At 40.6% G+C, this 72,089-nt stretch overlaps 1 protein-coding gene across 1 annotated transcript; it reads right to left on the bottom strand.

Moving 5' to 3' along the window:
- Positions 1–36,038: 36,038 nt before the first annotated feature.
- On the bottom strand, positions 36,039–65,915 carry RAD21 (RAD21 cohesin complex component). The gene is made up of 14 exons (XM_070392720.1): positions 65,713–65,915; positions 59,026–59,200; positions 54,046–54,175; positions 52,901–53,000; positions 50,574–50,680; positions 49,674–49,880; positions 48,910–49,035; positions 48,365–48,490; positions 45,864–46,087; positions 44,296–44,455; positions 43,796–43,944; positions 41,668–41,817; positions 40,180–40,263; positions 36,039–37,690 (listed from the first exon to the last, which is right to left on the bottom strand). Exons 2-14 carry the CDS (start codon positions 59,167–59,169, stop codon positions 37,499–37,501), a joined length of 1,899 nt encoding a protein of 632 aa, XP_070248821.1. The 5' UTR covers positions 59,170–59,200; positions 65,713–65,915; the 3' UTR covers positions 36,039–37,498.
- Positions 65,916–72,089: the final 6,174 nt, after the last annotated feature.

Genomic DNA, 72,089 nt, shown 5'->3' with positions numbered 1-72,089 from the left:
CAATGATTCTCTCTCATCATTGATGCTTCCATCCCTCTCTCCCTCTCCTTGCCTCTCTCTGAAATCAATAAAAACATATTAACACTTGGAGTGGGGGAAACGAGTTAAGTCGGCTCGCGTGAATTGCGCGTACTCCGCGGGAGCCGTCTTAACTCCGTTCATATAGATTTGCGGTGGAGTGCGGGAAACGTGTAAACTCGGGCCGATTGTAACTGCGTATTACCAAATATTTGTTTGTTTGCCGTTCACAAAGATACCTACCTGCGTATGCGAACCGTTTCATACCCATTGGGGTAATAGGTATCATAAAAATCCCTGATTTTGCGCGGGAAACCTAAATAATTGCCCGCGCCAGCTTATATTTTGGCGGGAAATTCACCCCACACCGGAGTGTTAAAAAATGTGTACACATGTTAGCAGGGGATGGAATTAGAAGGAAGATTCTTTGATGTAATCCCTCAATGCTGAAGTGACATGGCCAGTGTGGGCGCTAAAGGTACAGCCCTCCCCCTCAGGGTGGGCTTCCTGGGCATGCCGTCTGCAGTCTCACAGGGTTTCATGTTTGATTTCATGTTCTGCTGTCACCAGCTTGAGATTCTTATTACATTTTCAGCAAGAAACCCCACTTTTTTTCTCACTGGCCCCCAAATGTATGTAGCTGCTCCTGCCTCTCTTTAACCAAAGCCTGACAGAGCGCTGGCTCCCTCCCCGAGTGGAGGAGACCTGGGCTATGGGTCCAACTCGATTCGAAGTAATTCTTTTTCCTAACCCTTTCTACCATAATGCCATCTCTGCGACACCTCCTCGTTCCAAGGTGCTCCCCGGGGCCCTCCGAAATAATGCCTGCCCTTAACTGAAAGCTCCTTGGCTCTGCGAGTAGAGTGGGGTGGTCTGTAGAGGCTTTCCCCTCCAACTTAGTGGTTTTGGATACTTTTGCTTGATCATTTGGCAGAAAGATTTTCATAGCAAGATCAGGCTCTGCTTAGTGAATGTAAAAAAAAAATGTGGGTCTTGAAGAAACAGGAGGCTCGAGAAGAAAAACACATCAGATCTTTAAAGGATCACTTTAGTGGTAGTTCTAAATGGTCAAAACCGCTCTGAAATCTGTCTTGCTAGTGAGAGGCATCTTGGGGGTTTTACAGACACTGAGCTGGGAAGGAATGATCAGTGGGATGGCCCAGGCTGTAGCCGGTAAGATGATCCGGCAGAGCAGTATTGTCCTTGGAGCCGAAGGGTCCCAGTCCTGTTTGTCCAGGTGCAGCACGCGTGGAAATCTGTCCACTCGGCCACAGAGGTTGCTAATACGGCCAGGTGTGCCCTGGGCTGGTGGGCTGAGCCTCGGGGACATTGCCCTGGCGAGGAGGTGGGGGAGCCCGGGAGGGAGTCTGTGGCTCCTTGTGCTGCAATGATGTGCCTGGAATCACAAAGGAAAGAAATCAAAACTAAACAAACCCACAGCCCAGGAGTTCCAACCACGCTTAGACGTGATGAAAGTGAAAAGAAAATATAGCTGGAGTTCAAACTGTGGCTAGGGTTATGACAGTTCATAAATCAGCGAGTCTGGAAAATGTTAAGTCTCAACAATAAAATTAGGAAGCAATATTGTCGTTCAACTAGTATTATTTTAAAAAATGGTAATTATGAACACGTGTGTCTTCTCTCTGCAGATATATTTTATTTACCAGTAAAGCTTGCCTTCTCCAGGAGAGAGAGAGTGGTATATTCGTAAACTCACTGCTCGCTCTATGGCCTTGGGTGGATTATTTAAGATCTCTGAGCCTCAGTTTTTTCATCTGTAAATTGGATTCATAATAACTTCTCTTTGGGTAGCAGTTTTTAGATATTTGGTAGTAGCCTGGAATATCACAATGCAATATGCCACATATGTATAACAAAAACAAAGCTTTCATGAATATATTCCATTACTGCAGTTGATGCATATTTTTATTCTTCTATTTCCGTTATATTTTAAGAAATACTGGTTGTGATGCACTAGACTGATTTCATTACTTAATGTTTCAAAAATACCATGGTAGGTTTATCTGCCCATGCAAATATATAATATGCATAAAAAGCCTAGATAACAGAAGGTAGTCAGTAGACATGAGCTCCCTTCCTTCTTCCTCCTTAGGCAGCCAAACTTAACATTAGCTACAATTTGTACTTTGTTTCTATGGCATCTGTATATATAATGTTTATGTAGTTTTCATAATCCAGTAAACTAAATACTCATTACCGTGGGTTTCTCAGTATCAGTGCTGATTTAATGTGGGCCTATGACAATCACTGTTGAGTCTATACCAAGGAATTGACATGATCCCGAGTTGTATATTTAATCTGCAGTAAACTAACCAACAATCCAAGAAGTAAACATTTTTAGAGGTTCGCTACCCATTGATTGTTAATGTGGGAACATGGCCTTACATGTACACAAAACATGATGCTTTTTCATGTATTTGCATGTATACTGTTTCTCTAGTCTGTCATACAACTCAGATGCTGCTGAAATAAGAAGATAGGACTCTCATTTAGATGTGAGCAGAGGATTGCATGTGTGTTCTTGATCCTGGCCACAGATTGGAATAACCCAGGAACCTTTAAATATATAGCTCATGCTTGTGCTCCAGAGATTCTCTTTTTCTTTTCTTTTCCTTTATTTCTTTTATTTTTTTTTTTTTTTGAGAGAGTAAGGCTTGTTGTTCCACTTATATATGCATTGGTTGCTTCTTGTATGTGCCCTGACTGGAGATTGAACCCACAACCTTGGCATATCTGGACGACATTCTAACCAACTGAGCTACCTGGCCAGGGCCCAGAAATTCTGATTCAAATGGTTTGGACAGAGCCTGAGAGTCAGTATTTTCCAAAATGGCTTTAGATTAGTCCAATGTGCAGTCAGGGTTGCGAGGCGCTGGGTAACACAGGGCTGAGATTAAGCTGCTGATATGATAAATAAAACCAGGTATCATAATATAGTGGGTACTTCTTACCACTCCCCGCAGCCCTCTCCCCCACCCCCCACCCCCACCCGACTCCCATTGAATGTCCCTTAGAGAATCTGTGCTGGAAAGCAGGCCTGGCAATTTGTTAGAATTATTGCATGCATTCACCTGTTATGAAAACCGTTCCTAGACAATGCTGTCAGTGAAGAATTCTGCCTGGCTTGTTTTCTGAGTGAGAGTGAACCGTGACGACTAACTTCTCACTGTCCTGTTTTCGGGCTTGCCTCAGGAAGGCAGAGGCTGCCTTGCTATCTGAAGGCTGCTGACCCTGGAAACCTACCTAAGTCATTCGCTTCTCTTTGTCCCCACCACGTTGGATTCACTCCTCGCCATCGCACCCCACAGATAAATTACACTGTACTTGATTTCTGTCTGAGCTTGCGTCACTCAGAGGCTGTGAGTCCTTCAGCAACGCATGCTCTTTTTAGATAACTTTGTTTCCCAAACCTAGCCCGGGGCCTGAGCTGAGGCGGAGGCTTGGCACATGTCCAAAGACCTCTAGAGCTCAGAGCAGATCTGTAGCTCTGTTTTCCCAGCGCTTTTGCTGGGAAGGTGGGTTTTCTTTATCATGATGTCAAAGGAAAATAAGTTGAGAAACCATCCTATATAATAAAAGGCTAATATGCAAATTGCCCCTTTGACCAGGAGTTTGACCAGGGTGGGGGGCCAGTCAGACAACTGCCTACAGCCCCTCCCCTGGCCGGCCCCACCCCTGATCAGCTCCCCAACCCTGATTGGGGGCAGGACCTGCCAGCCAATTGCCCATAGCTCCTCCCCACAACTGGCCCCACCTCTGATAGGCCCGCCCCCAGGGGGCAGGTCAGCCAGACCCACCCGTGCACTGGGCCTCTAATACAGTATAAACCCACCCACCCACCCCCGCCATAATGTTGCTCCAACTCCACGATAGAGCCCTGGTGTCTTTGCACCAGAAGCGCCGCCAGCTGCCTCCTGTTTTAGAAGCTGACACTATTCTGCAGAACAACTGACCTCCTGAGAAACGAAAGCCTGTCCAATGCAGCTCCACTCCCAGGCTGGAGCTGGTGCCTCTACCAGGGAGTGGGGCTCTGGCCATTGGCAATGATGATGATATAATCCAACAGATTGGTGAAGTGACAATTCAAAAGTTGTGGCTTCATCCGGGAGGTTGTCCGGAAAGACATCTGGAAGGTTGTTCGGCTGTCTGGTCTAATTAGCATATTATGCTTTTATTATTATAGATAGTGGTGATCCTCACACCCACCTCACCGGGAGATGACGTAATGAATGGGAAAGTTCCCAGGAATACGCCTGAAAACGATTTCTCTTACATACCTCCTCTGAGTGGGACTTCTGCCCTTTGTAGACCACACATCAATCACAGCTCTTTCAAATTCCCTTTGATGAAGAAGTCTGGCTGAACAGGCACACAGCAGAGGACATTGTTCTTCTTAAATTAAAATTTGGATTCTACCTAGAAATATTCTTACTTACATTTATGACACACGCAACCGAGGCACCTTTGGTCTCTTGGAATCTGGTTTGTTTTATAACAGCATGAGAGCTCCCTCTAAACATTACTGGACATGCTACTCAACACACTAGACTTGCCCCTAAACATAACTTTAGGTTGTGCTGACAGGCAAGGAAATCCTGGAAGGCTGTGCAGTTTATTAATTTATTGGCCTGTGCATGAGTTCATTCAACAAACACTGACCACCCACTTTTTGCCAGGCATTGTGACAAGTGTTGGAATACAGAGGCGAACGAGATTGTCTTTGCCCCAGGGGCTCACATTCCTGTGGAGGAGGCAGACACATCAACAAATGACTATACTGCAATATGATAGCACTGTGATGATATGATAACTGTGTTGAGCTCCCACTGCATGCCAGAGACTGTTCTGGGGCTGAGAATACATTCTGTATGCACAGCACTTGCTTTCAAGAGCCTATATGCTAGCATTAGGGGGGCAGTTACAAGTTGGCTATTATAGGCACAGAAGTGAAGGCAGCTAACTTTGTGTGGGGGAATCATGGAAGACTTCCTAGAGGAGGTGATGTTTGAATTGAGCATTAATGATTGAGGAAGGCTTTCCAAATGAAGGCTATATGAAGTGGAGATTATGGGGGAGGTGATGTAGGGGAGAGAGGGCTTTCCAGACAGAGGAAACAACATCTACCAATGCATGTGTGGTTATATCTGAGGGAGTGGGGTGAAATGAAAAGGTCAGAGCATACGGGGGATTTGTGTACCTTATTAAGGTGTTTGTAGATGCTAGGCTTTATGCAGAGGTTCAACATTGTCAGACTTGAATCTTAGGATGATTTTTTCAATAGCAATGAGGAAAATGGACTTCGTGGGTATAAGAATAGGAAAGAATTTTATCAGTGAGAAAGGGTAGGAGTCTGATCCAATGATCCAAAAAGAAATTGATATGCACTTGAACTAAATCAGTGGTGTTGAGGGGGGTGCAGGTGTGGGGTGTAGGGGGTCAATGGGAAAAAAGGGGGCATCTATAATACTTTCAACAACAAAGATAAATTTTAAACAATAAAAACAGTGGTGTTGAGAGTAGAGAAGAAGGAACAGGGCTGGAAATCTCAGATATAGTGTGTATAGATCTATACAGACTGTGAGAGCGTCGGTTGGGGAGCATTAGAAGAGGTGGGATTCAAAGTGACTGTGATGTTTCTGGTCTCAGTGATTTAACTGGTTGGTATATGGTGACGCCCTGGGGACCGTATGGAATTACCCTGGATGTTTCTTCATTAGTTTTCAGGTTGCCCTTTGAAGACCCCATCACTGTCCATGGTGCAGACAGACAGCTGGGTGATTTGCGCAGGTCCTTTTAGGCTAGGATTATAGTTGTGACATATATCATTACATACATATATATTTTATATTTATGTGTAGTAAATATATCTATTATAGATTTATGGTGGCCTGTGTGTGTGTGTGTATGCACACACACTGACCTCTATGTATATTGAGTGTACATATATGACATGGCATATATAATGACCACACCTGTTTACTAGTGTGACCACCCATGTGTTCAAGGATATCACTTTCTTTTATTTTTTTAATGCCACGTTACTGCAGCAGTACAGCGTTAAGGTTATGAGCATGGGTTCTGGAGCCAGATTACCTGGGCACAAGCCCTGCCTCCGTCTCTCACTTGTAGACTGAACTGGGGTAGTAATATCCCTGCTTCCTCCTGAGTCTCCCCTCTATAAAACGGTCATAACAACTCCACACACCTCCTAGGGGCATGGTGAGGAGTAACTGAGCTCACCCACGCTAACTCGCTTAGAACATGGCCTGCCTGGGACATACTAAGTGCCCTATGCTTGTTATCTCTTAATGTCATGCCAAGAACATCTCCATGAACAGACTGACATACCTCGAAGTGGGTTGGGGGGATGAGGAGAGTTAAACCAAAGAACTTAAATACTTATATGCACAGCTCATGGACATGGGCAATAGGGTAGTGAAGAGCAGGGGGGTGAGTAGGGGCTGGGAGGAGAGGGGTAAAAGGAGGGAAAATGGGAGGTATCTAATACTTATCAACAATTAAAAAGTACATATACACATATATGTACATATATATGTACATATATACACACACGTATATACATATATATGTACATACATATATATGTACATGTACATATATATGTATATACATCGTGTATATCCATGGAACAGAGCCCCAAAAGGTCCCGATGCTGCTTGAATGACACCTTTACCTGTTGCTGACATCCAGAGCCCTTCTCTGTGCCAGGCTCTGGGCCATGGGCTGTGCATGTATCACTTCTGTGGGATGCCCAACAGAGTTATGAGGTATTACGTGTTAGGGCTGTTTTTAGTTCAAGTGCTTATCAATTTCCTCTTGGATACCCTTCCTCATTAATAACGTTCTTACCCACTCCTACCCCCAAGAAACCCATTGTTCTCATTGCTGTCATGATCCCAGTGGTACAGATAAAGAAACAGAGACTCAAGATGTTAAGCAACCTCCCCAAATCACACAGATAGTGAGCGGAGGAACCAGGACCCAAACTCTCAGGCCTGCCTGGCTCTAATGTGAGGGCAGCCGGTGACAAGAGCCATTTCCAGTAGGACACTGGCTGGAAATGCTTCCTCATTCCCACAGCCAGGGCTTCCTCGGTTCTCCAGGAGGGTAGTCCAGTGCCATGGGATGCTGAGGTGTCGTCTTGTGTTTAAGAGAACGACTATGCCTCTTCCTTCATCTCTTCTCTCAGCCACCCGGCCCATCACAATCAAGCCCCACCCTCATCTTTTCTTCTCAAGATTTAGCCCTATTTATAGTAGAAGCCTTGAAACAAAAGATCCAATTTAGCAGGCTGCAAACAATATAAGAATACAATCTGGAAAAGATTATTTTAAACGGCAATTGCCTCGCTGTTTAACTAGCCCATAAAAGCTACTTAGGGGAGAATGTACTTTGAATACACATCGCCTGCATGCTCGCTTATCCATTTCCACATCATCACCTTCACGTCTTGCTGGAACCTGGTAAATGTCAGTCCCCATCGTGCATTTTGCCTTTCAGTTACGTTCCTGCAGGTGCTGCCAATGGCTCAGATCAGCGCTGGGCCATCTTTCCCGAGCTTTCTCTGATGCACAGGATCACAGGTTGTCTGATACAAGCGCAAACTATTACCATTACTATTACTGTCTTTTTCCATTGCAAGCTGAGACACTGAGGGAAATTTAGGCGTAAGCTACTGATTTAAGTCATTTCCAGGATGCTGAAATCTGAGAACTTCGCACCACCATGGGCCATTGTTTATGATCTCAGAGCAGATCTATTTCTAAGAACGTATGCCAGCCAAAAAGCCTTCAACAGACACTTTCCCAAGGTTGTGGAATTTCCTAAGCTTTGAATCTGCCATTGAATAATGAAACACATTTCCCTCGTGCGATACTAGTGCCCTCTGTGGTCACATGCTATTCTCTTGGAGAAAGAAACCTGGCTTTCACCCAAGTCAGGTGTGTCCCTTCAGTTCAGTCAGATATTGAAAATAATTTAATAAAAGATAAAATAGCCCTGACCGGTTTAGCTCAGTGGATAGAGCATTGGCCTGCGGACTGAAGGGTCCCAGGTTTGAATCCTGTCAAGGGCATGTAGCTTGGTTGCAGGCACATCCCCAGTAGGAGGTGTGCAGGAGGCAGCTGATGGATGTTTTTCTCTCTTTGATGTTTCTAACTCTCTATCCCTCTCCCTTCTTCTCTGTAAAAAAAAAAAAAAAAAAAAATCCATAAAATATATTTTAAAGATAAAATAGACAAACTAGGTCAATCTAGCAACAATCCATTGCTTTTCTGAAAGGATTCACTCCCGACATTCTTTATATTGAAAGTTTCCCTCGAACCTTTGAGAAGATTTACAAAACCCAATTTACACAAAACTCTTCAAGAGCTCATATGTTGAGCAAAGCACTGTTAGCGTGCGTTGTTTTGAAATCCTTGCTTAGCATAGCTTGAGTGCAGATCTGCAAAAGAAATCCCTACATCTATATAAGAAATAAGGTCTTTTGGTACTATCGGTGACAAGCAAATGAGAAGCTCATGACATTATTGGTTTGGGAAGGAATGCGTTCTCCTGGCCTCGGGTTTAGTTCCCGTATTTCATTCTGTACACATTGGCACGTGTGTGGTGTCGGCTTGTGAGACTGACGTTGACTTGGCGGCTTCATGAAAAGTACCCCCAGGTGCTAGTGGATGGGACCGAGAGAGTTGCTCTGTCTTGATTTCTGTTCAAGCTGCCATCTGACTGGGTGCTTATTATGGGCTGACTGATTTATAAAGTGCTTTCTGCATATCGTCTCACTGCATCCTGGCACCCAGAACTAATTGTCCTCCTCTCGCCCCTGGGACAACTGAGGCTCTGGGAGGTGAAGTCATGTGTCCAAGGTCACACAGTTATTAGTTCTCGATTCAAATACAGGCTTGTGTAGGCCCACAGGGCACATGCTGAGCCAGTGCACTTGTCACTTGACCTCAACGGCACCTGCAGGCTGAGCCACTAAGTTGCTGGGTGAAGATTTGGTTTATATCTGTGTCTGCTCTCCAGCAGGTATGATGGGGCAATAGTATTTCTCATGGTTGTGGTGATGGCTAAGGAGGTCCTGGGCGAGGAGATGTTTTCAGAGCACCCTGATGTTATGTAACAAGTGACAATGGGACAACGTCCCCTTGTGAAAGATGAGAGGGTTTACACCAGCTCGAGTTGTGGTTTTGTGCATGTACTCCTCCCTTACTCTTGAGAAATGCATCTCATGATTTTAATACTTCAAAGCATGAAGCAGGTTCATGGGTGGCTAGGTAAATAATGAATGATAAATAATAATGTTAAGAGCTAACATTTTTGAACTCTTTCTGTGAACTCAGGCACTGTTCTAAATACTTTATACATAGTAAATGCATTTAATCCTTACAACAGCCCCATGTGTGGTAGATTCCAACATCCTTCCCATTTCACAGAAGAGGAAACTAAGGCACCAGGCGATACATGACTTGACTAAGGACACACAGTTAGAAAGTGGGGGAGGTGGGATATGAACCGACATCTTTTGGCTCCAGAATCTTCTCCCCAGCCACTGGGACCTAATGCTTCCCTACAAAATCCTGCCTCACTATTTCTCCCCTCTCACTGCTCTGTGAAGCCCCCTCCCCTGCTTCTGTTTTCCATGTTGGTTTGTCTCGCCACACTAGCATGTAAACTACAAGAGGGCAGAGATTTCTGTCTTCTTTGTTTACCGCTGTATCCTAGCATTGTTTCTTCCTGGCACATCCATGAGCTACTGTTAAATATAAACAGTGCCTGCACATGGTAGGCAGTGAATAGATGGTCACTGAATGAGAGAAAGAATGAATCACGGGAAAATCTTTAAGCTCATCAGAACTGGCAGCTCTTGATTCCGCTTGTAGTGGTGACTTTGAATACAGTATGGTGGAATGTTAGGTATGGAATCAAATTTATCTGACCGAAGAGTGAATAAGAGTCAAGAAGTAATTCAGCTGAGAAGGCAAGATACAGATGATAGTTGGAAGGGGCATCAGTATGGGGAACATGACTGTGGGTGGAAAAATGTGCATGACTAAGGGGAAGGGACATGTGGAAAGGAAGAACGGAGAGGGGGTGACTGATGGCTTAGCAAAGGGAGACAGGACCTGGGTTGCAAGCACGGGTGGAGGGGCAACCTTGCAGAGGTGGAGGGCTGCCACTGCTTCTGTATGTAACAGGGCCCAAGGAGGCGATGACTGGTAATGATGCAGAGATTTGAAGTGCAGAGAAATTAAGGGCGATCTCTTGCCTGCCCTTGATCTTCTCAGGATAATAGCAGGGGGAAGATCTCTACGCATGATACTGAAGCAAATTCTGACTTTAAAAAAATGATCAGATAAAACCATGGTTTGCCACTACTGAAACAAGGGATGGGCCTGAATTTCACCTTGTGTGAGACATTCATTCATGTAGGCCAGTGGTCGGCAAACTCATTAGTCAACAGAGCCAAATATCAACAGTACGATTGAAATTTCTTTTGAGAGCCAAATTTTTTAAACTTAAACTATATAGGTAGGTACATTGTTATTAATTTAATTAGGGCACTCCTAAGGCTTAGGAAGAGCCATACTCAAGGGGCCAAAGAGCCGCATGTGGCTCGCAATCCGCAGTTTGCCGACCACTGATGTAGGCAATCATTAACAATGACAGGAAATCAAGACGGGGCTGTAATTAGTATGAAATTGCCCTCTGTGGAGCTGTGAGTAACAGGAGATTGTGTTTGATACAGGAGCCCTGACTCCAGCTGTTTGCATTGATGACTCTTACAGGAACAAAGCAATTGCTTCATGCCTTGATGTCCTGTGGGATAAACTGAAGATTCAAGCCAGTGGAAAATGAGACAATCCCCTGCCCCCAAAGTGATGGTGGTCACTGACTTGCCCAGCCCAAGAGGACACTTGTGATTCCTGGTTACTTGTGACAATAAGCTGCTGCTCTTACTAAGACCACTGACTATGTTGTTCTAGTCAACTTGCGCTTGACTATCAACTGATTCCCTAAAATGTGCCTTAGAAAGCCCTTTATCTTCCCAGTACTCTCTGAGATACTATCTTTTCTCTTTCTTCTCTTGTTGACTATTCTGTTCTTTAGGAATCTACCTTCTCAGGACTTCACTCTTTGTAGTAGTTATCTATTGCTGAGTAACGTAATTACCCTCAAACTTAGAGCCTTAAAACAACAAACATTGATTATTTCACAGTTTCTGTGTCAAGAGTTTAGGAGCAGCTGAGTTGATGTCTCTGTGTTAGGGTTTCTCACCAGGCTGCAGTCAGAGTTTTGGTGGGGGCTGCTCTTAGCAAGGTACAATTTACATACAATAAATTGAACTTAAACTGTGCATTTGATGATTCATGACAGATGCACACACCTGTAGAACTACTGCCAAGAGAAAGAAACAGGAAAATTTTCATCACAACGAAAATTTTCTTTATGGTTCTTTCCAATCCATTCTGTCTTTGGCCCACAGCCCCAGGCAACCACTTATCTGCTTTTTGTTGCTATAGTTTAATTTACATTTTTAGCTTTTTAGAATTTTATATAAATGGAATCATGCAGCATGAACTCTTTTGTGTGTATCTTCTTTCACTTAGCCTGAGTTGATTTTGAGATTTGTCTGTGCGTCATGTGTTAAGCCTTCGCTATTGCTTAATAGTGTTCGTAGCACCATTTGTTGATCTAGTCACCTGTTGATGGACAGTAGGGTATTTTTTTTTTAATCCAGTTTGGGACCATTGTTAATTTACTTTCCGGGGCATTTGTATGTAGTCAGCACATTGCCATATACTTTCATTCCTCTTGGGTAAATACTTTGGAGTGAAATTACTTAAACATACAGTAGGTATATGTACAGCTTTTTAACAAACTGCTAAACTGTTTTCCAAAGTATAGTTGTACCATTTTGCATTCCCACCCAGAGTGAATGAGACTTCCGGTCACTCTACATCCTCTGCCCACTTTTCTTTTTTAGTGACTTCATTGATATATTAGGCTGCCTGAATTTTCCCCAGAGCTCACTGATGCTTTGTTCATTTTTTTTCATTTTTTCTTTCTGTGTTTTATTTTGTTTAGTTTCCATTATTATGTCTTCATATTCACTAATCTTTTCTTTTACAGTGTCTAATAACCTGTTACTCCCATCAAGTGAATTTTTCATTATGGTAATTGTATTTTTCACTTCTAGAAGTTCCATTCTGATCTTTAAAAAATTTTACGTCTTTATTTAACATATTTAATCTACTTTTCCCCCCAACATATGAAATATAATAACTGTGTTTAATGACTTTGTCCACTAATTCTGTAATCTTTGTCATTTATGGCTTATTGTAAATTGCATTTTCTTCCTTCAGCCTAGAATTTTTGGATTGGTTTCTAGCCTCTACAAATTTTATGTTGTTGGATATTTTTGTATTCCAATATTCTTGAGCTTTTAAAAAATAGTACTGTTCCTTGGAAATGGTTTGCTCCTTTCGAGTCTTGCCTTTAAACTTTATTAGGCATGTAAAGAACAATCGGTACCTCAGGCTTACTTTTTCCCATTACTTAGGCAATAATTTTTCTGAGGACTCTTCTCAGTCCCCCCTTATACAAAGGTTTCCAGTATGGATGATGAAACACACATTTCCCATCTCTGCACGATCCCTAGGCATTGACACCCTCCTCTCTTTGTGTGGTTCTTTCCATAGTCTCAGGTAATTTGCTTACAGGCATTCACTGATTAGTATTGAACTGAAGATTCATGGGGACCCTCTCCAGAATGCTTGAGTTCTCTCACTGTGCAGTTCTCTTCTCACAAGCGGCTCTGTGAATTCTCGTCACCTTGACCTCATTAGATTACCAACTCCATTTTTTCAACCCAGGGAGACAGTCAAATTCCGCTTGGGTTTCCCCTCCTTTCACAACAGCATAAAAAGTCTGTCCAAGTAGTAAGCCTGGGCAGTCAGAGGGCTCATCTCATTTATTTCCCTTCTCTCAGGGACCACTCTCCTGGGCTCTGATATTCAATGTCTGAAAACTGTTGCATCATAAACTTTCTGTTATTTTAAATTTCATGGTTGGAGGATAAATCCAATACCTATGCTCCATATTGGCCAGAAGGAGACATCCGCTCGGTGAGGTTTTATTCTCCCACCCTTCTTATTATGTGTGGAAATGAGAATCTTATGTTATATTTAAGGGTTACTTACATTTCTTTTGTTTTCCTGTATGTTTCTATCTTTTGCTTCCCCCCTCCCCTCCCCCCCTCCCCCTGCCACCCCCGCCCTGAGTTGTTGGTACTTTTCCTTCTTCATTTCTAGGAGCCCTTTAGATATGAAGATTAGCCACTCTTTTTCTGTAAACTATTCCAGTGTCTTGTTTGTGTTTTCACTTTGCTTGTAATGTTTTTATTCCATGCATATGGTTTTCATTTCTGTGTAGTAAAATTTACCAATATCTCCTTTTATTACACTAGGATTTTGAGTCGTATTTAGGAAGGCCTTCCTGTGGCTTTTTTAATATCCTCAGAGCTGCAATTCTTTACCTGCTGAGAGTGGGTTTTATTTTTGCCAATCGCCTAAAAGTATCTGGAATAAAATCTGGTGAACAAGAGGGGAACAACAAATTGAGTAATGATTATTTTTATTAAGTCACAAAGTTTCTGTGTAGTTAAGAGGTTGGTTTTCATGTCAAACGCATTCATTTTCCCTGAAGTTGATTCCAAAGTGGAATTTTAGAAACATGTAGCTGGATAATATCTCTAGATATTAACTTTCCCTCCTATTGTAGTTTCTTCTTTCCCTTTCTCCGCATTGGGGCAGGTAGTCTGTTCTATACTTTATGGCCTTGGAGGAAATGTATGACAGAACAATCATGGGGAGATAGAGGGCTCTAGACAGCAATAATCATGGGGTACCTTTGGAAAGAAAGCACTTAGACATAAAGGAAAATTTCTGTGTCTCAAGCAACAGGGAACCACTGAACCCAAAGACGCCATCAGAGAGGGACAATGGACATCATCACAGGAGTTTTTTTTTTTTTTTTTTTAATATATTTTATTGATTTTTCACAGAGAGGAAGGGAGAGAGATAGAGAGAGTTAGAAACATCGATGAGAGAGAAACATCGATCAGCTGCCTCCTGCACATCCCCCACTGGGGATGTGCTTGCAACCCAGGTACATGCCCTTGACCGGAATCGAACCCGGGACCTCTCAGTCCGCAGGCTGACGCTCTATCCACTGAGCCAAACCGGTTTCGGCTCATCACAGGAGTTTTTAAGTAGAAGTTCTTGTATTCCTAGGGATCTCTGAACTTGGATGATAAAAAGATGACTGTAACTTCTAATTGAAATACAGAATTTCCTTCTATTATAAATGTAGGCAACAAACCACAGGAGTATCAGCAATACCTATGATTTCATCCAGAATAGAAAACATGCTTTTTCATATCACAACATGGATGCTGCAGGTAGTTCAGCATACTGTTGACCCTCCTTACTGCTCATCACTTATAGTGTTAAGAGAGTTCAATTGATCATTTCAATTATGGCAGCTTTCAGACTTATTGCTAGACCTAGTTAATTTATTAATGAAGAAACACTATTACTATATCATAAATATTTTTAATATTTTGATAATGTGTATTTCAACATAATTAGTTTTCTTTGTATCCATATTTTATTTTGAACACTTATAAATCTTATCCTGACAGGCCGTCTGTAGGCCTCAGTAGATAGTCCAAAGTGTCCCTGGCGTAAAATAGGTCAGGAGCCCCTGTGTTAGTTAACCTGTGTCTAATTCCTGGCTGGAGACAGCTTTAGAAGAGGTGAGATCGCAGTAAGGCGGCTCCTCGCTTTTAGTTTCCAGCTCCTCCTCGGCTGGGAGGTTCGAGGATGTAACTTAAGTCCCGGAGAATGTGACCTTCTACACTCACTTCAGGCTCAATAAAGGCAGGAGCCCAGCACTTCACCGTCTGACCTGACAGCTTCCACCAGGAGCCATGCTTCCTGGGTTTGGGGGCCTGGAACGTCCCCGTAGGCTTAGCTGATGACAGATTTGCCTCTCTTCTTTCCTTCTGAGCTGGAGCCAAGTTGACTCCCCACAGCAGGGAAATAGCTTGAAGCTGGACATTCCAGGCTTGGGGCTCCTTCTCATTTAATCACCAATTCCGTCCTCTGTCTCCGTGTCCGTTATATTCAGGGCACAGGGCCTGTATCCCCTCTCTTGTCCTAACTCGGCCTCTGCCCTCCCAGTACTCCTCCTCCTCTGTCCACATCTCCCTGTCCCAGCTGCGGCAGGTGATGATGCTGGGAGACTAGAGAGATTTCAGCATCCAAGCCCTGCAAGGCCCCGTGGGGAGAAGCTATCAGCTTTCACCATTTGACAAAAAGAATGAAAGCAAAATCAGGTCAGGAGCAAAGTCCATGCTGAGTTGATGTCTCTGATCTTGTCATTCTTTTCAACACAAAACTCTCTGAGCCAGAACTCTTCTTCTAAGACCAACCCGAAGACAAAGCGTCCGCGGCTGCTACCTCAGAACACTTGACTGCATGCAACTCTGATTTCTGTTTTAACTGCAGAAATGAGAGCTCACATTTGACAGTTTATGAGGTGCTTTCTTAGTTATGATTTCATTTACCCTCCAAGCAATTGTGTACATCAAGTTTTCTTGCTCTCATTTGATAAAAGAGATGTCTGAGCCCTGAAGGTTTCAAGACTCGCTCTATTGCTTAGCTGGTGTGGCTCGGTGGTTAAGCGTCAACCTATGAACCAGGAGGTCACCGTTACATTCCTGATCAGGGCATATGCCAGGGTTGCAGGCTCGATCCCCAGTGTGGGTTGTGCAGGGGGCAGCCGATCAATGATTTTCTCTCATCGTTGATGTTTCTATCTCTCTCTCCCTCTCCCTTCCTCTCTGAAATCAACAAAAAAATATTTGTAAAAAAGAGACTCACTCTGTAAGGTGCTAGAACTGGGAGCTAAGCTGGGACTTCTGCCTCCAGAGGCAATGCTAGCCCCCCCCCCCCCCCATCCCTGTACTTCCTGCTATAAGGAGAGGCAAATGTGCAGAGATGGACATCTCAAACTTGATGCTTGTTGGCTCTTTGTAGTCTGCATGTAGGTCTTGTTTCTTTCAGTGTTTTAAAAAGAATTCACATACGTTCCTAACATTTTACAAATTTACATCAAAATCTAGGTTCCTGAATTTTCTCCACTTTGGATGAGTTAAAAGGTCTTGTTAGAACATACACGCCTGCAAGGCAGCGATTAGCTGGAACTAGTATGTGGTGCTCCTTTTGATGAAGGGTGAATTATCCAGGTGGCTGTGGTCCCCACCTCTCCCTATTGCTCTCCAGCATTAAGGCTACTGTGAGTTACCATTTAATATTCTCTTTGTTCTGTTTTTCTTATAGTTGAGTTAAAAGAGGAAAGGAAAACAATTCTTAAACTCACTTCTGCCTCAGAAGTGGGAAAAGTAAGGTATGGACCTATGTTTAGCCTGCCGGGCCTGGGTCTGGTAGGAGTTTGAGCTTGCGATTCCCTGTGGAGACAGTTGTTGCCACATCCGGATGCCCATTGTCAACATTTGGGAAGCTTTTAGGAAGCACATGATTCCGGGCTACACCACAGAGCCATTGAGCCAGCATCTTCGGGAGTTGCCCGCAGGAATCTGTAATTTTTTTTCAATTCCCCAGATTATTCTGATCAGGATTTCACTGATTAAATCTCATAGTCCTTGTTTGTGATGTCCTCTATGGAGACCAGACTTCACTTTCCCTTAAGGCTCCTGGAACAACAGGTGCTAGGAAACCAGGTAAGACAGAATGAGAGCCCACGGCGGGTAGGTGGAAACGGTCCCTTTGGAGTTTGTAATAAGTGAGTTATCAGCTGACTCACGAGAGAGAAAGGGACATGTCAGGGCTGATTCCCACCACCCGCGGCTAATTCACAGAACCACATCCTGACTCACGCTGAAAGGAACCTGGGGATGATTCAGCATTTTTGAGAAGTCACTTTCTCTCCCTGCTTCCAGCTTCTTTATTTGAAAAACCAAAATGTACAAAGAGACATTTAGAGACAAAATCAGGGCTTGAGCATTGGTTTCTTGTATCCGGCACATTGTTCTTCCACTATGGACTTCATTTCATAGAATTAGCTTTTTTCCTGAGAATATTTAAGGCAAGAGCATGATGGTGTAGGCTGGGTTAATACTTTTTATTGCCCCCAGGCAAAAATGGAAAATTAAAATTTTCTTATAATTTATTTGCTACCACGTTTCTTGTGTAAAGATATTTAGTTATGGTGTTGAATTCCTTATCATCTGGGCCAACTATATACTAGTAAAGGAATCAGAAATATGTTTTCTTTCATTCTTTTTGGAATAATAATAATGGTGGTAGTAGTAGATCCTCTTTATTGAGAAATAATTTCATTTCAGGCACTCTCCTACTCATTTGCTATACATTACCTTACCTTACAATAGCTCTCTGAAGGCGATATTTACATCCATAGTTTGCATATGAGGAATTGAAGCTCTGAAAATTAGGTTAACTTGGTTTATTCATTCAACCACTATTTATTGAGCAACTATTATGTGCCAGGTCTTAGAGCACATAAGCAGCAGAGCTAGGATAGGAATCTGATTTTCTGATTCGCAAGCCCATGCTTTTCACTAACCTTGTGAAGCTTTTCTGTTTTCCAGGGTTTTCTCCCATTTCATCCTTGGGCCCCAAGTTGATCCTCCTTCCAATGTTGGTTTCCATACTATTTCTATTCTTAATGTTGATATCTCTATCTTCTTGAATAAATATCTTGTTCAAGTAAGGTCTCTTGAGGCTAGAGCCAGTGTGTAGGGTGGGGTTAATGGGTGAGAGGAATACTGGAGGGTCTAGCTCTGTCTGGATGCTGGGTCACCTGCCATGAAGAGCCACAATGAGGCTGGGGCTCGGGCAGGTGTGATGGACACATCTCCATGATGTCAGGGTGTACCTCCTGTGGCAGATGAGGTGGGACTGTTGTGCTGTAAATCTAGAAGGTCACTAGTCGTGAAATACTTCCATGTAATTTGGTAACAAACTATGCTGAGTGAATAAAGGTAGGAAATAATGTATAATGCATAATTATGACTCATTTCATTTTGGAGTTATTTTCCAAAACTATTTGGCGCATATTTTATTTCATGCTCAAATGAATTTAATAGTATAAGCAGAGATTCTGTACTTAAAACTGGTCCAGGGCCCTAACTGGTTTGGCTCAGTGGATAGAGCGTCAGCCTGCAGACTGAATGGGTCCCAGGTTCGATTCCGGCCAAGGGCATGTACCTTGGTTGCGGGCACATCCCCAGTAGGGAGTGTGCAGGAGGCAGCTGATCGATGTTTCTCTCTCATTGATGTTTCTAACTCCCTATCCCTCTCCCTTCCTCTCTGTAAAAAATCAATAAAATATATTTTTAAAAAAAAACAAAACAACTGGTTCAGGATTGTTGATAACTGCTTCTCTTAGCCTCTTAAGAGCCCTTCCTCTACAATTACAACATTATAAACACATTATGTAGATAATAGTATACACACTGAAACTAAGTCTGGCCGAGTAGTTACCTGAGGTATGCGTCATCGTGGAAATGGCTCCGGGTAGGAACAAGGCTGTTGTTTTCGAAAGTAAAAATTTGGCCTGGACCTGGTTAGTTGATGAGTATAAAAGGGTATTGAGATTATGGAAAACACCGTCAAACAAATGGAAAAGTTGGAGAGAAAAAAAATGTAGGGTGGGGCTAGAAAACAAGAGAGGCAACTTGAAGTGGGATTTAATTATATGCCAAAGGGAACAGAAAGTTGGAACCTAATTGGCCTAGGTTATACTTTACAATATATGATCCTTTGGGAAAGTGGCATGTAATATAGCTCCTTTGTGAGGATGAGCCTGTATCATCTTAATGGATTTTGGATAGAATATCAACATTTAAAAGTAACAGTGCTGTGCTTCTATCAAGAAGTAATTCTCTTCACAACCCATTTTTCATTTTAATGTGCCGGATGGTAGCGTGCTCATCGCTCTTTCTTTTTTCTTTCTCATGATGATCCTAAGTATATTTTTCCAAAAGACAGCGGCTGACAACCCCAAAACCATTGTTCTGAGTTCTTACTCCTACGAGTGTTTCAGGTAATACTGTTCTCAGTATTCTGTGTCATCTTTTTTATCCTTTCATTGACTTTCTTGGCTGCCAGAAGTCTCCCATTTATCTGTCTCCTTTTTCTTCTGTCAGGCCATTCTGAGTGGTAATTTTTCATCCTGTCTCTTTTCTGATCCCAGTGGTCCATTCATTCTCCTCGGGCTCTTTGCCCTTCCTCCTCCACGCTCCCCTCATGACAGCACGTTCTCTAGTGAACTTTTGAAGCATTTCAAGGGATGACAGCTAAAGATGGTTATTGGGCTAGAATGAGGAGATGACTTTATTTAATAGCTGTTACAGGGTTTCAAACCAATCAGTGTTTTTGGCTGCAAATGATGGAAATTGAACTCAAGTTAGTTTAAGTAAAAGGGAATTTATTGGGTCGCTTATCAGAATAAGATATTGGGGTAAAGCAGAATGGAATGAATTACTGCAGGAACCGTGACCTCACAAACTAGAACCAGAATGCAATGCCAATGGGCCATGACCTTGCTTTTCTCCACTTTTATTTTTTCTTGATGAATTTCATTCTGCAGACAGGCTTTCCCTGTGTGCTGGGAAATATGACTACTGACATTCAGCTCCAGGTTTATATCCTCTAGCAGGCAAAGGGCTTCCCATCACCACCCATCCTAACCCCCAAACCCAGATCCATTTTAGAACAAGGGAAGATAGCTGGTTGGTTCTGATTGGTCATATGTTCTCTTCTGGACCAGCCTCTGAGTCTTAGCCAGATATGGGTCCTGAGTGTGGGGTGGAAGGGGCTGGGATATGGCACTATAACTGATAACCCCACTAGAACCATCCATGAGGGGAGAGTTCACTAAAGCAGAGGATGCTAGGGAGACAAAAACAATGTATAAGCACTGCACAATAAAAATATTTTAAATAATTTGTTTTCCTGAAAAATTGCTCAAGGAAGAAGTTCCTCTCTCTGGTGTAACCCTTATAGTTAAATTACTTTGAGGAGAATGATAATATGGAATCTTCCAACTAGTCTATTTTTTTTAACAGCACCATGTTATGTTCTTTTAAAAATGTCTACATTATATCCCCCTCTCTGAATCCACACTGACACCCACTTCCATACCACCACCCACCCACTCTCACAACGCCACCCACCCACTCTCACAACACCACCACCCACTCCCCCATCCACCCATTCTCACAACACCACCACCCACTCCCTCACCCACCCACTCTCACAACGCTACCACCCACTCCCCCACCCACCCTCTCCCACACTGACACCCACCCACTCCCACACTGACTCCAGGCTTGCCAATTTGACTTGATTTGGCCAATGAGACATTAATAAACATGATTCAAAACAGAGGCTTGAACTTTGTGAGGACTGGGGCCTGCTCTCACGTGCTGCTCTTGAGAACCTTGTTAAGCTTGGGTTAGCCGCTGGAGTATGAGTAGCACATGGCCTACTTATATCCATTGTCTCTACCAACAGGCAGACATGTAAGTGAGGCCCCTGACCACCAGCCAGACACAGAATCGTGACTAAGCAAAGGTGACACCACATGGGGCGGAAGTGGCTCATCCCAACCGAATCAAGGCCACACTTCTGACCCACAGAATTGTGAATGGATGGTTGCTGTCTTAAGCCTCTAGGTTTTGTGATTATTAGTGACAGAGCAAAAACTGATACAAATACTGTGTGTGATGTTCTTGGATCTATCCTGACTTGGGAGGCCCTTATAGCACTTCAAAAGTGGTCATTCTAGACTCCTCATTGGGCATCTTATTAGTTGCCTCTCCACTGTAGCAATAGAAATACCAAGTATTTACTATGTTTCAGGATTATTTGTTTTGGTCTTGGAGACACATAGGTGAATTAATGAAACAAAAATCCCCGTCTTCAGTTAACATTCATTCATAACACACACACACACACACACACACACACACACACACACAAGCTCTCACACATCTGTAATTGTGGATAAGTGCTCTGGAGAAAAGTAAAGCAGAGGAGGGAGATAGGAAGTGCTATGGGTGTTTCAATTTCTGGTACTATCATCAGGCAAAGTCTCTTCGAGAAGGCTGCATTTAAACAAAAACTTGAAGTGAGGGAGGGGGCCATGTGGGCATCTGAGGGAAGACTGTTCCAGGCAAAGGAAGTAGCCAATATAATATTCCCGAGGTGGGATGGGCCTGGCTAGTTTCAGGCATAATGAGAAGGCCAGAGTGACTGGAGCGGAGGGAGCAAGGGGAAAGAACGTGGTAAATGGGATCAGAAAGGTAAGGGGGGGATGAAGTTACATGGGACCTTAAAAGCTGTTACAATAACTGGCATTTCCTCTGAGTGGGATGAGAAGCCTTTGAAGAGGGGAGTGATCTGACAAAGGTTTTAGCATGATCATACTGTACTCCATTCTTCTGTGTTGGGAGGAGTTAGAGGGAGTTGGGCCAGTGTGAAAGGGAAACTGGTTGGGGGCTGTTGCAGGGATCCGGGAAAGGAGATGATGGTGACAATGAACGGATAGTAGCAATGCAGGTGGCAGAAAGTGGGTGAATTCTGGCTGTATTGTAACAACAGCACAGCCTATTTGTTGGATCATATGAAGTGGAGGATGTGAAAGAAATTGGGAAGGCAACTTGTAGGATGGAGTTCCATTGACTATGATGACGAAGTTGCCAGAGGAGCTGGTGTGTGGGTGAAGATGAGGAGCTCAGCTGTGGATATGTTCAATTCGAGATGTCTTGCCGGGAGCCGGTCCATCCTTGCTGCTTGACACAGTTGCTGCAGAGAAGAAACATCTGCATAGCATATGTTTCAAGGGACCTGGCATATATGGCATACTGTTCTTAAGATGTTTGCTCCCCTTCTTGGCGCTATGTGTTTTAACCAAGGTCACCTCTCCAAGAAAGGTTGTTTCCCCAGGTAGGAATTTTTCCCTGAAGTTAGGGAGGGAATAAAACCTCTTAACTAAATGCCAGGCAGGTAGTTAATCACTTTAACTACGAACAATCACCCTTAAGCTACATAATCTTTACTCCCTAGAATGGAGATAAGAAACGCCCTAACCTTTGTAATAGAAATTGACAGGATTAAAATCGGCTGGTGTAAATACGGATGTAACAAGACAATAAACATCAGATCCTAACCAGAACCTAGCCAGAGAACATGGCAAAAGATCCTAGACAGAACCTAGAGACAGAACCTAGAGAGAGAGAGAACCAAGAGACAGGACTTGGCTGGAGATCCTAGACAGAACCTAGAGACAGGACTCGGCTGGAGATCCAAGACATAACCTAGAAACAGAACCTAGAGACAGAACCTAGCAGGAGAACATGGCAAGAGATCCTGGACAGAACCTGGCTACAGAACTTCACTGGAGAACCTAGACAGAACATGGCAAAAGAACCTGGATAGAACCTGGCTAAAGAACCTGGTGACTGAACCTGGCTGGAGAACCTGGAGAACCTGGCTGGAGAACCTAGCGAGAGAACATGGCACCAGAACTTGGTTGGAGATCCTGACCAGAACTTGGAGTTCCTAACCAGAACTTCGCTGGAGATCCTGGAGGGAGAACCTCGCTATGCTGATGAACTGAAACCAGTTTCCATGTCATTCATTCTGCGCCGACTCCGTCCACACCTTTGGGGACCCCTGGACCTGCTGGGGTTGGACCCCAGCAATGTCTCGTGGATATCTCCATGGAGACATCTAACCGGCAGCCAAGAGTTCAAGATCAAAGCCACAGCTGGAGATACAAAGTTGAGAGTCATCAGCTCGTAGGTGTCATTTAAAGCCACAAGACTGGAAGAAATCACAGGGCAATGTGCCAGAAGAAAAGAGAAGTTAAAGGACTGAACCTTGGGGCATTAAGAATAGGGAGGTAAATGGGAATCAGCAAGGGAGTATGAGAATGAGCATCTAGTGAGGTAGAAAAAACAGCCCAGAGAAATGAGAATAAGATATCCCTGAAGCCAGGTAAAGAATATTTTAAGTCAAATGAGTGATGAATTGTGTCAACTCTGAGCATGCACTAATTAGGCCAACACAATTATGTGGGCCCTGAGATAGTCAGGTCTGCTTAGAGTTTGCTGACCAAGTTGGTAAACTCGAGGGCCAGACATTGGATTATGGTAGATTTGTGTCGCCTTGCAAGGCTGTTTAGCAATCCCTCTACTTGTACTCTGGTATTGGTGACACTGCAGCTTTGTCAACATGCAGGGTCTGCTCAGGAATTCCGTCTTCACATCTGCCTCTCAGAGCTAACCATACGGACTGGGTTAGTCATGGGTGGTTTTTGGAGTCATTCCCACACAAATGGTGAATGATTCAAGAGAAACCAAGGCCCTTCTTACACTCAGATTTGGATTTGTGAAGTCAAAAGACTTGCCCGGGAACCAGGCTATTTTGGTTCCGGTTCCAGCTCAATCACTTAACTAGATCTATTACGTAGGGCAAGTTGTTAAACTTCTTTGGCCCTCGGTGGATTACAGGATAGGTTAGCTTATGCAGCAGCAGTACATTAACACTGGAATCTCAGTGGCTCAGCACAACAAAGGTCTGTCTCCTGCTCCTCATATTTACCCGAGGTTTATGAGAAGGCTGCTCCTCGGGGATCAGCCTGATGGAGGTTCCCCAGCGAGAAGCTTCTGGCACCCCCACCTCCTTAATCATTTGAGCTACGAGGAGAGCTGGATGGGGCCAGAAGTTCATCTGGACTGTTTACTGTCTCAGTTCTGAAGAACATCACTTCATTCCTGCTCAGGGCCAGCCCCTTGGCCAGAATTAGTCACACGGCCTCCCCTAACCACAACAGAGCCATGAAATGCAGAGGGAGGAGTGGAGGATTTATTGACCATTACAGTCTGTGCCACAGTCAGGTTCCACTTCTGTTGAGGAGGTTAATAATAATAACAGAATTGACCTCCTAGAGATGTTGGGAGGATGAGATGAAATAATGCATGTGATGTGCTTAATGTGGAGCCTGGACCATAGGAAGTTGTCTACAAACTCTAGTCAGGATAAACGTATTCTTGTTATTACTAAGTGGGCAATACATTGTATTATTATTATTATTATTATCATTATTATTTATTTGGTTTTCCTAAGAGCAAACGTGACTGTGCCTAAGCACTTAACCATCTGTCACCTTTGGGCCGTTACAAAGACATTCTGCCCTGCACTTGGGCTCAGGATCAAGATAAGGCCATTGACAACAGATTCCAGGAAAGTAATCTTTGAGGCAGCTGTTGTTCACCCAGTACCTTTGGCCGCCAATGCCTCTGTCAGCCACCCAGGAGGAAGTCTGAAGACACCGGAAGCATCCAGCTCTTTCTTCTCCTGAATGACTTCCCAGGGCCCAGTGTGCTTCCTACACATCTGTAGGCGTGAAGGGGCCGCTCGACTTTCCTGGCAGCAAGGCTCATAGGTAAACAGCTGGAAGCAGAAGGACTTACAAACACTATCCTAGTCAAAAAGCAGGATTTCTCCGGTCAGAAAACGTTTTCCAGCTTTCTCCCCTCCGTCTGGTTTGCTGAGGGATAAAGATCCCACATCATTAAAATGGAAAGCAGAGAAGGCTGTGGAGAGGCCATAGTTGTTGGCCAATAGGAATGTAGAGAAGGAGAAATGCTAGGTGGTTCTTGAGCCTAGATCCTGCAGGAAGTCCAGCAAGATTGCTTCCCCTGAGGGGCCCTCCTGTCCTCTGCCTGCTATCTCGGCTTTGCTTCCTTGTATTCAGGCTTCCAAACCCACGCTGCTCCCTTTGACCTCCACACCTTCGCCTGTGTTATTCTCTCTTCCTAGCACAACTCTCCCTGCTATTCCTCTATACTCCACCAGTGGAATGAAATTCTGCTCCCTCTTCTAGTTCAAATGCCACTCACTCACTGCTTCTTTGAAATCTTTGAAGGTAAAATTGCTGGGACTGTGTTTTAATATGCTCTTGGCACCTAGCATAGTGTCTGGTACCTAATACATGTTTGTCAAGTTGAAAACTCCCTCTCTCTTAGTTTTACCCTTTAGGGTATGTTTATGGAAGCCACAGACTGTGACAGAGTTTTCAAAAGTTTGGGGAAAGTTGTTTCTGCCCCAGAGTTTCATCAAGAAAAGCTTGAAGTGATGACAGTCCCTTAAATTTTAAGTTCATAACACTTGCATAGTTATCCCAAGAAATCAACCTTAACTATGAGGTCTCCTCTTAACCTTGCTGAAATTGACCTTCAGACAAAGGCCTAACATTATCTTCGTGTAAGATGGTATCTCTTCTTCCCAGGAAGCTGTGTTGTTATTGTTTTAGATACATTTGTGGAACTTTCCAGAATGCAAAGTATGTGCACGTGTATGACCTCACCTAGAGCTCACCCTGATCAGGGGCTTGGGGAAGTAGGGGTAACATTTCATATGCAACTGCTATATTCAAGCAAATATGCAGCCTGTTATTTCAGCAGAATCCGGCCGAACACCTTTGAGCTTGGGAAAGAAACTCAGGATTTATTAGCTGCTATTATCTTTCAAACAGGGTGAAAAAGGTTACGTTCTTATTTCCTGGAAAGCAGTTCCATACCAAGAATTTATTGTGGGGATTTGGAATCCCAAATCAAATATTCTCTTGTATTTAAGCTCTGAGAGGCTCTCTTCCAAACTGGTCAATGTATGACTACCTGTATCTGGGCCCTTTGGCTATTTGTCCTGATTCAATCGCCTTTGCTAAGTGGTCTCTGAACCAACTTTACAAGAACAAATCCCGCAGCCTCCAGCCTCCTGCCTCCTGCCCCTGCCTTGGGGCTTCTCCATTGCAGGTAAGGCAGGAGACCTGTGTGCTGGTCCCAGAAGGGGTGGGGGTTAATGTCCCATGTAATAAACCTTTGCCCCCTGGGAGATGGAAGCCGGCAGATAAATTATTCTCGCTTCCTTGTTTTTCACGACAAGATAATGAGCCTTTAAAAACCATAAGCGCCCTGGTCAGTGTAGCTTAGTGGTTAGAGCATCAACCACTTTGGTAAGTGGTTTGATTCCCGGTCAACGGCACCTGCCTGGGTTGCACAGCCCGAATCGGGGGGTCGTGGGAGGCAGCCAGTCAATGTGTCTCTCTGTCTCTCCCCCTCTCCCTCTCTCCCTCCTCCCCTCCCTTCCTTCCAGTCTCTCCCTCCCTTCCTCCCTTCCACTCTCTGAAAAAGCAATAGAAAAAAATATCCTCAGGTGAGTGTTAATACATACACCCACAAAAAAAAAACAACCCATAAGAATTCATATTTCATTCTTAAGACCAGTGTTCACAGACACTGGCTTGATGTGTTATTTTATTGCCATCATGTAGCCATTGGTGATGCTGAATACAATAAAAATTTATTACAGTCACTCATTGGGTTTAGGAGTCTGAGATTACAGACAAGTCCTCCAAAAGTTCCTAGTCAAGTAGTCCAAAGAAGCACAAGCAAGCAAGTAAATTACAGTATCTTGTGATAAGTTCTATAAAAGAGGTAAAATGAAACATTGTGGAAACAGAAAAGAAAGGCGGAGTAATTTCTCTGGGGCATGGTTATTTTCTTGGAGAAGCTTGAACTTATGAAAAATGTAGCTCTAGGAGGGCAGGAACCTTGTCTGTTTTGTTCACATCAGTACACCTGGCAGCTAGAATCATGCCTGGCACTCAAATAGTTGTGGCCTGAGTAACAACTAATAGGTTACCATGAATGGGCCAGACACTATGCTAAGTGCTTTTTTTGCAATGTGTTATTTAATCCTTACAGGAGACTTATGCATTTCTGTAGGAGAGAAATAAGACTTAAAGAAGTTATGACATTCACTGTGGTTTCTGGTTAGAGGAAGGGCTGATTCCAAACCCATCGTTCTCTTATTTCAATCCGATGCCTTCTACCACTAGGCCAAACGTACTCCATAAAGAGGATCCATGGCTGTTTTGATTATGGTTGATCATGGGATGATTATCTATCTGTTGGCTCTCTTACCCGTTTTCCTAGCACATGGGAGCCTGTCAGCAGCTGGGATCATTAGAATGGGAAATGAGAACCCCTTTGGCCAGATGCCCTCTGGAAATAACACTGGACACGTTTGCTCAACTTTGAGAGCTTCATTCTATCCTTGAATCATATGAGAATTTCCTACTGAACAGCTATGGGCCAACAGAGAACTAATTAGTCGTAGAGCATAAATCATAGCTTATCATGGAGGGCTCTTCCTCCCACCAGCCAGGCCTCCAGATGCTGGCCAGGGTTCAACATGGCAGCTCTGAGGATGAGGCTAAACTGTGGTATCTGAAGACACCCTTGGGGACACGCCTGCCTCAGAGCCACAAGAATGCTTGTTAAAAATGCAGGTTGCGCCCTCGCCAGTTTGGATCAATGGATAGAGTGTTGGCCTGCGTATTGAGGGGTCCCAGGTTTGATTCTGGTCAAGGGCACATGCCGGGTTTGCGGGCTTGATTCCCAGTAGGGGGCATGCAGGAGGCAGCTGATCAGTGATTCTCTCTCATCATTGATGTTTCTATCTCTCTATTCCTCTCCCTTTCTCCCTGAAATTAAGAAAAAATATATTTAAAAAAAATATTTAAAAAATAAAATGCAGGTTGCTCGGCCAGATTTCAAACCTCTATTTTCACAGCCTCCCAGAGGACTCTCATATTCTAACATCTGAGAATCACTGCATTGTTCGGCTTTGGGAGACTTGAGGGGATGAAACTTTAGTCTTGAGGTTTAAATTTTTGTAGCCCTGCATCTAAGCAGAGGTTCCCATTAGGTTACATGCTTGAAATGTTTCTGTTGAGAAATTAGCTTACAATATTATGGACGCTCCCTTGTTAGTAACTAAACTGCTTTTGTCTTGCTGTTTTTAAGATTCCCTCTGGCACTTTAATTCTGCTGTGTCCTGATGTGTCTATCTCGTTTGGGACTCTGCCCTTCCTGGACTTGTATGTCTATTTCCTTCACCAGGTTGGTTGGGTTTGTGAACCTTTGAGAGATTTTTTGGAAAGTCTACAGCATGAGCCAAGACAGGTCATTTCTATTGAAAAGCCACTGGGTTTGGGAGGGCCCACAAGTTGGGTGGGGTGGGGTGAACCATGTTGACCAGGTAATAGAGACTCAGATCTGGTGCTCAGCCTGGCTCTGCAGGCTGGGTAGAGGGAGGGCTCAGCAAAGGAACAATCGTTTCTGCTAGCATCGCTGTCCGGGAGAAAGTTACCCCTCCATCCCTTTCTCTGAAGCCAGGCAATACAGTTTCTGCCTTATGTCCTGGCGCTTTTTGAGCTGCTGCCCCAGTGCAGGAGCTCAGAGCGAGTGAGTCAGGGCGCAGGGCCTTTCAGAGGAACGCCTGGGACTCCAGCAGCCCTCCGTCCCACTCTGCCACCATCTCTGCCGGTTTGCACAACCAGAAGTTATGGGGATTTCTCTTCCTGGCTGGGGAGGAAGTTTGGTGTGGGGCTGAGAGCCCTTGCTCCTCAGGGGGGATCTTCGCAGCTGAGATCTCTCACCTGCTTTTTAACCACCCCATGTGAGTGTGGAACTAGACCGTTTTGAGTTTCCAACCCTCTTACCGGTCTCGAACAGTTAGAGGACTTATGTTCAGCTAGACTTCAGGCAGTTCTCAATGGCGGTTGTTCTGTGGTTAGTTGTATTTTTGATGTGGTCGTGGGAGGAGGCGAGCAGTGTTTACTTACTCTGCCACCTTACAGAAACCCCGCTTCGTTTTCTTTATGCATTCGTCTGTTTTTTTTTTTTTTAAATTAAATCTTTATTGTTCAGATTATTACATTAGTAACTCTTTTTTCCCACCATAACTCCCCTCCACCCAGTTCCAACCCCACCCTCTGCCCTCACTCCCCACCCACTGTCCTCATCCATAGGTGCACGATTGTTGTCTAATCTCTTCACTCACCCCCACACCCCTTTCTCCCCCCCCCCCCCAAGAATAGTCAGTCCATTCCCTTTCTATGTCCCTGATTCTATTACAATCACCAGTTCATCAGATTATTTATTCACTTGATTTTTAGATTCACTTGTTGATAGATGTGTATTTGTTGTTCATAATTTGTATCTTTACCTTTTTCTTCTTCTTCCTCTTCTTACAGGATACCTTTCAGCATTTCATATAATACTGGTTTGGTGGTGATGAACTCCTTTAGCTTTTTCTTATCTGTGAAGCTCTTTATCTGGCCTTCACTTCTGAATGATAGCTTTGCTGGATAAAGTAGTCTTGGTTGTAGGTTCTTGGTATTCATCACTTTGAATATTTCTTGCCATTCCCTTCTGGCCTGCAAAGTTTCTGTTGAGAAATCAGCTGACAGTCGTATGGGTACTCCCTTGTAGGTAACTGATTTTCTTTCTCTTGCTGCTTTTAGGATTCTCTCTTTGTCTTTTGCTCTTGGCATTTTAATTATGATGTGTCTTGGTGTGGTCCTCTTTGGATTCCTTTTGTTTGGGGTTCTCTGCGCTTCCTGGACTTGGAAGTCTATTCCTTTCACCAGGTAGGGGAAGTTTTCTGTCATTATTTCTTCAAATAGGTTTTCAATATCTTGCTCTCTCTCATCTTCTGGCACCCCTATAATTCGGATGTTGGTACGCTTGAAGCTGTCCCAGAGGCTCCTTACACTATCTTCATATTTTCGGATTCTTTTTTCATTTTGCTTTTCCGGTTGGGTGTTTTTTGCTTCTTCGTATTTCAAATCTTTGACTTGATCCTTGCAACCCTCTGGTCTGCTGTTGGGAGTCTGTATAATATTCTTTATTTCAGTCAGTGTATGCTTAATTTCTAGTTGGTCCTTTATCACAACATCGAGGGTCTCATTAGATTTCTTGAGGATCTCACTACATTTATCGGCGGTCTTACCAGTCTTTTCGAGGGCTTCTAAACAGTTCTTTAAAGACCTTAAAAGTGTGGTTTTGAACTCTATATCCAACAGTTTGCTTTCCTCCAATTCTGTCGTTTGTGTCCTGTTTCTTTGTCTCGGCATTTTTTTATGCTTCGCTGTGTCGATAGAGTGCCTTTCTGTGCTAAGTGTCCCAATTACCTAAGGTAGACACTCTTGGTGCACCCCCTTGTGGGCTTTGTGAACAGTCTTGTTGTGGTTAAGCCTTGATTGTTGTAGTTATCACTGTGAGGAATTGACCTCCAGGCCAATTGGCTGTGAGAATCATCTGTGTCTGCGGTGGGAGAGCTTCTGTGCTGGAGACACCCCTCTGGGGCTAGACTTTCTTCCATGGGGCTTTGGTGCTCACTGAGTCTGCCTCCTGAGTGTGTCTTTTATGGTTCCACGGAGCTTAAAGCTGGATGGTCCCACTCTGACCTCTGGGCTTCCTGGCTCCTGGATCTCTAGGGAGGTGCTAATCTAGCCTTTGCCTGAGGCTATCCAGCAAAAGCCTCCCTGCAGGGCTTGGGCGGGGCGGGTCCCACGGGATCAACAGGGCGGGATTAGCAATTATGGCTGCTCTCAGTCTTGCCCTCAGAGGCTCTGCTTCTCAGTGTCCCAGTAGTCGCTGCAAGCCCCACGGAGAGAAAGCTGCCCTAGGGTTCTGAGCGATGCCAGACAGTCCCGCTTCTCCCGTATGAGTCTGGGTCCTTAGAGACTCGCCCGGAACTGGAGCTCAGAGCCTGAGACTCCCTCCCGATTGAAAACAACCGCGCCCTCAGCCTCCAGCCCGCTCCACATGCACTCCGAACCTTAGTATTTTACTTCAGCACTGTGCCTCCTCTGAGCCTCGGTATGCTTTTCTCTTTCCTCCTAGTTGTAGAACATCCACTCAGCCAGCTTTCCTGTGGTTCTGGATGATGTCCGTTTCATCTTTTAGTTGTATTTTTGAAGTGGTTGTTCGAGGCAGCAAACTCCCGTGTTTACCTATGCCGCCATCTTGGTTTCTCTCCAAAGACCTCTTATCCTATGCATTCGTCTGTTGATGGAGACTTATGTTGTTTTCACATTTTGGCTATTGTGAAAAATGCTGCAATCAATATGGGAGTTCCGCTATGTCTTCAAGATCCTGTTTTCATTTCCCTTGGATATATATCCAGAAGTGAGATTGTTGAATCATATAGTATTTCTTATTTTTATCGATTTCAGAGAGGGAGATAGAAATATCCTGTATAATAAAAGGCTAATATGCAAATTGTCCCCTCAACCAGGAGTTCAACCAGGGGGCGGGGCTGGCCAGCCAACCACCCACAGCCTCTCCCCCTGGCCGGCCCCACCACATCGATTGGGGGTAGGGCCGGCCAGCCAACCGCCTATGGCTCCCTCCTCCTAGCCGGCCCACCCCGATCGGCCTGATTGGGGCAGGGTAGCCAGACCCCACCTGTGCATGAATTTGTGCACTGGGCCTCTAGTCAATAAGAGAAAATCATTGACCGGCTACCTCCTGCATGCCCCCTACTGGGGATCAAGCCCACAGGAATCCAACGGTGACCTCCTGGTTCATAGGTTGATGCTCAACCACTGAGCCATACCAGCTGGGCTCTATTTTTATTTCTTGAGGAAACTCTATACTGTTTACCATAGTGCCTGACCAATTCACTTTCCCACCTATGGTGAACAAGAGTTCCCTTTTCCACATACCTCACCAACACTTATGTCTTGCCTTTTTGATGATAACCATTCTGACAGGTGTGAGCTGATATCTCGATTTTGATTTGCATTTCCTTGATGATGAGAGATGTTGAGTATCTTTTCATGCACCTTTTGGCAATTTATATATTTTCTTTGGAAAAATGTCTATTTACTCTGCCCATTTTAAAAATCAGATTGTTTGCTCTTGAGGTGTATGAGTTCTTTATATATTTTGGATATTAAGCCTGTATCAGACATATAATTGACAAACATTTTCTCCCATTATTTTGAACTTTCTCAGGTAAATCACTTATATTCATTTCATTAGTAATTTTTTCCTGAGGTTTTAATTTTTTTTTTTTTTAGTACATATTTCTTTGTTTCTTCATTTTCCTTTATTCCCTGTGGTGGTTTCTAAGCATTAAATAAAAGAGCCACTTCTCAGTCTTGAATTAATATTTTTGTGTCAGAGATGAAACTTACTGTAGAACCCTGCCCTTGTTTTTTGTCCTCTCAAACCTCTGGATTATCCAAGCAGCCATGTTTAATGGCTCCCAGAATTGGGGATGTGCCAAGATCTATGTCCCAAAGGGGAGGATCTCACTCAGCACCTAGATTCAGGCTGATTGGAAGCCCCCCTCAAGAAGCACTGTTGAAAGTATGCAAACATTTACAGTCCTGAGGGACCAGGTGAAGCAAGTTTTCAGTCATTTCTTGAAATAAACTTTCTAATTTCTCCCCCCTCTTCCTTTTCCTGGAAGCCCTGTAATGGGCACATTGGTCCTCTTTACAGTGTCCCATAGGCCTTTAAATAATTTTTACTCTGTTTTTTACTCCTCTGATTCGATGAATTCTGCCTTGTCCTTGAGTTTGCTCTTTCCCTAGACCTAGTTTGTTGAGCCCCTTTATTGAATTTTTCAGTACAGTATTGTATTCTACTGTTCTGTGATTTGCTAACTTTTTCTCTTTATTGAAAATTCTCACTTCGTTCATGCATTGTTTTCCTGACCTCAGTGAGCATATTATTTTGAATTGTATTGAGTAAATTACTCTTTCATTAAGATCTGTTTCCAATTGTTTATGTTGTTCTTTAGTGTATAACTTATTCCTGTTTATTTTGACTTTTTGTGTTGGTTTCTGTGCATTAGATGAAACAGCCATGTCTCCCAGTCTTGACAGAGGGATCTCATGTAGCTGAATCATTCACATCAGTAAGCCTGGCCCATGCTCCCAGGTGTCTCTCAAACCTTTGTTTGAAAACAAGCTGCCTTGTTTTCAGTGCCTCCAGTAGTTGAAGGTGTGCCCAGTCTGTCAGTGAGGTCCCAAAGGGAGGATCACAGTCAGTGCCTGATTCAGGCTTGCTGGTAGCTGAAGCCTCAGGGAGCAGCTGGGAAAGTATGTATTTAGGCCTCCCAAGACGAAGGAGGGAGGTGGGGATTTTCTCTGCTTCCTCTGATATGGGCCTGGGTCTATAGCAGTGAGGTGTGTGTGTGTGCTCGCATGCGCACTCCTGAGCCTGTTAAGAACCTGTTATTTGCTACAGTCTGTGGGACTTCTGAATGCAAGCCCTCTTGCCTGTCAGTCATGTGATCTGGGAGCCCTTCCCTTAAGCAACAGCCACAAGAGCTGGGTACCAGATTTGTAGCCAAGCTCTTCAGGGGGATACTGGAGACTTGGCACAAGCTAGAGCAGTGGTTCTCAACCTTCTGGCCCTTTAAATACAGTTGCTCATGTTGTGACCCAACCATAAAATTATTTTCGTTGCTACTTAATAACTATAATGTTGCTAACTGCTATGAATCATAATGTAAATATCTGATATGCAGGATGGTCTTAGGCGACCCCTGTGAAAGGGTTGTTTGACCACCACAGGGGTCGCGACCCACAGGTTGAGAACCACTGAGCTAGAGGGAGAGGGCTGGAGTTCCCTTCCAACGGGGCTGGGTGTGGGCTTTATGGCGGAGTGAGAGCCTTTTGTGTTTTGATGTATTTTCTTATTCTCCCAATGCGTAGGAGTCACGCTGCTAGTCTCTGGACTTCTTTCAAAGGAAATTGCTCTATGTATAGCTCCATTTGGGGTGTCCATGGGAGGTGGGGAGTCCAGGAGCCTCCTGTCACCATCTTTGCAGTCCAGGTAGAAGGAAGATAAGGTACTGACAGGGAGGAAATGTTCAGATTTGTGTTTACAACTACTTTTAGTCTCTATACGCTATTTTGCACCCCACTGTCAAATTCATATTCTGAAAACTCCATTTTCTAATATGATCCCTTGCTTTAAACATTTTACACAAGCCACCACTTACCAAGTACCCACTGTTTTAGGCACTCTTTATTTCATGTCATCTTTACAAGACTGCAAGTTCTGTACCAACAGCTCTAATTTATGATTGAATAAATGGAGTTGTCGCAAGACAACCCTGGTCCATTTAACTGTAAATATATTTTCTTCTCACTTGACCTGTCTTTCTCACATCAGATCCTGGTGGTAGACTGTTAGGAATGACTCGAAAGCTCACAGTAAATAAGATACCACAGTGGTGGGAGATCCATTACTTCATAAATTCTTCTGTCCATGCATCCACTCACCTATTTTGTTTTGGAGAAACACTCCGCTCGGAGCTGAGCCTGTACATACTTAAAACTTCCTGGGTGATTTTAAAGGGCAGCAAGGTTGAGGACCTCTGCTGTACATGACCTAGCCTGTTATCTCCCATTTTACTCTATTCAGTGTCTGGTCTTGCCTTATCTTCAATATGTCAGGCATACACCTATGTCCCTGTTTTTGCCCTACCCACTTTTTTCTTCTGAAACACTCACTCTTCCTTTGTACATCCTTGTTTAACACTCAAGTCTGCACAGAACTTCGCCTTCTAAATGAGGCTTACTCTGACCACCCTATTGGAACTGCAAGCTATCATTCAATTTTGACGTATGCTTATTGTTCATTAGTCTCCATGCTAGAATGTAAACTCCATGAAGGCAGAGAAAATGGCTTGTTTTTGTGCATCCTTAGACTCTAAGTACCTTGCACAGGTTTAGGAGTATTATCTTAAGATTGTGTGACCTTTAGTGCAACACTAGTCACCTATGGCGAATGAACATTTGAAATGTGGCTAGTCTAAACTGGAATTGCAAGACACTGGAGATATGGCCACTCACCGAGATGAGGCATTAGGGGGTCTGAAGGAATAACTAGAATTATTTTAGATGGACTGAGGTGCCATGTCATCCCTCCATGTGGAGACGTACCCTGGGATTAGAAAGGTTAAGAACTTGACCTGAAAAAAAGTAACCACTGTCATATAAAGGTTAGCTGCTTTTAAAATTCGTTTAAATTAGCTCAGGATTTTCACAACTCTTGGAAACAGGCGTGACCTGATTTTCGTTTTATCTTAGAAGTAGGCCCAGATAGAGAATAAAGTTTGAGTTTTAGGCTTCAAAATCAAATTAAGATGAGAAGCTGTTTCCAGACCTCTGGCCCATTGCTCCTTCTACTGCACCCTTTGGTAGCTGTGTGAGGAAGTCAAGACAGGATTCTGCTCCCCAAGTATCTGTCTAGGCTTTTAAGTCCTAAATCAAACTTATGGTTCTGCTGTATCTAAAATGAAACCCATTTCACTTTACTATGTTGAGCCATCTTTCAAATCTTAGCAAAAGCTTTTTATCGTCTGAGAATCCTTTCTGGACTACTCCCAGGAACTCTGGCATACTGTGTTCTGGGCTTCTAACCTTTCCATATTAGATTTTAATTCTTTACTACTATTCTTTTGCCATAGGTGGTGAGCCCTAAACTAAAATCTTTGGATTTGAAGGTAACTGGTACTTAGTAAACAGTTTTTCCTGTTACAGATAGCATCAGAGTCTTAGTTGTCTCAGAGCTCACAGTGGGGAGTGAGACAAGTCCTAAGCTTGAATGTAAATTCGAGTTTACTCCAGTTACCGAGTGCCCTGGCTTTCAGTAGGCTTTAAGATGAACTCAGGAAATCTATGCAACATGCTTCTCAGCTAAATTTGTTTAGGACGCCAAGTATAGACACCTATAGGCATGTCGTAATTTATACGTACTTAGGGGTTAGCAGCAGCCACTCGTTGGTGTCAGGTCACATGGTTTCAGGTCTTCTGTTAAACTACTGTTTCATATTTAGTCTAAGACATTTTGAAAATGCATCTACTATTTGCATGGATAATTATGCCTTACCTTCTGTTGGCCTTATCTAGAATAATTCACTTCTTTCAGCAGTGTTTTTCATGGGAACATCACCAACTGTATAATCAATACCTCAAAAATGTACAGCTTATAACACAACTTTTATTAGAAAAGTTATACATAACAGCATCAACTATTTTCAAGAACAATATTAAACCCAATAAAGCAACAAAAACCAGACTAACAAAATGTGTAACAAGAAACTAATGACCTTTCTATAATCAAACACTCAATTATCTACAATGTCTTTTTACAAAGGGAGAAAAATCAATGGTTTACAGGCACATTATATTGAAAATAAAGCTGCAATAGCAATTTTATACAATTACCATTCTCAAGAAAATGAATCATCAAAACAGTGATTACGCATTCACAAATTTAAAACATTTCACTTAATTTTAAATTACTGGGTATACACTGAAGTCTGAGTTTTGAAAGTGATTTTTTCCACAAAAGTGCCACCACTTAAGCTAGAACTCTCAGTGTAATTTTTCCCTAAAAGTTAAGACATTTTGATAATCATAAGTCACATGATTTCTGGTGCTATCTGGTCTGTTAATTATAAAGCCTTTATTGGATGTTTTTCTTCACTTAAATTATAGGAAACTGGATACAGGATTGCTGTTGCAAAGCTATTAAAGTTCCAAACACAGAGTGTACAGCGTTGGAAAAAGAGGTCAGTAATAAAACTTACAATAAATATGAGAGAAGCCATTAGTTTTTACAGCATTGTCTGCTGAAAGGTTAAGTCAACCAGGTATATGATTTCCCATCAGTCTTGTCCTTTCAGTTGGAATAACAATTTCTATTTTCATGATCTGAATACTTCAATACACCTAAACATCTTTTTAAAACTTTGATTTTTAGCTCTTGGAAAATGGTTTAAAATCATTCTACTCTAAAAAGTCTATTTCTGCTGATTTTAGAGCCTCACTAAAACAACAGATTTCAGGATAGTAAGGTTCATTAAAAAGATTCGTGGAATGCTTTTAAAATAGTCCTATCCTTTTGTAACTGAAGGGGATGAGTTACAACACAATTTCACACACCCCCTTGGTCATCATGGAATTACACTTTACATATCTCGAGGACAATCTGTTTGGGCACCATCCCAAAGAACAGTGGTTACAAGAAGATTGCCAGTGTTACTGATGGGAAAAGACAATTTCTTCCTAAGATTCACTCCCTAGTTCAGACATTTTTCCTGACAAGTTTTCCTTTCCAATGCAGTCATGGATAACAGATAAAAATCCCGACTTTTGACTGCTATTCAACGTTATTGCATGCGCCAATATTGCACACATATATTCTCAACTGTTTAATCTTGGGTGCTTGTTTTCTCCATCAGAACACAATCCATACAAGCAGTTTCCCTTAAAGATGAAACTGATGAATTTAAAATACTGGAAAAAATGAAGAAAAATGCAGAGACTTTGTACAGACAAAAATCTGAATTTCTTAAAGGGTTTTGTGTGCCCTACACATGGGGGCAATTTTTACACACTAGTGAAATGAACACTAGCTACAATACTTCTAAGCTGCTCAAATAATGTGGAACCTTGGTCCAGGTGTTGCGATGATGTCACTGTATGGTTCTTCCTGTGTCAGCTCAATAGCTTGCTGCTTTTTAAGAACCAAGAAACTGTAGAACTTTGCTGCAGCTTGCTTTCTGTTTGTGTTTCGACATAACTCAAGCAAACTGATAGATTCAGCTCCAGTTTTAGCAAGAGCTCGCTGAAATTAAAAAAAAAAAAAAAAGAATTAAATGAAAGTAATTTGTATAGTACCATGCTATTTGGGGATACTGAAAAGAGTATACTGTATGTTCTTTTGGAGGCTGGGAGAAGATTTTGAATAGTAAGAGTGATTCTCACATCAGTCAAGAAGGTAAAAAGAAAGTTGATCATGGTATATCTAAAATCATAAATCCAAGAAATATTAAAATGACTCATCTTCTTTGGACACCTAATTCAACTGATTCCAACTATCCTCTGAATTTATTTTGGGAAACCATGAGCAACTTTCCTGGTATGTCATAGATCAGGGGTGGGCAACCCCTGGCACGCCAGTAGCTTTTGCTGGCACGCGAAACCCTTTCTTATAATCTTCCATTTACAATTTTTTTCTTAATATCAACTTTATTTTTCAGAAAAATTCAGTGTAGGTGCATCTTAGATAAATAATTTTACATAACAATTTATCTTAAAGACCATAGACATGGATTGATGAGAGAGTATGCTTCTGCCTTAACTCTCCCTGCCTTCCTAGATCCGACCAGTGTTTTGGTTTCATCTATATACACTTGTGAATCTTTGTTCTTAGTGATGAATTTTGTTAAGTTTCGTAATAGGAGTAGCCTGACGGATGAAAGTAGTAGCTTGTGCGTATCTCTGAAGGTCACGAAATATAAACCTGATGTAAAATCTCTGTCATCAGTGATGCAGTAGCAAAAGTCCCACTGATAATATAAAACGGAGTCATAAAGTTTTCTGTCAGACTATCAGTGTACATGTATACTTTAAAAAATAAATGTATTTTTCAACATCATATACTGTGTTTTTGTTGCTCAAATGAATTTTTTCTTCAAGTTTCTTCACCTTAAGAGATATCAAGTAGGCGTAACATGTTCCCAAAAAATTAGGGTTGGCACGCAGAAGAATTTTGAGTCAGAGATTTTGCTGGCTTTGGCACGCACTCACAAAAAGGTTGCCCACCCTGTCATAGATGCTTAAGATACCCTTGGGCCTCAAAATGGATCAAAATGGATAAAGGACTTAATACGGGAAACCATAAAAATTCTAGAAGAATCCAAAAGCAACAAAGTCTCAGACATATGCCGAAGCAATTTCTTCACTGATACAGCTCCTAGGGCACTTGAAACTAAAGAGAAAATAAACAAATGGGACTACATCAAAATAAAAAGCTTCTGCACAGCAAAAGAAGCCATCAAGAAAACCCACTGCGTGGGAAAACATATTTGCCAATGTCATATCTGATAAGGGCCCAATCTCCAAAATTTATAGGGAACTCATACAACTTAACAAAAGGCAGATAAACAATCCAATCAAAAAATGGGCAAAGGATCTAAATAGACACCTTTCAAAAGAGGACATTCAAAAAGCCAAGAGACATGAAAACATGCTCAAAGTCACTAATCATCCGAGAGATGCAAATCAAAACAATGAGGTATCATCTCACATCTGTCAGAATGGCCATCAACAAATCAACAAACGACAAGTGCTGGAGAGGATGTGGAGAAAAAGGAACACTCATGCACTGCTGGTGGGAATGCAGACTGGTGCAGCCACTATGGAAGACAGTATGGAGGTTTCCTCAAAAAACTAAAAATGGAACTCCCATTTGACCCAGTGATCCCACTTCTAGGAATATATCCCAAGAAACCAGAAACACCAATCAGAAAGGGTATGTGCACCTGTATGTTCATAGCAGCACAATTCACCATAGCTAAGATCTGGAAACAGCCTAAGTGCCCATCAGTAGATGAATGATTAGAAAACTGTGGTACATCTACATGACGGAATACTATGCTGCTGTAAAAAAGAAGGAACTCTTATCATTTGCAACGGCATGGATGGAACTGGAGAGCATCATGCTAAGTGAAATAAGCCAGTCAATGAAGGAAAAATATCACATGATCTCACTCATTCATGGATAATAGAGACCTTTATAAACTTTTGAACAATAATAGATACAGAGGCAGAGCTGCGTCAAAACTGCAGCGGGAAGGCCGGGGAGGATTGGGGGGCAGGAGGGAGGGGGGTAAGAGATCAACCGAAGGACTTGTATGCATGCATATAAGCATAACCAATGGACATAAGACACTGGGGAGTAGGGGAGGCCAGGGGATTGTCAAGGGTGGGAAAAAAAAAAGGACACATATGTAATACCCTTTGTAATACTTTAAGCAATTAAAAAAAAAAAGATACCCTTGGGCCTTAAAATATCAGATAAGGTAAGTGACATCTGACATTACAACAATTTGACAAATTGAATTATTCAGAGATTAAATTTGCTCAACCAAAAATAAGATGACACACAAAGGAGTACCATAAATCACTACCACAATTCTGCTAAGATTAATCATAGAAAAGTAACAGTTTAAAATATGTAATAGGTATTCCGGTTATAGCATGTAACTTTTTTCTTTTGAGGGAGTAATGGCACAATTCTTTGCTGAGGACTCTAAGACTGCCCCGGCATACCTGAAGACCATGAAGCATCTGCTGAGTCCTTTTGTTCCATCTTCTTTCTTCTTGATCCTGATCACCCCCCGAAGCATCTTCATCCTGAATGAAGATGACCCCACAAAAGTAAGCTGATAAAAATCTGCTGCAAAATGAAATTCCTATTTCTGTATTTCCTGAAAGCTCTAAATTAATTTAAACTATTTTGACTAATAGAAAATTATATTTGATCCTGCTGAAAAATCACTTAAATCTAGTGTGAAGTTTGTCTTTCTTAAATTACAAAAGAAAGTCCTCTGTACCTGCAAGCAAACATTTGGCTGAATATGAGATTCTGTACTGGTCTATAAAGATGTGCTCTATACAGCATGGTCCATGGACTATTGCTGGTTGGTTATTTGGCCCCTGTTAAAATAAGGAAGGAACTTATGCTGAGATATAAATCAACTATGCCACTAACATATTCAGTTGAGATCAACAGCATGTTGTGTTTTATTTTTTGGAGCATGATATTCTAGGTGATTTATAATCTGGCAGATTCCTAATCTCATTGTGGACCAGTATCAGAGAAGAGGCCACAAACTAGCAAAGATGAGCAAGTAGTACTTAGCCCACTTCTTTTAAAAATACCATATAGACTATGACCCATCATATATATTTTACTTGAGCCACCTAGTTCCCAGGATAGACTAGAACTATCACCACTCCCAAAGAGTCAGAAGTGAACAGCTTTACACCTAACAGGAAGCATAATGACTTTTAAATACTAATTCAATGCTAAGTCTGAGCTAATGGCACACTCTAATACATAGGCTAGAGTAGCTCTGGGACTAAATTTCAACTTTAAAACAATGTAGTGCTCATATTAAATCTTAAGCACTAAATGCTAATGAAATGTGTCCAATCCATAACTTTTAGTCTTGGAAGAAATTTAAAAGCTTCAATGCCATCTGGAAGGCATTTAAAATAAAGATCTAAATAAAGTTCTTGAGGTTCTTGATGTTGTCAAATATTTTAACAGCCAAAGCATGCCCCAGGAAAAAGAAATCCATTCCTAAAGCATCTCTATAGTTTTTAAAAAATAAGAGTCATGCCAGCCTTTAGTCAATCTAAAGTCACATCCTACTCCAGTCTAATAAAAACAAAACGATAAATGTTTGGATATCTGATTTCCATGCCATAGATAACAGTAATAGTAAGAACTGACTATTGACCACAAGATAATAAAAGCAGCTATAAGCAATTTAGTTGTGAAGCAAAGAAACCAGTGAAGGGCAGTCCCATGTCCTTCAAAAGCCAATGAGTTATAGCAGAGCATACAATTTGATGTTCTTAATGATGAGCTAGATCACTAAACATTTGGTTTAAAATTTGCTTAATGTTTATAAACATGTTTTCATCACTCTAATGCTCAACATCAGTGAACTTAATCTCTAATATGAAAATTAAAAAAGCTGGTAGAAGGTTTTTGCTAAAGGTGAATTGGGATTTTTTTCAGGACATTACCTCCTCCTCTTCCTCTTCTTCTTTCTCCTTCTCTTTCTCCTTTTCTTTTTCCGGGAGAAGCTCTAACTCTGGAATTAACTGACAGATATTTGGAGGCTCTTCTGGGGGCAGTTCTACAGGAGGTATTTCCATCTGCTCTACTTGCTGAGGCTTAAAACAATAAAAATAAGGCAATTGAAAATGCACATTTTAAGGGTAGCTTCTTTGAAATTTGCTCAAGTTTTCAAAATGGAAAGAAACACTGGGGCAATACTGCATACTTCCTCACAACCAAAAATTGATTATACAGGGTGGGAGCAAAAGCAAGCTTGCAGTTATTCATATGGAAAAGAATACAAAAATAAACTTTTCACACACAACTGTAAATCTTTTACTTGTAAAGCTTTGACATTAAAGTATTGTAGTTTACAAAAAAAATATGGATCCATTATCTTATTATCCTAGAACAAAAGTGTTTTTTATACTTTTTAGGAGTCAAAAACTTAAGTCTATGTAAGAAATTTGCAAATAAGAAAAACCATAAACAGTAAACATCCCCCAAACTTTATATAGTAACATTTTAGAAAAAAACACACAAAACAGAACTTACTCCAGGGCAGTACAGAAACTCATCAATTAGCCTGCTACTATCATCATTACTGCACACAACTGCTTTAAGGCTATCTAACTAACTTGGGCTCTAAAAAAAAGCAGCAAATAGAAAAGAGATGATTTTGGAGGTCTATCTCTTTTAAATTTTCTTCCTCTCAGGCTTTAATATTAAAAACAACAACAATGAAAAAACAGTCTGTAATAAACCAAAGGAATGTTAAGGAACAATTACCAGGAGAGGTACTAGAATAATCAACTCACCTGTTCCTACTCCTGAGCTCATAGTGAAAAATGCTCTTTTTAGACAACTTCTTACCACCAGAGGGCAGAGAACTAATTCTTAAAACTGGCAGGCTATCTTGTCAATGTCTCTTGATGGAGGTTGAACCAGATTCATTTATTCTATGGTTGAGAAGTCTTAAACCTGACCTTACTTCCGTTATACTTTAGTTTTCTTATCCTTAGTGAACTTAATTTGTTTTTCGGCAATTTGAAAGTATACCGATTATTTAATGGGTCATTTAATGAGATAGCCTAAAATTGCCTACCTCTGGAAATATGCAAAAATATTTGTTAAAGATTAAACCAGAACCTGAAACAGAATTGAAAGTCCAGGAATAAAGCCATACATACCTGGTCAATTAATTTACAACAAAAGAGCCAAGAATATACAATGGACAAAGGACAGTCCTTACTGTAATCATTTAATAACATTTACATGTGTCAAATCATGCTTTTCACCTCAGAGCAGTGTTTCTCAACCTTCTGGCCCTTTAAATACAGTTCCTCATGTGACCCAACCATAAAATTATTTTTGTTGCTACTTCATAACTGTAATGTTGCTACTGTTATGAATCATAATGTAAATATCTGTGAAAGGGTCGTTCGACCGCCAAAGGGGTTGCGGCCCACAGGTTGTGAACCGCTGCCTTAGACTAATACAATGTTAATTATTTCTCAGTAAAACTGGAGAATGTTCGAACTTGCTCAAAGCAAAATAAAGAGGTCAGACAACTGAAACTGGAGAAGTGACAATCTGTTCACACTTGGCCTGGAATGTACAAGAATCTACAAGCTTATTTTCAAGTACAAAAATCCTATCTAGCAGAAAGTTTGTTTTATTTTACTCACAAAATATTTAATACATGTACAATTTAACAGGTTCAATATACTGCTTTTCCGATTTTATCTAAAATTATCAGATTCACCCTGGACTAATATTTGAGAAAGAAAAATAAAACCAGAACCAAGTTCAGGGTCAAGGTGCTCACTATAGGCCACGCTGAAGCAACACTATTCAAGAAGAGTCAGAAAGACGGAAAATTCCTAGAGCATCTTCTCTAACTTAAGGCACATTGTGCTCATACCCTTGGCTGCCATTCTTCCTCTTTGGACCTATGCGCTACAAATTTTCTGCCTAAACCAAGATACTTTAAAAGGGCTCCCTAAATAACACTCGCCAGTACTAGGGACTTAAAATGAATGTCTAATACCCCCAAACATACAAACATTGTGATGGAGAGATGTGCTTACTTACAGGGATCACAGGCTCTGGGTCAATTTGTCCTGCTTTTCGCTTAACTCCCTGAGGTGGTGGTGGAGGCATGGCTGACTCATCCAAGTTTGTTCTGCTGGTCTCCATCACTGACTCCTGGAGGCGGCTTGGCTCTTCCAAAATGGGCTCATCTGCAGTTGGCCATATATAAAGACTAAGGTCATATAGTCTTGACCCATTTACTTTTAATACTAATACACTAAGATGTAGGTATTTTCTCTAATGGAGATGCCAAATAAAATTTCCTCCACAAAGATTACTCAATTTGTAATACGCTTAAAGGTGGGAAAGGACCTTAAGTCCCACCTCCAGTCCAATGCAGGATAATCCTTTAGCAGACTATCATACAGCCAATCATGAAAACAAAGCTTCATATCTAACAAAGCAATCACAATATAATAAGGCATGTATTTCCCTGTCCAAAAACGTTGAGTATATTGTTCACATAAATGTCATTAGGGAACTATCACAAAAGAACAGACCGATAACATCACGTTGCTGCTGTTGCTGTTGCTGTTCTTCTCTGGGAACCTCTGGATTTTCAAATTCTTTGAGGAATTCATCCAAATTATCAGCCTCTCCTCCTTTCCTCCTTTTTCTAAGATCTTCTGGAACTAGAGGTGTAAGACAGCGTGTAAAGAGCTATAAAAAAAAATAAGGGGAAAAAACCATTCAATTATAAAATAAGTCACATTATTAACGAAAAAGCCACCGACATTTCTATTTTCCATAAGTTTTAATATAGTTGTAATCGGTGTATACATATATAGCATAATTTCTACTTAATGTTATAGCATTCTCATAGTTCATTCCATCTTAAAATGACTTTAAATACAGGCTTTCAAATTATAACAAATTAAATTTTTAAAAAGTTCAGTGAAAATTTTAAATCCATTGTCTTGTAACTCAGAGATAAACTTTAGGCAAATAAACTAAAATGTCTAAGTTTTATTTTCATATTGATACTTAATACTCAATCCAATTTTACATAATGCTTTATCACCTATCATTTTAACACATTGTATGCGGGCCGTTCTTGCTAATTTTTTGCGCAAATGGCAACGTTCAGTAAAATTACGATAACTTTAGTTTTACATATTTTTTTTTCCAATGCAACTTTTTGTGATTTACTATAAAATGAATTATTTTTCTTAATAAAATACTGGAAAACTCAATGGAAATTGTGTTTACCAGTCAATGTAAAACGTATAAATACGTTTCCCGTATACAATGTGTTAATAAAATATTCCATCGAGGAGATATATGTATCTCACACTTGAAACATTTTTCAATATTTTAAGTTTCTTTTTAAAAAATTAACTATAAGCAACAATGTAATCAACATCTTCAAAGAAATGGCTTTTCCATATTTTGAATTACTTCCTTAGAAAAAAACTCCTATAAGAAAACCACTAAGTCAAACAATATAAATTTTCCAGATGAGTATTTTACAGGACCATGCTTTCAATAAAAAGCAGTTTTACCATTGTCTTGCTGCTTTGAAACACTTTACATTTAGAATACAATGAATAAAGTGAAATCAATTGGTTCTATTGCATATTTCAACCTTACAAAGAGTAACAACCTATCAACACTGCGTCTGTCACTCATGCGATGCCCCAGAATCTTGTTTTGGAGTACTCTGGAACCTAAAGTGAGCAGAGAGGGCCTCTTCTCATAAAGCCGGTGGAAAAAGTATAACTATTACACGTTTCAACCAGAAAGCAACATCTAAAGATTGCAAATTGGAAGCACAGTGCACAATAAAGCAACAGAACTAATAGTTTATCAGAGGAGATGGGAGAGAGAACTATTAAAAATGCCAGTAGCTTTGTTGTATAGGGAATATTCATTCTACATCTTTTAGAAATGCAAGTGTCACTCATTACCATCTTTCAGATCAAGGTAAGTTCAGTATACTGTGATTTAAAAAAGAAGGTACGGTATAATTGACAAATACTTGACGAAAAATTATTCAAACAGAAGTTTTAAAAGTATTTTAAAAAATGGTCAAAATGTATATGAAATAATAAATCCTGCAAACTGTTACCTTCAGTAGTCTGTTATTCCATAAAGGCTGGGCAGGTAAAGAGAAAAGCTTTTCCACTCCCCCTGTCTCTTTCCACATCATCAATTTCTTGGTCGGTGGTGCCAGATCCAAAGTTGTAACAATGTCAGAATAATCACTAAGCTGGGCTCTAATGGTCTTACTATCCAACTCTTTGACACTGTCAACAATTAACTTCCTCTTTCTCTTGGCTTTTGTTTCTTTGACTGAAATGAAAAAGAAAAGAAAATCATTTTCCCCGAGAGGGCAGCAAGAGAACACACAGTGCCCAGACTTGGTCTCATTGTATCTCCAGCTTTTCTACAAACCCATAGGAAAGTTAAACCTCATGAGGGCGGAATCTCTTTTTCTCTTTCATTTAAAGGTTTTTAAATTGATTTTTAGAAAGGAATGAAGAGGGGGAGAGAGAGAAAAATGTTGATGTGAGAGGAAATAGCAATCTGCTGCTTCCTGCACACTGCCTACCAGGGATCAAGCCAGCAACCTGGGTAACACCAGCCAGGGCCAGAATCTCTTTTAAATTAGGTTTCCCAAGCACCATGCAGAAAAGAGGCTGGCATTCAATAGGCTCTCAGTAAAAATTTTCAGAATAAATGAATATGGATTTAGTACAAAATGAGTGAGTACATTCAAGAGCCAATACATTTATCCATGTAAATGGATAAATACAGTAAACATGGAACATATCACACTTAGGCTCAAGTTCTGAGTTGCCGTATAAGTTGAATACAAGTTAAGAAAAGTTGACTTCATCTTGCTTACCTCTTCATTTTCTTATCTGCAATATGGCCAACCACTTATAGAGGTTGTGAAATACTTAAGACTGTTTGGCATAGATTGAGTCCTCCATAAATGGTTGCAATTACTAGGATTTTTATTGGAAAGGTTACAATTCATATATGGCGGTTGTACAAGCAGCCTGAAGTGAAACAAGCCCAAACCCAGTCAGATGCACCTGGAACTCCATCACAGACATGTATATTCATTTCTAAACCTCACTAGAACGGTAAAGTAGATAACTTTACCCAATCTTTGAAGATAACAACAACAAAAAACCAGCTCATGGGATTAAGTAAATTCTTTAAGATTTTATCCTGTCATACATGTTATATCCCATAGGTTTTATTTTTTTAAAATCCTCACTTGAGGACATGTTTTTATTGATTAGGGAGAGGAAGAGAGAGAAACACAACATGAGAAACAGATCGGTTGCCTCCCGTATACACGCAGACCAGGAATCAAACTTACGACCCTTCAATGCACAGGATGATGCTTTAATCAACTGAGCCACACCGGTCAGGGCCCCCACAGATTTTTATATACAATTATTTATGAGGTTTAAAATTCAAAAAACGTTATAGAGTGACAGCCTTTGTCTAAACTGTCCTCCAGCTACTCAGAGTTGCTTTCCCTAAAAGTTCAAGTTCTTAAAACAACTGGCAAAGCCTATTTTAAACACTGCAGTTTACCTCCCTTACCTCATTTAATGTTCTCTTTAATATGTCACTAATATAGTACATATTTTATTTACTCATGTTCTAATTAGTGTTCCATGAGGATAAAGATTTATTTCATTGTTACATTTTTAGTTCCTACACAGTCAGGTACTTAATAAGCGCTCTTTTTAAACCAGGAGCCCAAGTCACAGTTTTTGGTGACCAGATTTAAAGTAGAAAAACCAAAAGGTTAACCTTGTTCTATTTAAAAGTAACAACTTATCCTGAATATACTGTAACTGATTTCAAGTATTCTATCCCATTGTACCCATAAACTATCTAGAAATTTTAAAATTTCACACCCAAATTATGTATCTCAAACTGCTTCTTTCATTCAGAAGCAGCAGCAGCCCCCCCCCCCCCCCGCCCCCACCAATTAATTGTTTTGTTATGCTGCTCATATAATAGAGGCCTGATGCACGAAAATCGTGCAAGGGGCAAGGCTCCCCACCTGCAGTGGCGGCTGCCTCTGTCTTGGCCCTCATAGCTCCGGCTTCGTCCGGAAGGATGTCTGATCTAATTAGCATATTATGCTTTTATTATATAGAATATTATTATATAATAAGAATACTGCTTTTAGAACCTCTGATAGTTCAAATTTAAAAGGAAAAAAAAAGTATTTTTAGGTTTTCCTAGACTGGAGCCCAACTGTATAGAACTTTGGAAGATAACTGATTAGCCAGTCCTGTATTTCACTGTAAAATACCTTCCAATGTTTTCTGTTACACATGTGACCTGTTAGCATTTTGAGAATCCAGACACTACATATGAGCAGAAAACTTGTTCTATACTTTATATTTCACAACTTGCATGTATATTCTTTCAGATACTCAAATTATATTTGAATTAAATAAAGGTTCTGATAGATGACTGTGACCAAGAAGAAAGAAGACCAGTTATCTAAAATGAGAGCAGGAATTTAGTGGACAACAGCCAGAACTAGGATCTTATGTTCTAGTAAGTTTTATAAGTCAAATGTGTGCTCACCAGTGATATCGATAGGTTCCAAAGCAAAGGCTTCTTCCTCATTCGGAACAAGTGTTGTTTGATCAGTCATAGTCGGCATTGGTTCGACAGGATCCACTGAGTCAGGACTATCAGGCCCACCACCCACTATAAAAACAGAACTTTGGTCACAAAAGGCTTGGTTATTTAACATATACCCTACAGATAGAGAAAGTATTCCTCTGTAAAACTGGAAAAAATAAAACAAAAAGAAACCCATTGGTACCAAGAAAAAGGTTTTCTAGATCTGAGGAAGTCCCTCCAAATCGAACCCTGTGATTTATGATGCTGATGCTGATGATGTCACATTTGCTTATTGAAGTCTCCCTTATCTTTGGCCAAAAAAGGGGTGGGGGCATAGGGTTAAACATTTAAGAGACCCCGAACTTACAATCAATCAAAAGCACTGTTTTAAGATTTACAGTTTGTTCATTACAAGCTTGAACTTTCAGTGTGTGTTCTTTATGTTAAATATCTCTCTGGATATCATACAATCATGCCCAGGTCACTAAACATGAAATGCTTACTTGACACATTATCATCCTCATCCATATCATCATGTGCAGGCTGTTCTGGCAACATAACCCCCGTCTCCGATAGGGCAGGAGGATCATCAAAGATACCGCCATCATTATTACTAATGAGTTTGTCATCTGAAATAGGGAATATAATTTAAATGTTATTCAAAAAAATGCTAAAAGAATATTCAATCACTGGAAAAATACAATTATGTTAAAATGGATTAAATTTAAAAACTTAAATCTGTATTCAGTTTGCACCTGTCTCTCTTCAGGGTAGTGTATGAAAGTATAAAACACTTAATATATAAAAATATTTCTCACTCCTAATTTATATTCTCTAGTTCTTTCTTTCTTTTTTTTTTTAAATATATTTTATTGATTTTTTACAGAGAGAAAGGGAGAGAGATAGAGAGTCAGAAACATCGACCAGCTGCCTCCCGCACATCTCCCACTGGGGATGTGCCCGCAACCCACGCACATGCCCCCGACCGGAATCGAACCTGGGACCCCTCAGTCCGCAGGCCGACGCTCCATCCATTGAGCCAAACCGGCCTCGGCTATTCTCTAGTTCTTATCTCTATTTAAAATATTTACTTAACACAGATATCAAACAGAAATAGAGCAGTTTTAAGAACTAGTAAAATTTAAACTGAGAACATTTACTGAGCCAATGGTCGGAATTCACACCTATATGCCTAGAGTTACTCAAGACAGAATTAGCAATAGCTCTAACATAAAGAAATTACTAGAATAAACACCTTGTGACCTACCTAATATGCCACCATCATTTCCTTCTCCGAAGTTGTCATCCTTATATTGATCTTCATATTCTAAATGGTTAATTTTCTCATTCAGATTGCTGGTGCTCTGCTCAGGCTCTAACAGGAGGTTAGAAGCACTAGTGCTTACTAACATGTCATCATCCTCAAAAGCACTGCCTTCTCGCATTATCTCACGGTCATCCATTCCAAAGTCACCTGAATAAATTTTAGTCAGTCATTAACTGAAAAAAGTGAGAAACATGACTGATACAAAATAAAAAAGGTTAGTGATTTATGATGATGTCACATTTGCTTATTGAAGTCTTGCTTATCTTTGAATGTTAAAACATCTAGTTTAAAGCTTTAACATCTGTATTTCATAAGCTGAATCTGGGGCAAGATTGGCAAATACAAAGTTAAGATCCAAATTTAGGTTACCTAAATATGTTAAGTAAATCTAAATATGTATGCCTGTTAAGTGGCATTAACATTCATAGACAAACTTTGTTATAATAGGTTTTCATAAGAAAAGAATTCAGCTTGCTACAAGTTTTGAATAGTGAATTTCAATAGAATGCACAATGCAACGGTTCCAACATAAATAGTTTAAAAGTGCGCATTACTTCAACATTGAGACTTTTCACACAAATCAATATACAGGTTTTATCATTGTGTATGGGAAGTAGGAGTAGGCAAAGAATGAATTCTAAGTTTGGTGCATAAATGGAAATAATGCTTAATATACTGGAACAAAGGCAAATTCTTTTCCTAATAAAAACATGTGAGATGAAATTTTAAGTCATTCTGTCATTGTGAATGTAATAAATGCCTGGTTTTCTTTTTTAAATTGCTAACAGTACCAAACATAATTGTAGTATTATAGCTAGTGACTAGTGATTTCTCTATTACCAAAATCATTTTCTTGTAGGATACTGATGTTCCCAACGTCTTCTCTCATGGTTATCTCTTCCACTCTACTCTGGTTCAGGCTGAACTGCTGGGCCACATCGATGTCACTGTAAAAAGATTTCAAATACACTTTAGTCAAGTCTTATCATAATATATAGTAATACACGGAGGCTAAGAATCTGAATGATTTACAAGTTAAAGTTTCCTGGCTTTTCTGAGACCTGTTTCTTCCTCTAACAAGTAACCTTTCATATTGTTTTAAAATATTAAATAAATTAAAAAAAACAAACCCACAAAACTCACATAATGTTAAACACTAGTCAGCAGTATCATTGGCCAAATTCAGAATGTAAATAGTTCAAAACACATAAGTGGGTTAGTTTAGCAATTAAATGGCAAGGAAAAATGGGAGATGTAGAGCTGGTGTAGATGCTTGAGCGACTATGAGACACAACAACCAAGTAAAGTATGCAGATCATGTGCAGACCTAACTCAAACAAGCTAGAAGAAAAAAAGGCTCTGTGTGTCAACTGGGACATTTGAACGCCGATTGGACATACAGTAAGAAATTACTTTAAGTTTTCTAAAGTATGATGTTATTATGGGTATGTTTTAAAAATTCCTTATTTCCAAAGAGATACATACTGAGTTATTTACAGTATTTAATAAGATATGTGTTATTTGCTTTAAGATAATTCAGTGGGGACTGGAGGGTGAGTTGGAGAAATACATATGAAATAAAAGTGGCAATATAGCCCTGACAGGTTTGGCTCAGTGGATAGAGCGTTGGCCTGCGGACTGAAGGGTCCCAGGTTCGATTCTAGTCAAGGGCATGAATGTACCTTGGTTGCAGGCACATCCCCAGTAGGGGGTGTGCAGGAGGCAGTTGATCATTGTTTCTCTCTCATTGATGTTTCTAACTTTCTATCCCTCTCCCTTCTTCTCTGTGAAAAATCAATAAAATATATATTTTTTAAAAGTGGCAATATTGTTAATCAAAACTGGATAATCAGTACATGTAGTTCACAATACTAACCTTCTTTTAGCTATGTTAAGAGATTTCCATGATAAAAAAACAAACAAAAAAAACTATATATATGAAAACCAAGTGACTGGAGTGCCAGAATGACCGGTTGCTTTGATGCACACTACGGCCCCGATCACCCCCACCCCCAACTGGGGGCAGGGCTGACTGGCCAGCCCAGCCTAATTGGCCCCAATGGGGGCGGGCTAGCTGGACACCACCCATGTACGAATTCATGCACCGGGCCTCCAAGTATAAGAGGAAACAAACAGTAAAGCAGGTAGATAATGCCTACCTAGCACTAATTAACTCACAAAGAAATCAAAATAGCTCAAATTTAATTAGGAGTCAGAGCATTTTAAAAAGCAGAGGAATTTGTCAAAAGATAAATGGGACTTTTATCTTTATGGTATAGAGGGTTTCTTGGTTGTCAACTGTAGTAATCAATCACTTGGAAACTTCTAGTCACACTCTGTGTCATGGTTATGATAGCAGGATTTTGAGGACTTAAGGAGGGAAGCAAGTATACTACATACAGTATTCTGCTATAATTCTGCTGTACAACTTTCTCCTCTTAAATGTGCTGTGACAATGACCCTTTCATGCTCTTCATAGAAAGTTATCTCCTATGTTTATTAAAATAAAATAATACAAAAATTACGGCTGAGTATAGCTTGGCAAAACAAACCAAAACTTACTAGATGATTTTAATATATTTCCCTGGAGAAAAATCATGAAGCAATAGTTCAAGTTTACTGGTATCATGCATATATCTGGACAACTGTTCTGTTTACATAAGCTCTGGCCTAAGCACATGAGAATTCTCCTATCTTACCTGTGTTAAAGTTGGTATCTTCTACACCAGTGATGGCAAACCTATGACACGCGAACTCGTTTTTTAGGTTGATTTTTCTTTGTTAAATGGCATTTAAATATATAAAATAAATATAAAAAATATGTCTTTGTTTTACTATGGTTGCAAATATCAAAAAATTTCTATATATGACACAGCACCAGAGTTAAGTTAGGGTTTTTCAAAATGCTGACATGCTGAGCTCAAAAGGTTCGCCATCACTGTTCCACACTATTTTCTTATAGAAGCACTTTTAGGTTATATTTAGAAATACATAAACATACTTCCATTTAGGCTCCCCTATCCTTAATGAGAGAGTATATATTTTAGCTAAATGTTAATTCAATGTCAAAACATTCTCAAGGAAAACTGTATATTTAGACGCCAATAATATGTTTTCTTATAGACCAAGTCAACAATTATTAAATAAAAAATAAAAAAAAGACATACTCCAAGTCAGGCAATGGCTGATCAAAGTCATGAAATTCTTCAGGTAAAGTAATGGCATTGTACGCAGCTTCTCGATTTTCCTCAGGCAGGTCAACAACACCTGGAAAAGAAATGGGAAGCTTCAAAGTCTGGCTACACAGATTATCCAGGGATCCAAGAAAGGTAAAGTCGGTATAATTTCCCAAGGTTATATTCTAGAAGGTAGATAACATATGTACTTTGAAGCACAGTACTTTTGTCTTTCTATAATCATAAGACATACTACTCCCTTTACAAAAGAAGTCAAAGCACTATTATGCATGAAGCTAATAAGTCTTTAAAAGAACATATCAACAAATAGTTTTTAAGATAAGCATAAAATGTATCAGGAAGATAAGGAATTACTGCAAACCAGTCAGTCCCCCAAATGTTAAGAGGAGTTGGTGTTTTAAGGAAAGTGAGACAAGATTTAAATTTTTTACATTTTCCAAGCTGTCTGTAATAAATATACATTGCTTTAAAAATTTATTTTAAAAATAAAAAAATCATGTTATTTAAACAAAATGCACTTAGTAGCTATGTGTTAGAAATCACCCAAGTATCACCGTCTCTGCCCTAAATATTTACTTTTCAAATAAAATCTCAGATCTTAAAAATTTCACTATTCATTCAGTAAAATAAATTCAAGTACTAGAACATAACCTTAGTAGAAAATACTGTATAAGGCATCTCTTTTATACATTCAGATTACTTTAATTAGAATAAAATTTCACCAATGCTTTAAAAATTATTTGTGAAAAATTAAAATCCTCAATTTTGTTTTCTGAGCTCTGTATGTAAAAAAAAGAAAAATATAACTGGTTTTCAACAGTTTAACCTTTGATGACTGAGTTCTACACAAGTTGCTGCAAGAGGGGCTAAAAGAAAAAGGCAGCTCCAAAGGAAGAACAAAGAAGAGGTGATTGTATAATCACACAGGTAGAACAAAAGTAAAGTTGGTTTCCTCTCTCAAATCACTGCCTCTCTCAGCCTTGCTGTACTGTTTAGAGCCCTTTGTATTGAAATTAAAATAAAACAAGACATGCTGGGATATAAATTTTTTTTAGCAGTTTTTCACACCAAACATGAGAACGTCCAATATTTAAAAAGAAAAAAGTCAACAATACCTGGCCGAAAAGCCATCTTTATCTTAATGAATGCTTCATTACAGTCTGCAAGGAGATATTTGGCTTTTCTGTGATAGATTCGAACAACTCCCAGTAAGAGATGTCCTGATGTTCGGAGTGCCATCTTCACCTGTGAATAAAATATTAATACTAATCTAATTTATAAAGTTAATTTTCTGGTTTTATAGGTAATCCTACCCTGAAGCTTATATTTTGTTCAATTTATAGGCAGTTTTTACTTTATCTCTTTATATTTTTTATCATTTATTTGAAGTTACCTCAATCACCTCTATTTTATTTTTCACTGCTTTTACCTGTAAATTCCCCAAGTACCCCAAAGGATAGATTGGCAGTAATTCATGAATTTAACACAGACATGAAGGTAGCTATGAAACAGGCATTAAATTAAGGTGTTCCATGGATTGTTGCCATGAGCACATTAAGGAGCATGTGGTACTTTTGACTGCCAATCCAGACCCATTGCTCCTTGCTGGCTCCCGGAACTGATTTTGTTTGGGAAGTGAATGTCCTCAGCCTCGAAGGATGATTGCTCCATTCTTCTCTGCTAATGCTTACTCTTGCATTAGCAACTCAGTTCAGCCAGATTAATAAGTATAAAGTATATCAGAGAGATTCTAAGAAAGAGTTTCCCATTAAAGAAGAATGCCCCTCTTTTCTCTCTCCCTTTCCTGCATTAATGTAAATAGGAGGGATTTGGAGCTGCTCGCAGTCACCCTGTACTAACAAGGCCAAAAGTATGAGGATAAGAGGCCAACAAACTCAGAATGGTAAGTCCTTGGATGACATCATTAACTGCTGAACCAATCCTGTACCTTCCTATTTCTAAACTTCTAATTAAGACTGTTTACTTCCTTACTGTTTAAGCCACTTTTCACTGAGTTTTTTTTTTAGTGCCTGACTGGCAAGCATACTGACAAAGGATAATGGTACCTATCTTTTATTTCACACTCCTCAGCCTATTTTTTTTCAAGGTAGATCTTGATCAATGTGGGATGAGGTGCAGTGGTTGGGAAAGAATCAGAGAAGTAAACACCCAATGTAAATGGAAGGATTCAAAATTCCTCTAGCTATACTAAAAAACTTTTTTGAGAGAATAAGTCAACATGAACTCAAACTTCCCCATATCATTTTCACAATTGTATCATAAAAACTTAGCAAATTCTAAGGTTGCAAAGAACATTATTAAACATTTGCTTAAATTATAATAAGGAAATTATGTTACTTATAAAACATGTTATTTTTGAAAATATATTTTTATTGATTTCAGAGAGGAAGGGAGAGGGAGAGATGGAAACACCAATGATGAGAAAGAATCATCAGTTGGCTGCCTCCTGCACGCCCCCCACTGGGGAACGAGCCCACAACCGGGACATATGCCCCTAATAGGAGTTGAACTCAGTACCCTTCAGTCCGCAGGCCAACACTCTTTCCACTGAGCCAAGCCAGCCAGGGCTAAAACATGTTATTTTTAAGTTATATGTACTTGCTCTATAGGATCTAGAATTCTATTTATAATGACTTGCAGACTATTTATGGCCACTTGACATGAGTTACAGCAAAAATTATGAAGTTTAGTGCTATAAATTCTTAGGTGTCTAAAATTATAATAAATGTGATGAAAACCCAGGACTTATTGCCCCTAATGGAAAACAAAATGTGGTCTTAGAAAATTTAAAATATTGACTGCACCTTCACCTAAAGAAAGGAAGACAGAAAAAACCCGAAAACCTTTGCTTGCCATTATCTTGTCCAGAATTAAGAACCTTTACATGTGGTGTTTGGGTAAAGGCTTTCTTTTTAGATACTTTGGTTCAGAGTTTAGCTGCTAGCTTATGCTAAGAGTACAGGTATAATAACACAGGGAAAGTCTCTATATCCAGGGAAAGTACTGCAGAAGTTGCCAGTGGCTGTTCCAACCACAGGGAAGGGAAGAGATGTCACGCAGGTGCAACTGAGCCACATGTCTGACACTTGCTCTAAGTAACCATGATTTTCAACTGCACACTAAGAGCAAACATTAGAAATTTTCAGATCACCACTTTACCCTGTGGAAATATCTTTATTTTCTATCACAATAAAGCAAAATCAATCAAAAGCCCACTTAGAAGCGGTTCTTAAAAGTGGGTTCGTTCTTTCACATATACTCTGAAATCTTTTACATCGTTCTTGAACCTGATGTATGCCTTTTTTTTTGGCTGTTGGTGCATACTATTTGTAGTGTCCGTAATGTGGTACAAAGTACCCTGCAAATACTATGAAAAAATTTGTTGTTCAACTTTTCAGCCACATCACCCTCAATATTTGCTTATGCATATTAATTACCCACACATATCAATTTAAAGAGCTAAATTTCTCCTTTTCCATAAATTTACCTCAGTAAAGCATACCTATAAAAAAAGTAAAAATCATGCTCCCATACAACTTTGACTGGCAGTGTGAACTGGTAAACTCTCCATGAAGAACAAACTGTTAATGCCTATCAGAAATCTAAAATGTAAGTTTATCACCTGGCCTTTCAATTACACTCCTAAACATCAATCTTAAGGAAAGACTTATAGATGTGAACAAAGATTTAGGAAGCAATGTTTAATAAATGGTTTTTTAAAAAGAGAAAAATAAACACAACCTGTAATTCTATCACCTAGAGAAATCTTTACTAGGATTTTGGTATGCCTTCTAGGCTTTTATGTATACATATACTCATCATTTTTCTTCTTTAAATTTTTTTAAAAAAATATATACTTTTATTGATTTCAGAGAGGAAGGGAGGGAGATAGGAACAGCAATGATGAGAGAGACTCATTGATCAGCTGCCTCCTGCATGCCCCCCACTGGGGATTGAACCTACAACCCAGGCATGTGCCCCGACTGGGAATAGAACCATGACCTCCTAATTCACAGGTCGACGCTCAACCACTGAGCCTTGCCGACTGGGCAACATGATCATAATTTTTAATGGCTGCATTGCATTAAGACCAGAGGAATTAAAATTCTAAAATTCAGAAAGAAACATGGATAATTTTAAAAAGATTGATAAAATAAATCATACACAACCAAAACAATGAATTATAAGTCAATTCTTTATCTGGAATCCTAGGGGCCAGATGTGTTTTGGAATTCAGAGCTTTTGAATATTATAAAGGTAAGGCAGTACATATGCTGCATACTAAAACATCCCAGGAGTATAGAGCAGCCTCCCACAATCATACACGTTGGTATTTCTATAGTGAATTTATTAATATTCAAATTACCTTGCTTCAATTTTGGTCAAGTGTGTTTCTGTTTTTCTGTATTTAAGTTCTGTGGATGGAGACTATGACACTGCAATACAACCATTAAAAATGACGGTAGAGCTAGGAACAGAGCTTTTCCTGAATGCAGTCTTGTTACAAAACATATTACTATATGCAGTATTTGTGTACATGCATAAAAAAAGGGAGAAAAATTATGTGTAAAATACATGCACAAGTGAAAAGTCTAGACGACAAAATACTAAAGGTTTATCTAGGTGGTAGTACTATTAGGTTACTTATTCTCCTCTGTCAAGTTTTCATTCTAATAAAGTTTTGAAATTAGTATTGTCTTGGATATAACATGACAGAAATGCATTTAAAGCCAATAAATTCTACTAGCTATAACTCTAAAACTAGCAAAAATTCCACATGCAGACACTTTATAATTTACTCTACTTGAAAATATAAACTCTCACTTTCCTCATCTAAAACATACACTTTCCCACACTTTTCTGAACAAGTCCCTGCAACATCCAAGCTTTAATCCTCTGAGAACATCTCACTCTTACTTAACACATTATACCAGCATGTCCAAACTGCCAATTCTAAGAAGAGAGCTCCCAATGCTGGTCCAGACAGCTGTGACTTGGAATGTTTTCCCAACAGGACAATTAGTGCATGTATGTATAAATACAAGGAACAAGAAAGGACCTTTAGAACACAGATGTTATATGTAGAAAATACTTACATAAAATATTTAAGGACTTCCCTTAGTTCGAGATTATTCTTAGTACATTTTTAAACATCTTTTCATATTTTTATTTATTTCAGAAAGAGAAAGTGAGAGGGAAAGATAGAAACATCAATAATGAGAGACAATTATCAATTGGCTGCCTCCTGCACACTCCCTACTGGGGATCAAGCCTGCAACCTAGGCATATGCAATGACCAGGAATTGAACCGAGACTTCCTGGTTCATGGGTCAAGGCTCAAACACTGAGCAACACCGGCCGGGTGTCCTTCGTACACTTTTGAAGTCAACATGTCTATTCGTCAATGAAATGCTAATGGTGAATTGTACCTCTTGTGTTTTAAAGGTCCTTTTTGCAACACTAAAACCTCATGTTACTCTAAGTTATACTATTTGTGAAATCCAAGGGCGGTAACTACTGTTTCAGAGGATGTCAATAAAAGCTCCTTCAGGAACAGAGCAGTACATAAGGCAGATAAGGTCAGGACATTCATGAGGCTTCCACTCTAGTGGGAGCTAGACTTGAATTAAATATTTAGGAGAAGATCACAACGAATACAAAAGTCCTGAGATAGGGATAAATCTTCAAGAAACAGCAAGTAGTAGCGTGAAGCTTAGGTGGAGCAAGTGGTATGGATACTCTCTGCTAGGTGGATAAGACAGATCTGCCCCTTGCAACCTGTTCTAATTAATGGGTCCTTATTTCTCCTAAATGAGAAGCACCCACATACATAATTTAGTATAAAAACATCTAGAAAGCCAAATATAAAATATTAAGAGTACTGCCTGACTTCATGCTTATCTAGAGGCAAATTAAAATATCTGCACGAGAATATCAAACTGGAATTCTGGATAATCTATGGATTCTCTTTGGCTCCAAATATACACAGATGCCTACTTTAAGTTATTTTATAGAATTCTATTTTACACATCAATGATCAACAAAAGGAATAAAAATATCAACATCAAACATACCTTAGGTGAGATGATACTCTCCACACTGCTCTCTAAATTACACTCAAACACATGGGCTTTGGTTAGCTTCTTATCCCAATGGGCCGCTAGCCAAATTTTGGCCAGCGGCCCTCTTTTACTGAGGACAAAATGTGCGTAGAACATTGTTCTGGTTGACTATGAAACAGGAGAAAATCTGAAAAGGAAAAAAAGTTAATATAAATACCACTGAAGAATTGAAATATTTATCACGACATATAACAAGTCTAAAAATAAAAGTTAACTATTAAAGTATTGAATTTAGGATGCATCAAACACACACACACAAATACAACCTATTGCTTTATTTTAAGAGGGTAGAAAAAGACCCCAAAATATTAAAAGCTGAAGGGAAAGCGACAAAAGAGTCAAATTACACTCATGCCCTGCCGTCATCTTAAAAGTGCTGCTTTCTTTTAAAGTGAAACTATCATCAGAAAACTGTCATTTTTGAAGTTCCTTCAAGTGTTAACTCCATTCCTATCCTGATTATTGACTTTGGAGAGAGTCTGTTTCTGACCAAAAACTGGAGAATATATTCTTCATGGCAAGAAAAGAATGTCCAAGGAGAAAAACACTCAGGCACAAATATTAATCAATGTGGAAATTTTCATTGTTAACCCCATTAAAAACTGAGATTCTCAGCTTTATACAATAATTAGTATCTCATGTGCTAAGCATTTTATATTCCACCAAGCAAAGACAAGTAGGTTGGCCCTCTGGTGAGTAGTTTAGAACAGCTGAAGCTTAAAAAGGTAAAGTATTATATCTACAGTTTTCTAAACTTTAAAAATACATGTCTATTCATAATTTAAAAACTAGATTCAGGACAATGATACAGTGTAACACTTATGACTGAAATAGTCTTAGCAGAAATACAAGTATGTTATTCACATTTCTTTCTTTCAGCAAGCTAATGTATTAATACAGAAGAGAAAAAGGCAGCCTGAATATTCCAGCTTGATATATATCAACTGTGTAAATCGACATTTCTCTTATATTATTTATTTTCCCCTTTTCACTGATTTATAAAAGTCTATTTGCCAAGTGAATTTCTATCTTTTTCTAAAATGTCCACAAGTAGAACAAGAAACCTAAGCGATACTTTTTCAGAAATAAACTCAAGAGTAAGAGATCAACTGAAGGACTTGTATGCATCCATATAACCATAACTAATGGACATAAGACACTGGGGAGTAAGGGAGGGCACGGGCTTGTCAAGGGTGGGGGGGAAAAAAGGACACTTATGTAATACCCTTTGTAATACTTTTAGCGGAAAAAAAAAAAAAAAAGGGAAATAAACTCAAGCACAATCACAACGCATGAAAAGTACTTCAAAACCAGGACATTGATATTGGTACATGTGCAATACTTCTTTGCCACATGTGTGGATTTGTGTAACCATCCCCTAAGCTCAAGATACAGAGTTATTTCATCATCACAGAGCTCTCCCTGACTCTATCCCTTGCCACCCCACTCCTTGCTTGGTACCATCCCTAAGCCCCGTCAACCACCATTCTCTTTTTCATCTCTAATTTTGTCATTCTGAAAATGTTGCAGAAATTGGATTGTATAGTACGTGACTTTTTGAATGGCTTTTAGTAGTATGTTCCGTCTTATTGCTGAGTAGCATTCCATGGGATGGATATACAACTTACTTAGCAATTCATCTCTTGAAGGACATTTTGGTTGTCTTCAGTTTTCAGCTATTGCAAATAAAACTGTTATAAATATTTGTGTATACAGACCCTTTGTGAGCATAAGTTTTCATTCCTCTGAGACAAATGTCCTGAAGTGTGATTTCTGTATAGCATGGGTAAGTGTATGTCTATTTTTTTTAAAGAAACTTCAATACAACTCCTAGCAAAATCTTACTGAGATTTTTGTTATTGGTACTGATAAGAATTTTTTCTAAAATTATATGGGAAGGCAAAGGAACTAGAACAGCTAAAACTGTTTTGAAAAAGAAGTATACCCAATTTCAAGACTTACTATAAATTAAAAAAAGAAACTATAGGGAAAACCTTCGGTACCTAAAACGTGGTTAAGATTTTTTAGCTATACACCAAAAACATATCTCATGAGAAAAAAAATCTGATAAACCGTCTTTCATCAAATAAAAAATTTTGCTCTACAAAGGAGCTCACTGAGGATGCAAAAACAAGGAAGAGGGAGAAAGAAGTATTTGCAAACCCCATATAAGACAGGGACCAGGATCTAGAATATACAAAAACCTCTCAAAACCAGACTTAAAACGAGCAAGAGAAGTTTCACAGAAGAGGATATACTGATGGCAAATAAGAACAAGAAAAGATGCTCAACACCAATATTATTTAGATTTCACTGCACAACTATTAAAAGAGCAAAAATAAAAATTAATGTTAACACGTGCTGATGAGGATACAGAGAAGTACCTCTTATTCACTGCTAGCATAATGTAAAATTTCTTTTGAATTAGCTTAAAAAAGATCCAGAGTAAGTTAACTCTAACTTTCATGTTTTTAAAAAGAGACTAATTTTAAAATGTTGCTTACTGTACTTTCAATTAAAAATTGCACCCATTCTTTCCAATGGTTTACAGAAAATACACATTAGTTAAATGCCTCACAGGCAAGCGATTTCATGCCTGTCAACAATGTTTGGGAGGGTAGAGGTGCAAGAGCAATTTATAGTCAGGTTTGCCTCATCTCCATTTTCCATCATAGCAAAGGGTTCTAAAATTCTCTTTTGAACAGATGCTCTCAGGAGATCATTAATTCACACTTGGAAAATTTTCTCAAAAGAAAAAAAAACAGTTTTCATCAATTGCCTATATTGTGAACTCGATTTCAAATGTAGTTAAGAAAAGAACTAAGGAATAAGAATTCAGATCACTCTAAGGTAGAAGCACTAATAATACCTCAAGTGTATGTTATATCCCACTTAGCAATTTGTCATAATCAAAGACAGCTTCCTATGTTGCAAATCAATGCTTCTACTTGAAGCTTTAAAGTTAGCACAAAAATTAAGCTCCCGGTACAGCATTTTGTAGCAATCCAATATGGCAGAGTGTTCTTAGAAATAGTCACTATCATACAAGTGCCAAGTTTCACTACACAAGACAGTTGTACTCCAAATAAAAACTCTAATATTTAGCTCCTAGAATACTGCCTGCCGAATGACAACTACTAAATATGTGCTTAATGAATAAGGAAATGAGATACACCAAGTGATCTAATAGTTGACATATGTAAATAATTCTGGAGATTTCAGAAATTAAAACTACTGGCACTTCTCAACAGGTGTCAGTAGTTCATGGCCAGCACTTCAGCTGCTAGTCAGAGTGCCATGCCTAAAATATCCCAGCTATGCAGAGGCAGAGATTCCTAAATAGATGCTTTCTTGGTATGGGATTTTTTGGGGGTGGGGGTGGGGTGGGGGGGAGGTGAGGAAGTAACTAAAGCAGAGTGCTGCTAAAGTTATTTGGGGAAACAATTAGTAAGAGGAAAGCACCCTAATAATTAAAGGAAGCCTGAGGTATGTGGTGGATCAACTATTGGCTTATATCTAAAAAAGGAGAAAGTGTAATCATTGTTGCCTTTTAAACCATTTTCCCCCTTTAATAATACCAAACTTTAGCCAACCTTAAGACAAAAAAGTTGATTAATCTCCACAGGTTTTGAAGATGGAAGAGTCGAAATTTTGCTAATCCTTTACAAAAGATCTTAGCAGAAAGCCAACATCCCAGAGCATAGTTCAGAAGCTTATTTCTCAAATTCTTTCTAAAGCAGCAAATGACTTTTTTCAATTGATCCTAAAAAATGAATTTAAGTCTGGTGTGAAATGGCAAAAAGATAGTTTAGAACACATTCAGGAATGCAAAAAACACCAGCATTTTCTTTAAGATCTTTTCAAAAAGCCAAAATCAAATTACAGGTCATGTATCTACAATGACATTATAATATTTCATTCATCTGTTAGAAGCAAGGCAGGACGGTGATTGTGTAAATTAGTATGACCTCTCTGAAGGGCAATTTGGCAACATCTTATGAAAATTTCAAACACTCATGCTTTCTATTCAGAAACTGTACTGCCAGTAATAGTGCCAAGGGTATATATAGAGATGTATAACAATAATGAATTTTTCAAATTTTACTAAAGCTCTAAGTATTTTATGTATCTATCCTCTTTACAACAACCCTATAAAGTAAATTTATACTGGCCCATTTTACAGACCATAAAACAAAGAAAAGGAGATGATAATAAGTAACGTGCCAAAAGTCACTACTGTTTAACATAAGCAGGACTTGAACTTCAGAACCCAGACCTCTAACTGTAATACTATGCTGCCTTGCCAGCATGACTTTTAACAGCGAAGATTAGAAATACAGTAACCTGCCTGGACAGTAATAACAGACTTCTAACAAATGAATACAGCCTTAAACAATGATAATATTTGTGTTAAAAAGAGGGCTCTCTATGTAAATTACCTGCACTTGCATAAGCAGGACATATCTGCTGTACAAATGGAAGTGATGGCACTGGTCACCTCTGGAAAGTGGGTCTGCTGGGAAAGCGAGGCCTACCCTTTCGTACTATTTTTAAACCTTGGAACATACACATACATTGCCTTTTCAAAGTAAAATTACATTGGGAGTCAAGACCACTCCATTGACTAGCAAGTTAAACTGCTTAATCTGTGTAGTTCACTTTCATTAACTATAAAAACCTGGAAGGTGGAAATTCAGTGGTTTACTACCCGTGGAAAATGTCAATACTAAGATAATGGAACTCTCTCTTTGGTGGTAGAGAACTCTCTCTTTCTCATCTATAAAATGGGGATATTTACCAAACTGGATTATGAGAATTAACTAGAACAGCATACCTAAGACAGCACCACCGTCAATGAAAATAATTTCCAAAAAAAATCACACTACACCAACCAGCATGATCATGCCTAACAATTTTGACATTTCTTTTTTTAAAAATATATTTTATTGATTTTTTACAGATAGAAAGGGAGAGAGATAGAGAGTCAGAAACATCAATGAGAGAGAAACATCGATCAGCTGCCTCCTGCACATCTCCTACTGGGGATGTGCCCGCAACCCAGGTACTTGCCCTTGACGGGAATCGAACCTGGGAACTTTCAGTCCGCAGGCCGACGCGCTATCCACTGAGCCAAACCGGTTTCGGCCAATTTTGACATTTCAACACAATATGTTCTTCTCAAGAATCAGATGTTTCTCTTTTGTACCACATTACAAAGATAAAATTGCTCATAAGTAGGAATTTATCAGGAAAGAAATTCTCAACTGTAAGAATACTTTCAACATACCCCACTCTAAGTGGAGAACGTAATTCTAGAATACGTGAACGTGTTGCCTTTATATACACACACACAAAGGCAAAGAAAGGCCAGACTCTCCCAATGTAATTAATTCTGACGTGTGTGCAAAAAAAGCACTCACAGTTATGCACTTGCTGTCATCTCCGCTATCGACAACTGTCAAGTACATCAATCAATAGCTATGGTGCATGCCTCATCAAGGTCTTGCTACAAAAACAACTGTTAGTTGCCTCCAACATTAAACAAAGAAACTTTAATGGCTCTACAACCCAGGAAAGCTTCTCCAGCCGGTCACCGAAATTCCGCAGACTCCCACAGCTCACTGGCACTTACATTCATTAAAAATAAATAAATAAATAAATAAATAAATAAATAAATAATAACCACTACAGGAACATTTTCCCCCCTGAAATTGAGTACTTATTCCAAACCGTGTAACGGGAGCAAATATTAACTCTACCAGAAACCCTTAAACACACAAGCGCGTTTCTGAACGCCGAGGGCAGCCTGAGAAATCCCAACCAAGGCGGCCCGACAGACAGACAGACCCCCAGCATCTCCCCCTTCCCAACGGGCAGGCCCCGAGTCTGGCAGCACCGCCCGCCCGTGTCTCGGCATCACACACGGTTCGCACGGCCCTGCTCGGCGCGGAAAGGACACCAGCATTTGTCAGAGGCAGCGCCTCCACCCCCTCCGCACCTTCATCATCAGAAAAGTCGGGGGGGGGGGGGGGGAATTCTGCTCATTTCCTAGGAATTCGCGTTTTCTATTGGGCTGCCCAGGACTCATTTCCCCGCGTTACATTTTTCGCGTAAAAAAGGGAGGGGGAGCAGCTGCAGCCTCCGGCCAGGGCCCCGTCGCGCCCGCGCGTCTCCGACCCCCGCAGCCCGCAGCCGGCCCTGGGCGCTGACACCGCCGCCGCCCGGGGCCCGGGCCTCCCCGCCAGCCATTTTCGCCCGCGGAGTAGGCGGCCCAGTCCCGAGAGCGGGCTCGTTCAAACTCTCCCTCCGCGCCTCCAGGTGTCCCCGGGGCGATGCTGCTCCCCCAGGGACCCGCAGAGTAACGGCTTGGGGTGTCTTGGAGCGGACCGGAACCCATGGTTACCGGGCGGGAGACGAGGCGGGCCTGGGCTGCGCGGGTCCCAGCCCAGGGCGGGCCGGGGCGCAGGGGCGGGAGGCGCCGCCGCTCGGGGGCTCCCTGGGTAGCTGCCCGGGCAGCGTCCCGCGGCGCGGAGAGTGCCGCCTTCTCCCGCCCCCCAGAGTCCAGCTCCCCGACGGCGAAGGGGTGGGTGGGTGGGGGGAGGGAGCCGGAGGGGAAGAAGGGGTCGGCGAGGATCTTACCTTGCTCTCCGCCGGGAGTCGGGCGGGCTGGGTGGCCTGGGGAGGGGAAAGGGGTCGGGGAGGGGGTGGGGGAAGGGGGGCGCCCCTGTGAGGTCTAGCTTCGCCGCAGCCCCCGCCGCCGCCGCAGCCGCCGCCTCCTTTCCGATTCACTCAAACAAACAAGATGGCTGCCGTTACGCCGCGGCTCTTCCTGCCGCCCAAATTCTCGGTTCAAATCGGCAGGATGTTTACGGTCAAAAAGGGCTCCTGTGCGCCTGCGCAGCCGGCGTCAGCCCCCGGCGGAGCGACGCAGGCGCAGTGGCCCTTTCCTTTTCTGGAGAACCCGCCTCCCGGGGGGTACAGCCCCGCACTGAGCAGGCGCGAAGGTGGTTCTCTGAGGGTCTCGGAGGGTGGTTACGCGGAGAAGCAGCGCACGCGCAGTTGCTTGCAAGTAAATTAATTCGTTTGGCTTTATTCCTGCGGCTGTTTTTAAAGGAAAGAGCGGATGTTGTGCAGTTTCGTGTACCACTCACACACAAAAAATCATTTGAATGGTTCGGTAACGCGAAGGTAACCTAAAACCCTTAAACAAGTCCCATAAAATGTAGGGGTTCATTCATTCAGTCAACCTATGTTTATACTTAGTGTATGGTCATCTCTCAACTGCATCATGTGAGAGCTGGGGTCTGGGATACAATGATGAATACAGCAGAGAGAGCACCTGCCTTCAGGAAGCCTGCGCGACCACTCCCCTCCCCTTCTATACAATGTCCCATAGCTTTAGGGCAGTGGTTCTCAACCTTCCTGATGCCGCGACCCTTTAATACAGTTCCTCATGTTGTGGTGACCCCCAACCATAAAATTATTTTCGTTGCTACTTCATAACTGTAATTTTGCTACTGTTATGAATCGTAATGTAAATATCTGATATGCAGGATGTATTTTCATTGTTACAACTTGAACATAATTAAAGCATAGTGATTCATCACAAAAACAATATGTAATTATATATATGTTTTCTGATGGTCTTAGGCAACCCCTGTGAAAGGGTCGCTCGACCCCCAAAGGGGTCTCGACCCACAGGCTGAGAACCACTGCTTTAGGGTATTACCCCAAATGTTTAAGTCTTAAACTTTAAGATAATACCGTGATCTAGCCCCTGCCTTCTGCTCCAGCTTCCTCTCTTGCCAACCGTACTTCAGTCACCCTGCCTTTTTTTATTTTTTAAAATATATTTGTATTGATTTCAAAAAACGAAGGGAGCGGGAGAGATAGAAACATCAAAAATGCGAGAGAATCACTGATCCGCTGCCTCCTGCACATCCCACACTGGGGATCAAGCCCGAAACCAGTCATGTGCCCCAACTGGGAATCTAACCCCGACCTCCTGATTCACAGGCCCACGTTCAACCACTGGGCCACCCTGCCTTTTTTTTTTTTTTTTAACATATTTTATTGATTTTTTACAGAGAGGAAGGGAGAGGGATAGAGAGCTAGAAACATCAATGTGAGAGAAACATCGATCAGCTGCCTCCTGCACGCCCCCCACTGGGGATGTGCCCGCAACCAAGGTACATGCCCCTGACCGGAATCGAACCTGGGACCCTTCAGTCCGCAGGCCGACGCTCTAGCCACTTAGCCAAAGCGGTCAGGGCCACCCTGCCTTTTAAGCTGTCAAATGTACCATGATCACTTGCTGTTCCCTGTGCTTAGAACAGTCTTGTATTTCCGTCCCCTCTCCTTTGTCTAACTCTTAATCTCCCACATCTTAATTCAAAAGTCACTTTTTAAAAAATTCAAATATTTATTACATTTCAAAAATGTCTCTTGATTTGAAACACCTACACGCGTAATTAAATTGAAAGGGCATTCTAATTAGTAACACCCACACTATGTCCTTTTTGTTTTTTTTTTTCTTTATTGATTAAGATATTACATGTGTCCTTATCCCCTCATTGTTCCCCCAACCCCCCACCCCCACTCGTGCCCTCACCCCCTAGTGTTTGTGTCCATTGGTTATGCTTATATGCATGCATTCAAGTCTTTTGATTGATCTCTCCCCCTTCCCTCCACCCTCCCCTGCCTTCCCTCTGAGGTTTGACAATCTGATCAATGCTTCTGTCTCTGGATCTGTCTTTGTTCATCAGTTCATTATATTCCACAAATGAGTGGGATCATGTGATATTTATCTTTCTCTGACTTATTTCGCTTAGCATAATGCTCTCCAGGTCCATCCATGAGTCTTCCCTAATCCTCTGTGTTACTTAGGGTAACACTATTACTGTAAAAAATGGTTCCCCCTCTACACACACATTTCAGGACTTAACAGAATGGCCCCCTCAATTACTGCCTGTATGACAATAAGTAGCTTTAGCTTCAGGTTTCTCCCCTGAGGGTGGTGGGGAAGATTCAGGAATTAATACACGTGGAAGCATTTGGAATGGCCACTGGCAATTTGCATATAATCTAAGTTATCTTTATTACTATTTTCACTGTCATTGTCACCATTATCCTCCTCTATAAATTTCTGTTCTCACAGAACAGCACTCAGAGCTTGACAAAATGCTCCTAACCACAGAAGAGAGTAAGGGTGTCACCTTTTGACGTGGACACCTATACTTGTAACCCAGGCAAATCATGTGTTAGTTTTTTTTTAACTGCCTGTTTTGTAATTTTTTAAAAGAGGGAGGAATAATTTACTTCTCTGTCATAGTTTCTGAGTGCAGACACATCTTAAAGAAATATGCTGGGAAACAGACATTTAAGCACATAGATTCCTCAGTGTGAATATGCTCTTTGGGTTCAAATTCATCTCTTCTTCCTTCCTGCTGTTTTACCACATGTAATTTACCTCACATTTCTGGGCTTTGATTTTTTTTTTTTTAATCTGTAAAAACAGGGATAATACTTTTCATGATTGTTGAAAGAATTAAATGAGATCACATATACAAAGTACCTAGCATAGTGCTTGGAACTGAGTACTCAATAAATTGTGACTATTAGTCTGGTTCCTTCTACCTTCTGAGTAATGAAATATTTGCAACAAGGTCTGGCAAATATTTATTAAAGATATTCAGCTTTTAAGAACATCAGCAAATACCTGGACATTCCAAATACTCCTCTTAACTATACTTTGCTCTATTCCCATTTTGTAATCCTTCCTTGAAAAGGTTTTCCTCTCTTACTGTCTGTCTGTCTCTATCTCCTTACCTCTCTATCTCTATCTCTCTTTTTCCAATACTGAACTCCCAAGGAACTATTGCTTCTTTTCTCCCGAACCATTTATTCTTAACCAGTAGCTCTCCACCTGAGCCCACCTTCCCTTTCATACATTAAAAAAAATTATCTTTGTTGTTGAAAGCATTACAGATGTCCCCCTTTTCCTTACCATTGCATCTTCATATAATTTATTCACATACAACTTTAGTCCCCTCAATCTGCTGGATTTGGTTCTTTTGAACAAGGTATATATTCTGCTCTGGCTTAAAGTCCCATCCTGTCAACACAGTCATTCATCCCCTTGTACGAAAATGTTGAGTGAAGCTTTCTTGCTACAGAATTTAGCTGCAGTCAATATGTCTCTTACCTGGAAATACTTATTTAATGAATGTGCATTTGTAAAGTTTAATGATCGTGAATCTGTTTGATTGAAACCATGGCAGGACAAACTCCAATTACAAATTTAATCTTCCTTCAGTTGAAAATGGTCTACTTTTCTGATTACTAAGTTGATGACCAGTATGATTTGGTTCAATCAATGTCTGAAACTTGATACTGCAACTGTCTTGAGTATATTTATAAAACAGACATGTTCTTTCTATGTCTAATCATTCATGATCACACATACAACAAAACAGAGTTTTTGTGAGATAAAAACTTTCAGAAAGGGATGACCAACAAATAGTAGGAGAGTTCTTTAAGATTTACACAATTTTGTAGACTTGCTCCTCTAAATTGTCAAACGTTTAAAACAGACCATAAACATATATAGCAAGTAGGAGGGATTAGGTTGAGAGAGAAATCAGGGAAACAGGTTTTTTTTAAGGAATATTTCAATGTTAGAAATGTTGAGTATTAAGTATGTTATCCCAGAATAAAAAAAAATTTAAATAAAGAAACATTAAAGTATAAAATATTTGTTGCATGAGGTTTCAAAAGTTGATTTTAAAAAGTCCAAAAAGAGTGAATAGCCTGTTTAAGATTTTGGGTTAAGCAGGGAAAATGGACAGTAATTGAAAAAAAAATAATAATAGGTTCTGGCTTCTCTTCTAATGACAACAGTCTCTTTTGTCCCTAAAAGGAATAGTGATATTTTTATATAGAAAGGAAATGAATTTTAAGAACAACAATCATAATACAAATGTTATCATCAGACACAGAAATGACATGAGGAAAGGGATTAAGGACAAAACATCAATATTGAAATTCAATTCTTAATACAGAGGGTTTTGTAAGCCATGGAAATGGTAGATTTCATACACAATCAAATGCACACGTGGTCTGAGTCAGGACTATGCTCCTGAAAGAGGTTGCATACATCCCTGTCAAGGCTGCATTATGGGTCAGCAAACAAAAATCACCAGGCCCAGGAGCAGGCCCAGGGATGTTGCAGGTGCCTGGGCCACATCAGGCTATGAGTTTAAGAACGGAGGTGGATGTCTTGGCCACCGTGGATAATGCTGCAGTGAACAAAGGGGTACTCTCCACAAATAAAGACAGGGTGTCCCAGAAAATGTATGTACACTTTAACAGCTGATAGCTCAATTTTGAAAATGAAATGTATTTTAATGAACACTGCCTTTATAATTATTCAAAGTGTGTGTATATACTTTTTGGGACACCCTATATTTTCAATTTCTTTTTTTAGTAGACATGGAAACAACTGAAGTGTCCTTTGATAGATGATTGGATACAGAAGATGTGGTACATACACCACAATGGAATACTACTCAGCCATCAGAAAAGATGAAATACTGCCATTTGCAACAACATGGATGGATCTTGAGAATATCATGCTAAGCAAAATAATTCAGATGAAAATATAAGCCAAGAACCTTATGATTTTATGCATATGTGTGGATATAAGACTGAAAGCAACAAATAAGACAAGCGAACAAACAAAAACTTACAGACACAGACAGTATGGTGGTTATCAGAGGGAGAGGGAACTGTATGTGGAGGGGAGGGAGTAGTAAAGGGTAAATGGGGTCAAACATACGGTGAGGAAAGAAGATTTGACTTTTGGGCGTGAACACACAATACAATATACAGGTGATACATTATAGAATTAAATACTTAAAGCCTGTGTCATTTTATTAATCAATGTCACTCCAATGAATTTAATTAATTAAACAAAAGAACTGATGCTGAGACCAGGGAAACTCCTGAGGCAGCAGCAGGGCCAGGGTCTCTGTTAATCACTTGGACTTTTCTCAAAAAATGTCTTATGCTGACAGCATTTCAATGCTGGAGACAGGTTTAACTCTTTAGCTGGGAGTTGTTGTCACGGACTATTCTGATGCCTTTCCTCTATTTTTTAAGCCCGCCATCTCCTCTGTAATAACTATGCATCTTTGAGAATAATGGGTGCTTACGGAGAAGCAGATGGGTGGTGTTTCCTCTGAGCTCCTTGGGCAAGGAAAACAAAAGAAAAACAAACAAACAAACAAACAAACAAACAGTTTTTGCATAGCAAGGGAAACCATCAACAAAATGAAAAGACAAGGTCACATTGAGCTGCGAGCCGGCTTCAGGGGCGCCTTTAGGAATCAGCAACATGGCAGAAGACATCAAGACCAAAATCAGGAGCTACGGGACTGCTCTTTTGACAGCTGCTTCCCCAACCAGAACCAGACCACGAACTGCTGGCAGAACTACCTGGACTTCCACCGCTGTGAGCAGGCAATGACTGCTAAAGGGGGCGATGCCTCCGTGTGTGAATGGTACCGGCGTGTGTACAAGTCCCTGTGCCCCATATCCTGGGTTTCAGCCTGGGATGACTGCTGGGCAGAGACACATTTCCTGGGAAGATCTGAACTGAGTGCAGCTCACCCGTCCTCTGTCATCCATCCTTCTCCCAGGGAGGTGAAGGGGGACCTGGGTATGTCCCACCCTAGAATCCTGAATTATGGCTTAACTAACAATAAATACTTGTTGGAAAAATGTTAAAAAAAAAATGAAAAGACAACCTACTGAATGGGAGCACATATTCACCAATGATACCTCTGATAAGAAGTTAGTATTCAAAATTTATAAAGAACGCAGGTAACATTAGAAAAACTAACAATTCAATAAAAAAGTGGGCAGAAGACCTGAATGACCACTTCTCCAGAGAGAAACTACAGATGGCCAATCGACATAGGAAAAGTTGCTCAACATCACTAATCATCAGAGAAATG

Source organism: Myotis yumanensis, unplaced genomic scaffold, assembly GCF_028538775.1.
Source record: "Myotis yumanensis isolate MYYU_CA2020_CCGP unplaced genomic scaffold, mMyoYum1.0.hap1 SCAF_15, whole genome shotgun sequence".
NCBI classification, from domain to species: domain Eukaryota; kingdom Metazoa; phylum Chordata; class Mammalia; order Chiroptera; family Vespertilionidae; genus Myotis; species Myotis yumanensis.
The sequence above is the reverse complement of the archived record's forward strand: the minus strand, read 5'-3'. Positions and strand labels throughout refer to the sequence as shown.

Excerpts from the sequence above, each read along its gene's own strand:
- RAD21 (XM_070392720.1), bottom strand. The coding sequence starts at position 59,169 with ATGTTCTACGCACATTTTGTCCTCAGTAAAAGAGGGCCGCTGGCCAAA. Across the intron at positions 41,818-43,795 it reads ACCCAGAGCCTGTGATCCCT|CCTCAGCAAGTAGAGCAGAT; the intron begins GTAAGTAAGCAC and ends TATTGTTTTAAG. Across the intron at positions 37,691-40,179 it reads AGATGCTTCATGGTCTTCAG|CGAGCTCTTGCTAAAACTGG; the intron begins GTATGCCGGGGC and ends TTTTAATTTCAG.